Source organism: Onychomys torridus, chromosome 6 (assembly GCF_903995425.1).
Source record: "Onychomys torridus chromosome 6, mOncTor1.1, whole genome shotgun sequence".
NCBI classification, from domain to species: domain Eukaryota; kingdom Metazoa; phylum Chordata; class Mammalia; order Rodentia; family Cricetidae; genus Onychomys; species Onychomys torridus.
Window position 1 is genome coordinate 135,238,118 of NC_050448.1, and position 72,089 is coordinate 135,310,206.

General features: G+C 38.8%; 1 protein-coding gene across 1 annotated transcript; it reads left to right on the forward strand.

The window, feature by feature from the left end:
- Nucleotides 1-27,274: 27,274 nt before the first annotated feature.
- Rpe65 (retinoid isomerohydrolase RPE65) lies at nucleotides 27,275-47,612 on the forward strand. Its single transcript, XM_036191240.1, has 14 exons — nucleotides 27,275-27,325; nucleotides 28,609-28,691; nucleotides 30,696-30,846; nucleotides 33,826-33,933; nucleotides 34,024-34,165; nucleotides 35,654-35,801; nucleotides 37,166-37,247; nucleotides 37,449-37,581; nucleotides 37,672-37,811; nucleotides 38,568-38,697; nucleotides 45,222-45,336; nucleotides 45,429-45,523; nucleotides 45,627-45,738; nucleotides 47,450-47,612. Exons 1-14 carry the CDS (start codon nucleotides 27,315-27,317, stop codon nucleotides 47,599-47,601), a joined length of 1,602 nt encoding a protein of 533 aa, XP_036047133.1. The 5' UTR covers nucleotides 27,275-27,314; the 3' UTR covers nucleotides 47,602-47,612.
- The last annotated feature ends 24,477 nt before the right edge of the window (nucleotides 47,613-72,089 follow it).

The window sequence follows — 72,089 nt, forward strand, 5'->3', positions numbered from 1 at the left end:
ACCACTCCTAGTGAGGTATCAGGTAATTTTTAGACCTGCCTATGACCTTGAAGCAATATGCCTTTTGAGCATGGCCACTTGGGGCCCTTCAGACCTGGGATGCACATATATGGCTCTCTTCACTTCCTTGTGGGACTTAGATAATTGGATGATCACAGGTGGAAGAACAGCATGGGACCATGTCTCAACATTCCAGGATCCTGCAATAATTCCTCTGTTCTGTATTGTGAGTTTCTTTGTGAAATAATTCCTTTTCCCTTTAAGCAGACTCTATGGATTACTAGTGATATTTCTCCCATTAGTTTGTAATAATAAATTTTAAGGACTAGAAATTTACATTAGATTATTAAATAAGCTGCATAGGTAGAAAGCTTTAGACAAGAGTAGAAAGATATATACAGTTAGCAAAAAAATTATAAATTGTATTAATATAGAAAAGTAACTTAAACAAGAGTGGAAATGTATGTATAATATGTTCTAACAAAAATACCCTTAAATTTGTATCAATATATAAAACTAGTGTAAAATATTTGATACTAGTGGTTGCTTTTTTAGTTTGAAAGTAGATTCAATAATCTGTTTTCATATTATTACTATATCCCCCCTTTTTTCATCTCAGAAGGAGACCCCATATCTAATCTCCTTTGCTTAGTTCCCTCCTTGACCATGAACAACAACAATTGCAACCAACCCTCCTAAACAATAACAAACATCTATAACCCATAAAGTGAAAAAAAATATCCACCCCACCTTTTGGGAATTTGGACATCATGTTCTTAAAATTATTTCCTGATGTCTGGAAGCAATGGCATCTTAGATAAATCTTACAAAATTGAGATAATAGTCAAGTCCTGGGAGAGCTATTTGTTGTCCAGTATTAGTATGATGGGAAAATGCAGGGCTTATCTGAAGTCCCAGCTGAGGTATTAGTCTATGAGACTGAACCATCTCAGCTAACTTTTTTGGAGTTGTCCTGAGCAGTTTGTAGTCCAAAGATGGTCTTTGGGTGGTACTGGTAAAATTATTAAGGCCACTCCACAAATGGCTACCCACTACAGAGTGGTGTTTGTCAGCTTAATAGTGTTAAGCACAATCCAGGTGAATTAAATGTTGTAGGGACCCATCATCTTCTTAGAGATCTCATAGGTCACTTACAGGAATGGCCACAGGTCACTGCAGAAAACTTAAACATTTTAAATATCAGATGCAGCAGATCTCTAAGAAGTTAAAGGACCACAACTGGTTAAGTACATCCAAGGTACCCAAAATTACATACAGGAAGCTAAATGAAGCCTATTTCTAGAATTAGTTAGTACTCTATATGACCATTAACATTATGACAGAAAGTTTAAATATACATACTTATTAATCTTATAAATTTTGAGATAATATCTATAACTCAAGAAAAGTTTTAAAGAGTCAAGATAAAAGCAAAGGATGATGAGATTAGTAGCACTAGAATAGTCCCTTAATTTTTAAAAATATTTTTATTTTATAATTAATTTAATTTTACATAACAGCCATGGATTCCCCTGTCCTCCCTCCTCCCATCTCCCCATCCTTTCCCCCCAATTCATCCCCCATTCCCACCTCCTCCAAGGCAAGGTCTCCCCTGGGGAGTCAGCCCAGCCTAGTAGATTCAGTTGAGGCAGGTCCAGTCCCCTCCTCCCTATACCAAGGGTGAGCAAAGTGTCTCAACATAGGCCCTAGTTTCCAAAAAGCCAGCTCAAGGACAGGTCCCAGTCCCACTGCCTGGGGGCCTTCTAAACATTTCAAGCTAATCAACTGTCTTACTGAACCAGAGGACCTGGTCCAGTTCCCTGGGGGCTCCTCAGCTACTGGTTCACAGTTCATGTGTTTCCACTAGTTTGGCTATTTGTCCCTGTGTTTTTCCAATCATGATCTCAATATCTCTTGGTCTTATAATCCATCTCGCCAATTGGACTCCTGGAGCTTCACCTGGGGTTTGGCCATGGATCTCTGCATCTGCTTCCATCAGTCACAAGATGAGAGTTCTAGCCTGACAGTTAGGGTATTTGGCCATCTGATCACCAGAGTAGGTCAGCTCTGGCACTTTCTTGACCTTTGCCAGTAGTCTGTAGTGGAGGTATCTTTGTGGATTTCTGGGGACCTCTCTAGCACTCTGTTTCTTCCTATTCCCACGGGGTCTTCATTTATCATGGTATCAAAGAATTCAAGAAATTAGACATCAAAATACTCAACAGTCCAATTAAAAAAAGGACTATAGCGCTAAACAGAGAATTCTCAACAGAAGAAGCTCAAATGGCTGAAAGACATTTAAGGAATTGCTCAACATCCTTAATCATCAGGAAAATGCAAATCAAAATGAGGCTGAGAGACCACCTTATACCCATCAGAATGGCTAAGATCAAAAACACTGAAGACAGCTTATGTTGGAGAGGATGTGGAGCAAGGGGAACACTCCTCCACTGTTGGTGGGAATGCAAACTTGTACAACCACTTTGGAAATCAATATGGCACTATCTTACAAAATTGGGAATCAACCTCTCTCAAGACCCAGCTAAACCACTCTTGGGCATATACCCAAAGAATGTTCAATCATACCACAAGGACACATGCTCAACTATGTTCATAGCAGCATTATTTGTAATAGCCAGAATCTAGAAACAACCTTAATGCCCTTCAACTGAAGAATGGATTAATAAAATGTGGTACATATACATAATGGAGTACTATTCAGCAGAGAAAAACAAAGACATCATGAGGTTTGCAGGCAAATGGATGGAACTAGAAAATGTCATCCTGAGTGAGGTAACCCCAACTCAGAAAGACAAACATGGTATGTACTCACTCTTAAGTGGATACAAGATGTAAAGCAAAGGATAATCAGACTGCAACTCACAACTCCAGGGAGGCTACCTAGTAAAGATGACCCTAAGAAAGACACAGGAATCACCCAGTGACAGAGAAATGGATGATATCTACATGAGCAAATGGGGTGAGGGGGGATAATGGAGGGCAATGGTTGGGGGGAAAAGAGCTTAGGGGAGTGGGAGGTCGCAGCTGAATTTTGATTTTCTTCTCTCCAATGCCACATGTCATTTCTGACATTCGACAGAGATTTTGGATTTTCCTCTAACAATCATGCTTGGGTTTAAAGAAGTTGAAATCCATGCTCCCACTTCAAAGCCAGCTTTAATTTTTAATTGAATTAGGACTACAAAACTATTTACCTTAACTATCTGTACATAACAGCAGAAACAAACATTTTGGAAGACTTATGAAATTTTATCCTGTTGGAAATGTGCTATACCATTAGGGCATTTTACTATTTTTCTTCAGATATTTTCTCTTGATGATTTGTCCTCCTTCAGATGTCTCATTTGTCCAGTAATCTTCAGGTTCTTTAGTTGGATAATTTTATTCTCCTAGAAAGAAAAAACAAAACCCTGCCCCAACCCTAACTTTGGATGGTTTCCCTTTGTTGCATGTTATGTATGATCAAATGAAAGGCATTTGTTAGTCTTAGAAGTCAGTTTAGATTGAATGGCTACCCTGTCACCTCTACTAATCAAGATGTCTCTCCAACTTAAATCTAATCTTTATCAGGCTTGATGGTCCATACATTTTCTTCTTCTGTGAAAACAACAGCAAAACCTCTTCCCCAGTGAACACATATCCTGATTTACATTCTGAGGTCAACACATCTTTAAAGTATACTGGCTGATTGAATTCAGCCATTTTTTTTTCTATTATCCACTGTCTTTCCATAGCTGCCATGCATTGTTCACTGGCATTTACAAATATAAGGGTAATAAAGCACTGTGTAATTTATTTCTGGCTGTCTTTATTTCCTCTTTCTGTTTATTAAGTATATCTTTTTAAAGTATATCTTTATACAACTGCTTTTCCTATAGGAATTGTGTGCTATTCTGCAATTGCTTTATGTTGTAATATTCAAAAGGCTGCTTCATTTTACTAGAGACATATGCTAGTGCATTGCAATCTTAATTTGTACAGGTGCTCCTATAATGGCCATAACTTCTACTAAATGTTTAAGTACAGAATCAGCTTTTTCAGAACTCAAAGCTGTTGCCCATTGAAATCATGAATATGTGTCAATGGTATACTGCACATACTTCAATTTTACAAACCCTGCAAAATGAAACACTTCTATTTGCAAAATTTCATTTCTTTCAGTAGCTTTAGGGTTACTTTATATAGGTAATAGAATTTAGCTTTACAAAGAACAAGTAGGACATTTCCTTATCATTTCCTTGGCTTGTTGCCAAGTAAATAAAAAAATCTTTCTTCAACCCTTTGCCAATAATATTGTGTTTCTTACGGAATTCTGAGGCTTCTAGGACATTTTCTACCAATAGCTTATCAATTTCATCATTACCTTGTGCTAGAGGTCCTGGAAGATCCATTAGGGATCTCATATGTGTTATATATAGGGGATGATTTCTATTTCTGATTATTTCTTTTAATTGAAAAAATAACAGTTAATTCTGAATCAACTAAAATAATTTTAGTGGTTTCAGTCTGTAAAACAACTCTTTTTTCTTTACTTTTTCTTTTTTTCCCCGCCCCTCTTTTTTCATATTGAGAGTCAATAAGTATAAGCTCTCCCAAGAAATTACTGAAAGCTCTTTGCAAGTGTTCATTTTCTGCTCATGAGACAATTTCACATTAGAAAAAGGTACCACAATTTCTGTTGTGGCATAATATTGTTCCCTATTCTTATTGAGGGAAAAACTTTATTATATAAAACCAGTTCCCCCCTTAAGAATTCTCAGGTTTCTCACCAGATCTGCTGATGAAGACAGTGTAGGTGAAGTTGTGTGTGGGGAGCCAGTTGTGACAGCATCACTCAGCTATGGGGGAGGGGGTGTTGCTCAGGCAACCAGGCTAGTGTGGCAGGAGATGAGGTTACAGTGGGCTGTCAGTGTGGTGCATAGTTGAGCTGAGGGCACTTTCATCTGCTTGCATGTAGCTGTGGGCTGAGGGTGTATAGCAATGGCAGCAGCAAGTAGAATACTGGTTGTAAGCAGTTGTCAAGGCCTCTAAGCTGGAGCTGTGATGGCCCAGATAGTATGTCCAAGGAAAGCCCACAACCCATGCAGAGAGGGAGAAAGTTGCCTAAAATGAAGATACATGGGGGGTGCAGAAAAAAACCTATACAACAGGAAGTGAGGGCATGGAGCCACCTGAACAACAGAGCTGACATTAAGTGGAGACTCAGTGGCAGCAAAGCAAGTAGTCACTGGGTTTTAGACAAAGTGATTACTTATATTGTTCTCTTATTAAATAAAACTAGAGAGTCAGCTATTGGGGTAAAGTTCTGTTTGATCAGAGAAGTGGCAAGAAGTGACCAGTGACCTGCTCTTTCTGTCCTTCCTCAATGCAAAGGGAATTGAAAATCTTTCTAAGCCCCTTCTACTTCTCCTTGTCTTTCTCTAGATGCCCTGCATCTTCCAAAACCTCTATGGCTAATTCTGATCAACTAGCAGCTATTTCTACCCTCTGATTCACAGTAAACTTTATTCTCAGTCTCAGGAGTGTCAGAGTGCAATCAAAATATACCACAACAGATGGTGAACATTATTTTAAGTGGTTCTCAGTCATTTGATATTCCTCTTTTGGTTGTTTTCTGTTTAGATCTGTACCCTACTTTTTAAATTAGATTATTTAGTTTGTTCATATCTAGTTTTTTGAGTTCTTATATATTTTGGCAATTAGCCTTCTGACAGATGTGGAGTTGATGAAAATATTTTCCAATTCTGTGGGCTGCTGTTTTGTCCTATTAGTGGTGTCCTTTACCTTACAGAAGCTTTTTGGTTTCATCAGGTTCCACTTATTGTTAACTTCATGTTTACACTATTGGTTCAGGAAGTTGTCTCCTGTGCAAATCTTTCAAGGCTCTTCCCCACTTTCTTTTCTATCAAATTCAATTTATGTGGTTTTATGAAGATGTCTTTGATTCAAATAGACTTGAATTTTGTGCAGGGTGATAAATATTAATCTATTTGCATTCTGCTATATACAGATACCCAGTTAGACCAGCACCATTTCTGAAGATTCTTTCTTTTTTCTATTTTATACTTCTGGATCCTTTATCTAAAAATCAGGTGTACATAGGTGTGTAGACTTATGTCAGGGTCTTTGATTCAATTTTATTGATCAACCTGTTTGTTTTTATGCCAAATATCACTCAGTTTTTAGTAGTATAGCTTTGTAGTACAACTTGAAATCAGGAAGTTTCAACGCCTCCAGAAGTTCTTTTATTGTATAAGATTATTTTAAATATCCCAGGTTTTTGTTTTCCCATATGAACTTAAATGTTGTTCTTTCAAAGTCTGTAAAAATTGTGTTGGAATTCTGATGAGGATTACACTGAATCTGTAAATTGCTTTTGATAGGATGGCCATTTTCACTATATTAATCCTACCAATCCATGAGCATGGGAGATCCATCTCCCTGATATCATCTTCAACTTCCTTCTACAAAGACTTGAAGCTTTTATTATACAAATCTTTCACTTGCTTGGTTATAAGTTCTCCAAGCAAATGCCAAACTTTGCCAAGGCAAACTGAGACAATCTTTCAAAATTCCTGCTTCACAGAAAAGTTTGTCAGACATTCTAGACCAGTAGACTAAATATGAATGCCATAATGCTGCAGAAAAATTTTGAGTGACTCTCCACAAAGAAAAATGTTTCTGTAATTTTATAGTTTTGGAAGTTGTTTGCTTTGCACTTCCTATCTACTCAAGTAATATATACATTTCAGGTCAATGACAGAGTTGAAGATAGTTATAGTTACAGTATTCAGGAAGGAAACTCACAAAAGAGGTGTGAAGTTTATAAGTTTGAGAGACATAGAGCTTAACTCAGTTATCTAAGAAAATATTTTGAAGTCTAAAAAGATAGTTGTAGGTTGGTAATAATACAAGTTAGCATAGAAAGTGAATTAGGTACAAAACTCTGGATTCACCAAGATAGGACAGATAATGAAGCTTTTTCTCTGAATTTGCTAAATGCAAATGGACTGGACATTGTGAATGTTATTCTTATCTGGTAGTGGTTCTCATTGTATATAATTTTTCTGTGTTAGAATGAAAACTTTCCATTTTTATTTAGACATAAAAGAGAAAAGTTGTGGGATATTTTGATTGCATACTGATGCTGCTCCTGAGACTGACAATAAAGTTTGCTTTGAAGCAGAGTGCAGAGCTAGGTATTTGCTGATCAAATTAGCCATAAAGGTTTTGGAGGACTGAGGAAAGATCAAGAGACACAGGAAGTAGTAGAGCACGTCTTAAGAGGGTATCAGACTTTTCTGGATCAAGAAATGAGACAGTGTAGATGCAAGTTTTTCTGTGTCCCTCCTGGTCTGGAGCCACTCAGACTCAAATAAACACACAGAGGCTTATATTATTTTTAAACTATATGGCCTAATGGCTCAGGCTTCTTGCTATCTAGCTCTTACATCTTAAATTAACCCATTTCTATAAATCTATACTTTGCCACATGGCTTGTGTCTTACCGATACTTTACACCTTGCTTCTTCTGGTGTTGGCTAGGAGCATCTCTTTGCTCTGCCTTTCTCCTTCCTCTCTCTCCAGTTAGAATGTCCTGCCTAACCTTATTCTGCCTCCCATTGGCCAAACAGCTTTATTTATCAACCAGTCAGAGCAACACATATTCACAGCATACAGAAAGACATTCCACACCAATTCCCCTGTTTTATCTAATCAAAGGGAAGGTTTTAACTTTAACTTAGTAAAATTACATACAACAAAACAGTTATCAAGCAAGAATTATACAATATTTAATCTATTTCTATTTGGCAATTAAAGAAAAATATTTTATCTATCCTGTATTTGTGAGTCTAAAGTTTTATATCTACTTTACCTTTTATAATAACCAAGGAAAATTATAACTATGTCTAGTCTTCAACTACATCAAAGACCTCAGAAGGATACAATATTACCTAAGTAAACAGGAAGAGAATTATATGCAATTTCAAAAAATCTAGAATGACAGAGACAGCTGGCTACCTGAACAATTACCCAAAGTTCCTCTATAACATTAGGGCATCCATTTTTCAGCCTACAGGCCTAGAGTCAATCAGTTCTCTCTGTGTCCTGTAGAATGTCTGGCAGTTTCTTCTGTGAAGCAGGAACCTGTAGGAACATCTCACCTTGAAAAGTTCAGTGGTCACCTTCCTATGGGTCCTGCATGTCCAGTTTACACAATATAATATCAAGCAATAAACACAAGGGCATTTTTTGCCAAGTGGCTATTGCCACAAAGAAAGCAAACTCCATAATGACTTTCTTCAATGCCCATTATCTTCTCTGAAGTATATTGGTGCTGCCAAGAGTAGACATGTCTCAATGTCCAGAAAGTCAAAGTACTTAAAGCATTTTAAATGCCATATTCTGTAGATCTTTGAAGTGTTTGAAGATTACCTACCTAATTGAAATATATCTATATATACCTAGAAAACTTAACATGACTATAAGTTTGACTATCATAGAAGACTAATTATTAATCTGTATTTCTTAATTATCCATACAATTTAAATGAGTTACTTAAACATAATACCTTAAGCAAGAGTAGAAATATATATATAATAAAATCAACTGTAAATTTGTATCAATAAACTGAAAGCCATAGCAATGTAAAACATTTTTAGACAAGTTGTTGCTCTTTAAAAGTAGGTTTATTAATCTACCCTTTCATCCTATCATATATATATATATATACTATTCCCTTTTATTCTTTAGAAAGAGATTGCACTTATTATCAACTTGCTTTAAATAAAAATAAAATTCATAATCAATATTTTGGGAATTTGGGCATAGCTTCTCATACTACTTCCTGCTGGATGAGAGCACTGGCAATCTAAAGTGGATCCTGAGAAAATTAAGAATTGTGGTCAAGTCCTGACTGTAGTAATCTGTGATGCTGTATTCTCTGAGCCAGTTGCCTTGAAGCTGTTTTTGGATGTTGTATCATCTGGGCCTCTCAGGGTATCTTCCTTGATCAAACCATATTATCCTGGAAGCAATCCACAGGTTCTCATCTTCTGTAGAAACAAAAGCAGAACATCTTTTCCAAAGTAACATAGCATTTAGAAATAAACTTTGAAGTCCACATACTATTAATATATTGGCTTAATGCAATAGCTTTTACAATCAAATGTCTTTCTGCAGTAAAAATCACAAAGACAATATAATCCAGACTCTGTATGATTTCTATCTTTACATGGCTTACTTTTTATATTACTTTTACTTTCTCTTTAAGACTTTATTTTTCAAAACTATTTCTTTATATAATGGTCTATCCTCCTTTTCCTCTTTCTTCCAAGCCTATGTACATTTTTACACACATTGTAAACTGTTTAGGGTTCTATTTCATCTGAATCTGTTTTATTGTGAATCTATAATCCTTATCTGACCAGGAGAGATTTTAAACTGCTGAACTGCTTGGCTGGGTGTAGATGTAACCATCTTGTTAAATAAGAAACACAGAGCCAATTGCAGAGTTAATAGCCCAAGAGGTCAGAACAATAGCTGAGAGCTGAAAACCTTACCCTTCACTGCTGCTCTGACTTTCCTCTCTGCAAGAGAGCTACTTCCTGTATCCTGTCTTTTATATAGACTTTCTGTTCTGCCTTCTCATTGGTTGTAAACCATATGACCTCCTCATCACTGTCTGTCTGTACAGACCTCCAGGTCTTCTATGGTTGGTATTGAGATTAAAGGCATGTGTCTCCATGTTGGCTGTATCTTTGAACACACAGAGAGCCTGCCTAGCTCTGCCTCCGAAGTGCTGGGATTAAAGACGTGCACCACCACTGCCCAGCTTCTGCTATGGCTTGCTCTGACCCCAAGGCAACTTTATTAATATACAAATAAAATCACATTTCAGTACAAATAAAATATCGCCATGGCTAGGAACAACATGACAGCCTTGGCTGCTGACTCCACCCACCACAGCTTCCCAACATGGCAAAAATATACCTAGTGCAAACTCTGGGAAGCAGTATGTCTATGTCTCTAAGAAGCAGCATGTTACCCAGAAATCTTTTTTTTTTTTTGTCTGTACTAGAAAAAGCTAAATCCATCATGCAGCTTGCTGCATGGCTTGGGGACACCACTGTGTACCACTGTGATAATCTGCCATGCTGCTTACATTATGGTGGCTGGCAACCAGCTCCATCTTGTAGGCAGCTGTGAGGAGATGAGTCTGCACTGCTGCAGACACAAGACTGTGAGACTAGAAAGCCTAGTGTGGCTCCATTTTTGTGCATTCAGAATCTTTAAGCTTTCTTAGGTCTATGTGGATCAATGCCCAGTGGTGAGGCACCAACTGTAGCCTGAAGATTTCTCCAGTCGTGCCTTGCCCTGTGGTCCCACAGCCCACATAAAATAATCACACAGAGGCTTAATATTATTTATAACTGCTCAGACATTAGCACAGGCTTATTACTAACTAGCTCTTACACTTAAATTAACCCATAATTCTTGGGTTGGTAACTTTTCTTAGTTCTGCCTTGTCATCTTCTTCCTCCATGTCTGGCTGGTGACTCCTGACTCAGCCTTTCTCTTCCCAGAATTCTCCTTGTCTGCTTATACCACCTATATTTCCTGTCTGGCTATTGGCCAGTCAGAATTTTATTTATCAATCAATCAGAGCAATACACATTCACAACATACAGAACAATGTTCCACAGCAAGAAGAGGGAAAGTTACTGGTCCCTTTTCTAGCGCTTCTCTGATCATTTAGGTTCTTACCCCAATATCTGACTCCCAAGGTTTTACTGATCAGAATAGTTAGATAAACACTTCAGTGTTGAGACGAGCCTAATCTAAACTTTCATAATTATTAATAAGTATCCATGTACTGCCATAAATGATTCTTTTGTAAACATAGGTGTCCTTGCATTTAGGGCATTGATGTTCAGAATTGAGACCTCAAATTGGTGGATTTTTTTCTTGAATGAGTGTGAAGTGTCCTTCCTCATCACTTTTGGTTAATTTTGATTGGAAATCTATTTTGTTAGATATTAAGATAGCTACACCAGCTTGCTTCTTGGGTCCATTTGCTTTGAAATTTTTTTCCAACACTTTACTCTGAGGTAATGTCTATCTTTGATGTTGAAATGTGTTTCTTGTATGCAGCAGAAGGATGGATCCTGTTTTTGCATTCACTCTCATAGCCTGTGTCTTTTTACTTGGGGAAATGAGTCCATGAGTATTGAGAGATATCAATAGCCAATATTTTTTATTGGTGGTGGTTTTGTCTGTATGTCCGTGTGTGTGTGTGTGTGTGTGTGTGTGTGTGTGTGTGTGTGTGTGTGTGTTTGTGTGTGTGTGCTTGTGTGGTCTGTTATTTCATGGGTATAACTGACTTCCTTGGGTTCGAGTTTTCCTTATAGTATCTGTAGGGCCAGATTTGTGGACAGATGCTTAAATTTATTTTTTCATGATATACCTTGTTTTCTCCTTCTATGGTGATTGAAATTTTGCTGTGTACATTAGTTTTGGCTGGAATAGGTGGTCTTTTACATTCTGAAGGACATCTATCCAGGCCCTACTGGATTCTCTATTGAAAAGTTGGGTATAATTCTAATAGGTCTGACTTTATAAGTTACTTGTTCTTTTTTCCTTGCAGCTTTTAGTATTCTTTATTTGTTTTGTATGTTTAGTGCTTTGAATATTATGTGGTGAGGGGACTTTCTTTTCTGGGCCCATCTATTTGTTCTTCTGTAAGCTTCTTGTACCATTACATGCATCTCTTTCTCTGGTTTAGGAAATTTTTCTTCTATGATTTCATTGAAAATATTTACAGTGCCTTTGATCTGGTAATGTTCTCTATTTCTATTATTCTTTGATGTGGTCATTTTATAGTTTTATAGATTTCCAGGATGTTTTGTGTCAGAACCTTTTTAGGTTTAAAGTTTTCTTTACTAATGTACCTATCTCATCTATAATAATTCAACACCAAAGATTCTCTTTTCCATCTGTTGTGTTCTGTTGGTGATGTTTGCATCTGTGCTTCCAGTTAACTTACCTAGATTCTTCATTTTCAGAATTCCCTCATTTTATGTTTTCTTTATTGCTTCTATTTCCATTTTCAGATCTTTAATAGTTTTACTTTTTTCCTTCAACTGTTTGTTTTTTATTGACTTTCTTTAAGAGATTTATTAATTTTCTCTTTAAGGACCTCAATAATTTTCATAAAGCTGGTTTTAAGGGTTTTTTTTTTTCTTGTGATTCTGCTGTGTACGAATATTCAAGGGTTGCTCTATTTAAATATTTGTGTTCTGGTGGTGACAGGTTGCCTTGGCTACTATTGAGTGTGTTTTAACACTGGCCTCTAGGCATCTAGGTTTGGGGTAATTTTAGGTCTAGGTACCAATTTCTGAGAGTTTGTCTTTGTTGAATGAGTGTTTTATTCCTTGGTATCTTTTTTGCTCTTGGTCTTCTGTTCTGTGTCCAGGACTTTTCACAGTCTGTGTGGTCTGTAGTATAGCAGGGAGTCTTCACCACAGTTGGAGGCTGAGACAGGCAACTAAGAGCATGAAAGACAGGAGATAGTGGGGGGTGAGATAATGAAAGAGTGGGGTAATTTGGTGTCCAGGCAGTCTATCTGCTTGGTCTCTGGTAGTGTAGGGAGTGTCTATTACAGTTGGAGGCTGGGGCACAGCAAGTAGGAGGGTGTGGGACTGGGTAGAGGGTAGGAAGAAGCTGAGATATTGAGAAAATGGTGAGTTTGGCAGGTATGCAGACTACCTGAATTTCTCCCAGTCTGTGTGGTCTCTGTAGAGTGAGTCTCCACCCCAGTTTGGAGCTGGGCTTTTTATTGTTCAGGGTGGTCCCTGATAGAGTGGAGTGTATTCTCCCCAGGTGAGGGCTAAATGTGGTGAGTAAGAGGGTGGGAGACTTGGGACAAGGTGGGCAGAGGCCAAGAGAGTACAGGAGTTTGGTGGATGGGAGTTTATCTGGACTTCCCTGTGTCTCTGGTTTCTATGCAATTTTAAAGAAAGCCTTAAGTTAGAACTCAGTTATAATGAGACAACAGTGCCATCTATAGGTCTCTGATAAGCACTTCATGCACAATTTGACTTTGCTCAATATTTTTGGGTTTATAGGGTAAAATTAATCAAAATTTAACGAGTAAATTGGCAACTACATCCATTCCTTTGTTAGGCAATTTTAAACCACTGATCTAGTATCAATTATCATGTACACATGTATCATAAAAATATTAACCATTACATACAGTTTGCAGAATAGACATGGAATGAACACAGATGTCAGAATCAAACAGAAGTAGATTTAAATTGAGACATCACTAACCAGTCATTGTAAGGCCATAAAAACAGTCTCAATTAGAAATAGTAGCATAGTGTATAATCTCAGCAGTCATGAGGTAGAATCAAGAGGATAGCCACAAGTTTAAGACCATCTCAGGAAGCAGAGGCTGAGTGAGACATGCTTACCTGCTACACCAGTTATACATAATAGACAATGGTTTTATTCACAGAGTTTTCTACAAAGTGTTCAAAAAATTTCTGTCTTAGGGGAGATATCTGGAAAGCAAACCTAAGTACAGCTGAATTGATAAATGAAAGACAAAGCCTTGACCTTCCTACTAAATCAACTAAGACCTGTTTTATGCCTCAATTATACTATGATCATAAATAGTACAGGATGAGCTAGATAATATGTGACAAATGTGTGCTTTATGAAAGAAAATGGCAAGAAAATTGAAAATTATATTGCCTACTGTTTCCAAGGAGTCCTGAATCAAATTACTCTGTTGCTATGTATTCTTCATAGCAATATTGTCCAACCCCTCTATACTACACATCAGATTACTTACTCAATCCTTATCTGAGGAATCACCAGCCCTATTTAGTATATCTCCTGTGTGTACCCCTAAAGAGATCCCATATCTATATCCATAACTGTTGAAATTATTTCCCCAGTTGTACCACAGACTTATAATAATAAAATTAGCATGATATAGACACAAAAATAGACACAATGGTCAATGAAATTAAAGACCCATACATAAATCTGAACACATGTGGACACCTGATTTTTTATATACAGAAGTCAGAAATAGACACTTGCAAACAAGACAGCATCTTCAACAAGTGATGCAGGTCAACCTGGATAGTTGTATGCAGAAAAATCCAAAAACATCCATACTTATCACTCTGGAAAACCTCAACTGCAAATGTATCAAAGACCTCAATGTAAAACCAGAAACACTGAACCTGATAGAAAAAAAAGTAGGGAATAGCCTTGAACTCATTGACATAGGAAAATAACTTCTGAACAGAGCACTTCTAGCACAGGCACTAAGATCAACAATTAATAAATGGGACCTCTTAAAACTGAAAGGCTTCTACACAGCAAAAGACACCATCATTCAGATCCAATGATAGCCTACAGAATGGGAAAATATTGTTTTTACAAACTACACACCCAATAGAAGGATAATATACAAAATATATAATGAAATAAAAAAAACTAGATATCAAGAAAACAGCCCAATCAAAATGGGGACAGATTAAGTAGACATTGGTCAATAGAGGAAACTCAAATGGCACCTAAAGAAATATTCAGCATCTTCAGGCATCAAGGAAATACAAATCAAAACTATTTTAAGACTTTATCTTATACCTGGCAGAGTGGTTAAGACCAATAAAACAAGTGACAGTTCATGTTGCCAAGGATGTGGAGGAAGGGAAACTTTCATCCATTGCTGGAAGGAGTGCAATCTTGTACAGCCACTGTGGAAATCAGTGTGGCTGTTCCTCAGTACGATGGGAATCAATTTACTTCAAGATCCAACTATACCTCTCTTGGGCATATACCCAAAAGATGTTTCATCCTGCCACAGAGACATTTGTTCAACCATGTTCATTGCTGCTCTATTCATACTACCCAGAAATTGGAAACAACCTAGATGTCCCTCAGCAAAAGAATGGATGAGTAAATGTAATACATTTACAAAATGAAGTATTACTCAGACATTAAAAAAAATGAAATCCTGAAAGTCTCTGATAGATGAATGGAAGTAGAAAAAAAATCATTCAAAGTAGGGCACTCCTTATGCAGAAAGACAAATATGGTATGCATTCACTTATATAGGAATATTAGCTGTTAAGTCAATGATAACCAAACTACAATCTGTAAAACCACAGAGACTAGGCATACTGGAAAGTGGGGGTAACAGATATCCCTAGGAAAGGGAAATAGAATAAATAGTAATCAATGAGTGCAGGGGCTGAAATAAGAGAAACACATGGAGAGGGGGGAAAAAGAGAGGGGTATGAAGGATGGAATATGGAGAGAGAGCTAAAATTAAGGGCCATTTGAAGAATAGTATGGAAACTTAATACAGTAGAAGCTTCTGAAAAAAAAATATATATATATATACCAAGGTGATCTAAGTGAAATCACCCAAAACTAGGGGATACAGTTTTTGTATCTCTTGTCACCAAATGCAGGTTCCAATACCAGGATTTGGTTACATCTAATTGAGTTGGCCAAAGAAGTCTCATGGAAATCCTCAACCAATCCATACTGTTGCCAAGACAATATACTGCTTTCCACAAACTGATGGCAAGGCCCCATGGCTGAAGATAATACCTGCCCCACTCATTGAACATGGAGAAGTCAAGCTGGTGCCTACATAGAGCTTTCACCCATATATTCTAGCATCTTTGGTACAGAAAGGTATTTTGTATCTTACTAAAGAAGAAATGTAAACACCAAGCCATACCTAAACCTTTTGATCTACAATGTTGTTCTGAATAATAAAAAAATAAAAAAAAATATGCCAATGCAATGGTGGTATAATGCTTGTGGTAGTAACCAACCAATAACTGATTTGACTGAAGGCCCACTACACTAGAGGGAGCTCATACCCAAAACTGCTTGGCTGACCAAGCAACTAAGAACCTGAGATTTGGTAGCTCAGGGACCTAGAGTAAAACCAAATAATGTGTGTTTTTTTTAAAAAAAATAACAATATAAACTGTAGCAATAAAATGACTCTTAATGACATTCTATTATACTTATAGATCATTGATCATTGTCTTGCTCAGACATCATCAGAGAGCTTCTTCCTGCAGCATTTGGGAACAAATATAGATAAATTATATTCACTCATTAGTATTAGCCATGAGATTAATGTTAGTGACTCAACAATGTGTACAGATATATAATAAATAAGGTATTTTTAAATGGAAACATACATAAAGCACTGTTACATATCTGTTGGTTCATAGAGATTTTGTAACCACAGATTCACAGGCTAACCCTGTACTTCACTTGGGAAGAAAAGTTTGGTGTTTTAGAACTCAGTGTTCATTGTGACTCTATATAATATTACTGTGAACAATGAGAATCATTTTTATTGCTATATTTATAAGAAAGGGAGATATTATGATTGGGTTTTTTTTCCTTTGAAATTTTCATATTTCTGTGGTATAGTCACAGTATTTGTGAGGCTTCAGCATAAGAATTGCTATAGGTTCATGATCATTTGGGCTACATAGTAAATACCTGCTGTGGGATAATGCTCTTGTGCACTGTAAAAAGCTTCTTGTACCTTTATAGGTATGTCCTTCTTTAGATTAGGAGATTTTTCTACTATGACTTGGTTGAATATATTTTCTGTGCCTTTGAGCTGGGATTCTTCTTCTATCTCTATTATTCTTGGGTTTGGTCCTTTCACGGTGTCCCAGATTTTCTGGATGTTTTGTGTTATGAATCTTTTGAATTTAACTTTTTCTTTGACCTATGAAACTATTTTCTCTATCATATCTTAAATGCCTGTGATTCTCTCTTCCATCTCTTATGTTCTGTTGGTGATGCTTCCATCTGTAGTTCTTGTTTGCTTACGCAGATTTCCCATTTCTAGAATTCCTCTGTTTGTGTTTTCTTTATTGCTTCTATTTCAATTTTCAAATCTTGAACCATTTCCTTCACCTGTTTGACTGTTTTTTCTTGGCTTTCTTTAAGGAATTTAATGATTTCTTCCAATTTTTTTTGTTTGTCTTTTCCTCAACTTCTTTAAGGGAATTTTTCATTTTTCTCTTTAAGGGTCTCTATCATCTTCATATAGTTATTTTTAAAGTCATTTTCTCATGCTTCAGTTGTGTGGAAATGTTCAGGTCTTGATGTTGTAGGATCATTGAATTCTGATGGTTATATGTTGCCCTTTCTGTTGTTGAATGTATTCTTACAATGGCATTAGGCATCTAGGTTTGAGATGGTTATAAGTACAGGGGTTGATCCTTCTGTTGTCTTTGTTGGATGGGTGTTTTGTTCCTTTATTATTTGTTTCTTTTATGGGCGTTTTGTTCCTTTATTATTTGTTTCTTTTATCGTCTTCCTAAATGGCCAAGGATTCTGATGGTTGGGAAATCTTCAGGTCCAATAGGGATGTCTCACCTGAGTTTTGTGGGGGTATGGGTACCTAGATCCAGCATATCCTTCTATCCTTCTGGCTAGTATGGACTGTACCTGTGCCTATAGAGTCTGTGTTTCCAACTGGTATGGGTTGTGCTTATGCCTGTAGAATCTTTTGAAGTTGTGGGGCATGGCTGGCCATAGAAAGGATGACGAGGTGGGTGGGGTTGGGCAGCAGATTGGGTCTTAGGGGAACAGAATCCAGTGAGTGGCAGCACTGGTGATACATATAGCCTGGAAGCAGATCACTCATCCAGTGGGGACTGCACCAGGCAGAATTCCACTGCCCTGGAGCAGGGCCCAGTTGCCTTGCTGGGGCTCAGATGGAGGGGGAGGGGCATGGGGTGTGTCCTGGGGCCTAAGGTCTGGAGATTGGAGCCTTTCAGCTGGGAGGCCAATGACTGAATTTTTTTTTTTTTTTTTTTTTTTTTTTTTTGGCCAGAACTGAGGACCAAACCCAAACCCAGGGCCTTGCACTTGCTAGGCAAGCAATCTACCACTGAGCTAAATCCCCAACCCTGAAATTTTTATTGACTTATATATTGTTACTATATGATTGGTTAATGCAATCAATTTGTTTCTTTCAACTCAACTACTGATTTCCATTTAATGAGAATTTGGATTTTGGAGGAAGAAGCTAGAATACCCACTTATGCTCTGCTCTTTGCTTCTCTTCCCAGATACTCTAGAGTCTAGTGATCTAGTAACTGCATGGATTTTTTTAAACCTATTTAACTACCAACATTGATGTAATGTTTCTTCAAAGAAATTTTATTTCTGTTACATTTACTCCATTTCTTAACTTTATTGATTATTTCTAAGGTAGGTCTTTTGAAAATGACAGTTAAAATGCAGAATCAGTGCAATTGAAAGCCTCTAAGTCTAGTTTTGAAAATAATTTCTCATTAAAGTACCTTTAAATAATGAATGTGATAATAATACATTAGAGTCTCAGAAACTTATTCTCAAAATAATAAAATGGCAGTTAACAGGAGAAACATCATATGAAAAAATATTTATTTAGAAGTACAAACACAATAGATCAAAGTGTTTTTAAGGACAAGATTCTTTGGCTAAATGTCTCACTAAGTAATCCCATAAGTAATTATGATTAACTAAAGCAAAGTAAGATTATGTAGGATATACAAAACAAAGAAGTACTACAATTCTGATTGAATGTGAATTTATCCATACAGGGATAGATGCCAGAAAAAGATATTACAGCAGTTACTTGGAGTGTCTTGCAGCTTAAAAGCCATTTTGTGCTATTTTCAGCAGTTGGGCACTAATCAACAAGTTTTCTTGGTAAGCTATTAAAACCTACTAATCTGTTTTCCCCTATCAGTTTTTTTTTTATGCATGATAAACAGATTAAAAGGCAACTAATTCAACAAGTCTGACTTGAGTATCTAATGGACTATTTGTGCTATTTTACTTTTTCATAATTACATTTGCAAATTTAACAAATATTTGACCAGATGTTTAATTATAAAATAGCAATAAATTCCTATCACTTATACATGATTTTCTTTCCTCTCCTAAGTAGTATTGCACTGTTGTACTGATTACAGCTAAGAAGGAACTTACTTTTGTAGAGTTTTCCAAATTAAATTCTTTGTGAAATCTGTTTAGAGTTTTGTGTCCTGAATCATGGTTTGAATAGCTTGGCCTGAGCAAAAGATATTCCACATAACCTAAAAAACAAAAGTTCTTGAGCATTCTCTATACAGGTCCAATTCTAAAATGTTATAAACTACCCACAACTTTTTTTATCAACCATGATAATATTACCTTCATATGATATAGGTTATATTCTCATTGTTTTGTTCACAGTGAATTAACATTAAGAAGGACACAGAAGGTGTTAACTCATCTATTTCTTCACTTCTAGGCTGTTCTAGATTCTAGAAGAAAAGGCAAGGACCTCGTTGTCATTACTGTCCACAATAGTTGTTACTGAGTTTTATTTCACCATGCCATAACTATATTGTAACATATTACACATTTGGACACACAATTAGCCTTTCTGTGTAAATTTAGAAAATTCTACTTTTCACTTCTATAAATGTAAAATCAGTAAGTTTAAAAAAGTTTGAAGTCATCATTGCAAGGTTAATATTAAAACTTGAGGAAACCACTTTCCCCAGCTGTGACAAAATGCTGAGAAAAATCAACTCTAAGGAAGAAAGATTTATTTTACTTCACTCTTTCAGAGGTCTATCATAACTTGACTCTGGTGCTTTTAGACCTTTGGCAAGGCAGAACCATCATGACAGAAGGGCATAGAGGCTAAAAGCTGTTCATCTCATGGCAGAGAGAAAGAGATGTCCAAAGAGTCCAGAGACCATATAAGACTCAAAAGCACTCGTCCAGTGGCCTGTTTCCTCAAACTAAGTTTTGCCTTCTAACAGCTCATTAAATTTGAACTCATCAATGAGTTAAATAATGTATAAAATTAGTACCTTCAGTATCCAATCACCTCCAAACTGTGCTGCCAGTATGACTAAGCCTTCAACACATGAGCATTTGGGGGTCACTTTATAGCAAAACATATACAAACTTGATGTGGGATAATGCTTTTATACATTGGTTTAATAAAATGCTGATTGGCCAATAGCCAGGCAGGAAGTATAGGCAGGGAGAGCAGACTAAAGGAATGCTGGGAAGAGGAAGAACAGAGTCAGGAGTCACCAGCCAGACACAGAGGAAGCAAGATGACAAGGTAGAAGTGAGAAAAGGTACCAAGCCATGTGGCTAAACATAGATAAGAATTATTAGCTAATTTAAGTGTAAGAGCTAATCAGTAATAAGCCTGAGCTAATGGTCGAACAGTTATAAATAACATATGCCTCTGTGTGTTTACTTGATGGACACAAGTGGGAATGATTTGTCTCTACCGCTGGCCGGCTGGGACACAAGAAAACTTCCAACTATACTAACTACTACACTAATTGTTATTATTATATACCACCCTCTGTTAGAATTGAGAATATGTTGGCTACTTAATCCAAAATAACTCTCTTGACAATTATTCTTGGAACAAAAGATACAAACTACTTATCATTCATTTATTTATTCATTCACTGATCCATCTATATGGTTTGTACTGTGCTAGACAATGCAGATGAAATATTAAAACCCCCCTAGCCCTTCTCCTACAAAAGTTGCCAGACCATTTGGAGAAGACAAATAAATCACCTAGAATAATATAGCAAGTACTGTAACAGTGAAACAATATATAATGTAACATATATCATGTGTTGTATTTTTTGGTTAGCTGGCTTTGTTTTCTATCCCCTGACTGGGAAAATATTTGATGAAGGGAGGGACTTCGTTATTCACCTCTCTCTCTCCCTCCCTCCCCCCCTTTTTTTTCCCCACCCTTGTGTGTATATGTGGGGTTTTTTTTGTGTGTGTGTGTTATCATTTGTAGTTTATAAGTCTAATGATCATTCTTAGTTAATTTTTGCTTTGTTTTCTTTTGTCTTCCTATACTGTAGAAATTCTGCTACCACGGAATTACACCTAATGATTTCAGTCATGAAACTCCATAAGCTCAATTCCCACTTCCAAAGATGGTCAAGATACCTTCTGCCAACAACAGTGACAGCAAAAACCTATTCTGTATAAATCCAAGAGCTCATACAGATCTCCAAGTGTATTTTTAAAAAATTTCTTATTAATTGGGAAACTTAAGACTCCTACCATGACAGAATACCAGAGGCCATACTCATTCTCTTGTCTGAAACACTTTAAAAGAATGACAGTAGTCTTCAAAGTACTAGTCATGAGCTCATAAATAACTATGATCACCAATCGAAGTAAATTGCTCAATGAGATAATCATATTTCTTATCTACTTTTGGTGAGACATGACCTCATAATATAATCCTGGCTAGTTTCAAACATTCGATATAACTCAGACTAGCCTGAAACTCATAATGCTCCAGCTTCAACTTCCTGAGTACTAGAATTACACATATGCCTAGCATTCCTATCTCAGTTTTGACATATTAGTAACAGGAAATAATTTGAATGATAGGCTCAGAATGTAATAGACTCTCTGAGATGAGGAAATGATTTAAAATTTGCCAGAAAAAAAAGTAAGAATTTATTGAAAAGACTACAATATAGAACAAACCTTCAGAGATCTTATACAGTGTAGTCCTTGATAGTACCTGTCTCCACTAGCAAAAAAGAAAAGGAACAAAAAGAAAATATTTTAATATTTATTAAGAGTTATTCATCTTTTATCTTGAATGTATTGTATGCACCATATTTTGGCCTGGATCCGATAGACTTTAGAAGAGGAAATTAGATCCCCCAGAACTGGAGTTACAGATGGTTGTGAACTACCATGTGTGGGCTGGGAACTGAACTCAGGTCATCTTGAAAAGGAATAAGTGCTCTTAACTGCTGACCTATCTCTCCAGTCCTGATTTTTTTTTTTAAGAAGAAAAGCTCCATGTTTCATGGACAATTTGGTTGAGTACACAAGAATCTCAGGAGAAATACAGTATTAGGAAAATTAATATTATGAGTACTACTCTATTTCCACCTAACAAATTGTTAAAGTAAAAGCCTTAAAGTTCAAACTGTTTTAAATAACACAAAGTCCCTGATAGAAGCACAAAACTATTTAAGGAATACAGATTAAACTAAGCAACTAATGAAGTAAAAAATGAAATATTTGTCATCCAACCAAAACTTCCTAAACATATAAAGAACTGATAAAAATCAATAAATGATTACCTAGAATTAATATGTTAATATTAGCATATACATACACTAAAATATTTACTATAATTGTATTTTATATACTCAAAAAAGAATTAGAGTATATATTCCTGATTAAAAATCCTCAATAGGGAGAAAAAATTCTTTAACTTGTAGAGCATATCTAGAAAAAAACAAGCTGACATTAGATTTAGTGATGGAAGATTCAATGCTTTGACCTTCAGGTCAAGAATAAAAAAGGGATGTCCTTTCTCATCACTATACTAGAGTTTCCAGCCAGTGCAATAAGACAATGAAACAAAAGGAATAAGAGACATTTGTAATAGAAAGGAAGAAGTAAATCTGTTTTTGTTTATAGAACAAGACTATCTGTGTGTACTCTGGTGGAATCTACAAAAAGAGAATAAAAACTAATAAAAGTGTTTCAAAAGAGTATAGGTCACAAGGTGAATACTTAAAAGTTAACTTTATTTCAGTACACTAGTATCCAATAAGCATAAATTCAAAATAAAAAGCAAGGTCATCTATAGTATCCTAAAATATCTAGTAATTATTACTAATTAATAATAAGTAATGCAGTTTTGTTACAGTGACATACAGCAGGGCCACTGTCATCAGGAAAATTTCTAAGTGAAGAAAAACAACAAATAATGAACATACTCTGATAGAGCAATAGAAGTAAGCATAAACAACTCTGTTAAGTTCTGTCTTCTGTTTGGTAATCCAGTTTTCTACTTATAAGAAAGAACTATCAAGCAATACAATAATTCCATAAACTGTATCAGTACCACCAAGATTTTTAATGCTACCAGAATAGCTCTTTGTTTGATGCCTCCAGAAGAAAATTAAGTAATTTTAATCCATTTTTAAAATTCTTTCATATTATTAACCAGTTCTGTCACCCAGTTGGCAGGACCTGAAAACTTATAAGAGTACTACAGGCTTTTCACAGCTGAGCCACCATTAATCCAACAAGGCTGACTCAGAATCCTTTTTTTAGTGATTTTCGTGAATGTGACTCAAGAGCTGATTAATTAAAATCAAAGTATAATCAAGACTTTAAGTAAGATGTTTCAAATTCTTTAGTAGAAAAAAGCCAAATTCTTAAGCACTCATTTATAAACAAAATGTTTTCTTGCCTACTTAGTTTGTGAGAGCAATATTTCAGAGGCCTCTACTAACTACATTCAATAAACAAGTTTTGAGTACTTTTGGTAATGCTCTAAACATAACACTGCCTACATGAATGATCTTTTCTGAGCCTAGATCTTAAATGATATTTTTTGTGTTTCCATTCATTTTATCTCTACTAGGCAAGAATAAATAGGCTGACCTCTTGCAGGGGAGACACACTTAGTAAAGTGGAGTCTCACCACCTGTTTCACTAAGCCCCTGATCAATGAACAGCTGATCACAAATTCTGGTTATAAGAGCAAGTCCAGCTATGTCAGCAGATCCACACAGCCAACTGCCCCTCTTACTGTTAGATGGCACTGACATTTGTTATTTACTTTGTGCTACAATATTGACAACAGAGAGGTCATCTGCCTTTCACTCCAGTTTTCTAAAACTCATAGAGCAATCTACAGTGCAGTTTCTGTAGTTTAAACTTGAAAAGCATCTCAATTCCACCAGCTTGTTTCTTATGTGAATTGCTCCATTGCAGTCTGACGCTTTTATTTCTCTTCAGATACAAATATATGTGAGTGGCTTGTTCACAAATCAAAGACTGCCTCAGTCATTCTACTTAACACCCTCTAGCATCATTCCTGCTTTCAGAATATACTCTTCACTCCCCACTATGGGTCACAGTGAAGTAGTCCTGGAGCCAAGACAAAGCAGCAATTTCAATTGCACTTGTAATAATGACTTCTTCCAGGAATTATAGAAATATCTTTCATGGAAATGCTTTTCTACTTTAATTCAGGGAATATTGTTTTAGTAAGTGTACCAAAATGTATCAAAATGTTGAACATGAATATCTGGTTTTACCAAGTGATAAAAAGTTAAGAGAGATAACAAGAAGAAGATGGGTAGAAAAAATAATAATTCATTGGAGAATGATCAACTTAGGCCTTCAGAGAAGTCTGCATCTGGGTGTTATGGGCAAAGAAGCCAAAATGACACTGTGGATTGGTGAGTATACCTGATCTTTAACTTTACACCAGTGACTCTCTCTCTCTCTCTCTCTCTCTCTCTCTCTCTCTCTGCCCCAATGAATTATACTAGTGGTCATCTCTTTGGCTTTTTATTTTGCCAGAACATGTACTAATTACAAAGCTTGTTCAGGCCTCCTCTAAAATAACTCTTTAAATTGACCATATATACCCATCACAAGTGTATCCTTCCATGAGATCCATTTTCCTTTGTTTAATATCTTCCTCCCTTTGAGTTATCTATCAAAAATTCCCACTCTAGTATCATGACCATAATATAAATGGCCTTTAAAAATGCAAAGTAGATCATGTTATTCTTCAGTGAAGCCTTTTCTCATGACAAACTATTGATTTCCTTACATGAGACAATGTTCTGCAAAGCTGACCTACCGTTATTTCTAGACCAGTGTCTTAGTTAGGTTTCTATTTCTGGGATGAAACATCATAATGAAAAATAAAACAAAACTTGAGGAAAAGGGCTTATTTACTCTTACAACTCTCAGGTCACATTCCATCACTGAAGTAAATCAGAGCAGGAAATCAAGGCAGGAATCTGGAGGCAAGGAACTAAAGTGGAGGACATGAAGGAGAACAGCTCACTAGCTTGCTCCCCATGGTTCATTCAACTTGCTTTCTTATAGCACCCGAGACCACCTACCTACCCATGGGTGGCACAACCCATAATGGATTAGGCCCATCCATCACAGAAAACACCCCCACAGACTTGACTACAGGCCAATCTTATTGATGTCTTTTCTCAGTTGTGGATTCCTCTTTTTAGAAAACTCTAGCTTATATCAAGTTTACATACACACACACACAAAAAAAAAAAAAGAAAAAAAGAAAAAAAAACCTGGAAAACCAGTTATACCTCTTTCTAGTTCACTGTATTACATTCACATCTAAACTTTTTTTTAATATGGATATTTGTGTTTTAATTTTACATATCAGCCATGGGTTTCCCTTTAAAAGTATTCTAAGCTTGGCCTGAACTCTGTATTGCTTGCACTTTAACTTTTATATAGTCTTCCTAGCTCAGATTATTCTTTTTCTTCTAGGACTTCCTAAAACAAATAGAGACATTCTTCCTGAGTACCACCATCATTTTATAGAAATTGGACACTTAGTTGCAAACAGTGAAACCAACTTTAACTATTTAGAGCAGTGTACATGTAGGTTAAATATTAGGTAGCTAGCATAATCCCTAGAATATTTAAAATATGGAAATTGGATACTTAACTGTCCAGTTATTACCTAAGCTCCTCTACACAGTGTCTTAAGTTGTCTAATGACTATTATGGATGAGCAGAACCTCCAGTGAGACCAAGCACTGGGTGCTACCACTACCCTCTGATTCTGCCTCTTATTGGGCCAGAGTCCCTGCTGCAAGCAACCTGGGAAAGTTTCTAGTATCTTTCTGAGCAGTCAGATTGACTGTTCTACAGCTTTGTTGTGAAGGGTGGGTAGTCATAACCATTTATTAAGTTTAAATTTATTTCTCAATTTTCCTGAAAAATGCTATCATTGCTCTATCTTGTCTGTTTTCCTAGGACTCCAATAAACAGTACATGTCTGTCCTTAATAATAACAGTAGCTTAATATGAATGTTGACATGTGAATAAAACAGCATTGGTTAGTTTCTGAGTACAGAAAAAAGAGTAATGGTCAGGACAGACAGTGATGAGCAATAGGCAAGTAGTGGTGATAAGCAAGAACACGTAGTGTTTCCTCCTCAACAATAAATAACAGCTAAAGTCCTCAGCCTTGCTGAAAGGACCTGGATACTGAACTATGCTAAAGAAGGATAGTAGGGCTAAAACATGCAATGATAGCACCCCATAAACCTCCAATTTTAGCACTAGCTAAATTTTATTGATCACTGTAGCATGAATCTTAAAGAGTTCTTATTAATGAAATCAAACCCAAGGCCAGTTATTGGGGTGCTTTCTGGAAGATCAGAGACACAGAAAAGCCACAGCTATCTCACCTTCCTTTTCCTCAGGCTGGAAGCTTCTGAGTTCTCCTCCACATGAATCTCAGCTGAACTGTGTTGTTCCAAAGCCTGAACGCTTAACCAACCAAATGCTTAACTAACTACATGCTTTACTCCTCTAGTTCCTGGTCCTCACGCCTTATATACCTTTCTCTTTCTGCCTTCATTCCCTGGGGTTAAAGGTTGGGTTTCTGGGATAAAAGGTGTGGGCCACCATGCTTAGCTGTTTCTAAAGTGGCCTTGAACTCAGAGATCCAGCTAGCTCTGCCTCCCAAGTGCTGGGATTAAAGGCATGCACCATCACTGCCTAACTTCTGTTATGGCTTACTCTTCCCATTTTCTAGCCACCATTTTTGGCTTTGTTCTAGTGGCTGTCTGTTCTCTGACCCCAGATATGTTTATTTCAAGGAACACACATTATTTCAGGGAACACAATACCCACCACAGGTCACCATAACAATTACATGAGGATAATGACTGTGCTGTCTATAACAAGTTCTGGATCATACAACAGAGTTAAAAAAAAAAAAACTGAGTAAATGAATGAGGGTGAAGATGGTAGCAAAGAGTTAGTGGACTGAGGTGGACACCAAAAAAGGTGTGGTGACTGAAGTCAACTCAGGACTGCCACGTCATTCCCACACAGCTCCTTTCTATCCAGCCCACTTCTCATTGTCCTTGGGAAGAATCCAGGTCAGTGGAAAACAGCCAAAACACTGTTATGGAAACACCAAGACCAAATAATGTGCAAGTATCTGAAGTGCTGAAAGCCACTTCTGTTACCCTCCATCAGCTGAGGGGTGGAGAGGATTCTCAGAGCTGCTGGCACTTTGGGGGCGGGGGAGCGGGGATTAGATGGAATACAAAAAGCCCTGGGTAAGGACTTGTTTCCTTGTCCTAAAACTGGTACCAGAACTCTCTAGTCTTCGCTGAGAGAAAATGTCTATCCAGTAAGTATCTCAGAGAGCTTCTAGTGTGCCTTTGTGGTAGTAAATGGAATATTTCAGGTTATTTTAGAGAGATAGTATTGGGTGGTAGCTTGCTTAAGAAGGCCCTTGGGCCTAGCTGGAGACACTTTTTCCTGCAGTGATCTGAATATACAAAGTTCACCTTCAGATGGTGGTGAGATCTGTACAAATTGCAATGGGCCTGGAAGGCAGTTGTGAACACAGAGATAAGTTTTATGTTTTGTCTGGTCATTTCATACCTGTGTGTCTTTGGCAAATTACATATGCTTTTAAGTCTAAATTACTTAATTCTTAAAGGTTTTTCCAACTTCAGAAGTAATATCATAATACTACTTACCCTACTATAGTGTTGAGAGATTTAAATGCTCAAGTACAATATGAGATTCTTTTTATAAAATGTTTAATGATAAGTGATTGATTAAAAAGTACTTATAATTAGGAGTTCTAGTCAGGACAGCACTTTAAGAAGTTATAAAACAGAAGCAAAGATAAGACATAAGAAATAGGCCCACACAAAACAGTACAGAACCTACTTTTTGAAAGTACTATAGCTCTTGAGAATTGGTAGGGACATGAGATGTTGGGAAGAACTAATAGCATAGTATGATGAATAACTAATGGTGGTGCACTTGACCCTGAATGAGTCCATGAGAAGTATAGTTGGAGACATTCTCTCCAGCCCCCGCCAAGCCCTGTTAGTCCAACAACCCATTTGTAAAATAAACATACAGACATTTATATTATTTAAACTGCTTGGCCACTAGCTCAGGCCTACCATTGTCTAGCTCTTACTCTTATATTTAGCCCATTTCTATAAATCTATACTTTGCCACCTGGCTTGTGGCTTACCAGTGTCTTTACATTGTTGCTTGTCATGGCGGTGGCTGGCAGTCTCTCCTCTCCCAGCCTTCCACTTCCCAGAATTCAGAGATGCCTCATTTGTGTGTCTCTAAATTCTTGAGAAGAACCTTGTGGGTGTCACAATTCAGGAAGAGAAGTGAGCACAGCAAAACTAGTTGATATGTCTTCAGGAGTGTGAAAAACTGCAGAAAGTAGGATTAGAAACATATGACCAGTGTTATTAAAAGTGAGGATATTCTCCTTGCCATGAAAGGAAGGGCCTGAGGAGCATCTCATAAAATCCTAAGTAGGCTGGGCTGCAGCCAAACTAGAAAGTGTCCTTAAAGCACCATTCTCCAAGAGACTGACCCCTGAGACTCTTTGAGAATAAACCTAGGCTTCTTTCTATTACCCCCACATTTCAGAATTGAACATCCTGCTGGTGGCTACAAGAAGCTATTTGAAACTGTGGAGGAGCTGTCCTCACCACTAATAGCTCATGTCACAGGTTAGTTTCATTGATCTTGGCTTGCTTGTTGTGTTTTCTAAACTGGAGTCTTGGTATATAGCCTAGGTTGGTGTAAAACATGACACCCTCTTGCTTTAGCCTCTGAGTACTGGGTTCAGGCCACCACAGTTTAATTCTTCTGAAATCTTTCTATTCTGTCAAGATCATTTTTCTCAGGTTTCATATTCATTCAGGTCTCTCAGTGCTGGTTGTTTCCACAATACAGGAAAGGGAATATGGAGCTCATTTGTTTTGCCTTTCTCTAAAATGTTTTACTAAATAAAAGTAAATCAAATACACCTGAATACCAGTCTAGTGTAACTAGTGAGTTCTTACTAACCCAAGACTTGTTAATTCATTTTTAAAAAAATTAGACATGAGGTAGATAAGACAGTTCATCAGGTAAAGTTAAGGGTTCTTGCCACCAAACTAGATAAACCTGACTTTGACTCCAAACCCACATGTATAAAGCCAACTGCAAGTTGCCTTCTGACCTCCAAATACTTGCTTTGGCACATGCCCATACACATATACACAGAGTGAATCATTTTTTTAAAAAAATGGAGGGATCTGAACCTGGGAGAAAAATAAAGAGTAAAATGGAAAAAACAAATTTAAGACATCCAGGGCTTTTTAACTTCAGGTTTTAATAATTAAAAAAAAAATCATCTTCTCTCATTTACCTCCACTCTACATCCACAATGTAGATAGATGTTATTTAACTGAAATTCCTTGAGAATAACGACTATACCTTTGTCATCTTCAATTTGACAGTCCCTTGTTCAATGCTCACCATATAGAAAATGTCTTATAAGTGTCTGTCCAACAAAGGTCTTAAATGAGAGTCTAGTGACAAGTGTCTGACAGTTTTGCATTGAAGGGAAGTGTTATCATACCTATTACATCAGAAGCACTTGCAGGTGGCAGTATTATTTCAACCCTATTATGTCACCATCTGAGGTTCCTATCAGTAGCTTAATTATTTTTACCTCAATTCCTTCACTTTCTAAAAACCAACATTTATTTTGTGGGGATATTGTGAAGACTAAGAGGTAATTTAAGTAGAATTACTAACCCAGTAAGCAATAGACAGCAGTCACTGTTACTAGCTCTACAACTCTGTCTGAAGACCCCATATGACTCAGCAAGGCCTTGCTGGTTATAACAGGATGCTATGGGAAATGTCAGTGCTTGGGCAAATCTTTTCTCTGCTTCATGCTCTATAAAAGAGAAGTCAGTGCTCCTCAGCTGGATGGTGGTGCCAACAATCTAGCTCTGGTATCAAAATATGCATGCTTTCAGTTTTTAATCTAGTGTCCTGTAGGCTATTGATTTATAATCTTCAATCTACTTGTTTGAAAATAAAGACCTGGTAAGAAATGAACAAACATGTTGTACTTTTTCTAGTGATAAAAGGACTGACCACGCCTCACTGTGGAAAATAGAAATCCCAAGGACTGTTCCTCAAATGAGGAAACAAAGACTTTTAGAGAGGACAGAAGAATATCCTGCATCTGAGTTCAGACCCTAACACCTAGCCTTGTACCTTTTCTGCCACAGAGGATGAATTTCATCAAGGGTGCTGCTTCACACCCCAAGAGAAATGGAAGTTTTAGATTTTAGAAACTCAGCATTCCTGTTGCTTCATTTAAAAGGGTTTTCTACATAGGCACAGTGGTGCACACCTTTAATCTCAGCCCTCAAGACATGGAGACAGATGAATCTGAGTTTGAGGCCAGCTTGGTCTGTAAACTGTGTACAGGCCACCAAAGATGCCACAGTGGAATCCTGTCTCAAAATTTAAAAACAAAACAAAACCTTTTTCTGTCACCATATCAACATTCCTAGTTATAATATTTTGACCCTTACTCCCTCTACTTTTCAGTCCACCAAATTGCATAAGAAAGCCTGATGTTTCATCAAAGGTAAGCTGAGAAATGGCAAATGGACAGGCGCCTGGGGAATCTAGTAAGTGGTACCACTTGCTATCTTACTTTGCTGCAGGTAGAATTCCCCTCTGGCTTGCTGGCAGTCTCCTTCGATGTGGGCCAGGGCTCTTTGAAGTTGGATCTGAGCCCTTCTATCACCTGTTTGATGGACAAGCTCTTTTGCACAAGTTTGACTTTAAGGAGGGCCACGTCACATACCATAGAAGGTAAGTCAGCACTGTTTCACAGTTGTCCTCACCAGAGTGGAGGCTATCTCAGTTTCCCCCTGTATGAATTTGCATTTTCCTGAACACAGAGCAGACCTCCAAACTCATTTCTTTCTTCTTTCTTCATGGTCTATGGACATCTGTATATCTGCAAGGTCACCTGAGAATGCTAAAACAAGATAGGCTCAAGAGCTCAGAGCTAAACATGGCTGTTTTCAAATCCTGAATCCACCAAGCACTGCTTGTCTTCACTGATGACTTCTGGCAAGAAATTGGTTTTTAATTCTTTTATTTGTCATCTATAAAATGAAAGAAATAGTAGAATCTACTCATGACTAAATGAGTAGTAAGAATGCAATAGAAGGAAAAGCTGCTATTACTGTTGTAATTATTAGACTACTGTTTATCTTGGTTCATTTTTATCATCAGAAAGATCTGAGAAAGTGGCCTGTGAGATGGCTCAGTAGATACACCTTACATGCCACTAAGCCTGACCATCTGAGTTTAGTTCACACACAGTAGAAGAAAACTGACTCCAGCAAGTTGTCTCTCAACTCTGTATACATTCAGTGGCACATACACATGTTCCAGTGTACATGTACACACACACACACACACACACACACACACACACACACACACCAGTGTTTAAAATTTTTTAAGATCTGAGAAAGAGAAAGGGTGCTACAAAGGAGGGAAGGACAAGTATGTCACAGAAATACCAGAGTTAGACAGAGATAGAGATCAGACATGGGAGGCGTAGAGAGAGGAGCAACACAGAGAAAGACAGAGACAGAAAATTTTTTTAACAAGAGTTGTTGGCTAAAGGGCTAGAGCAATGGCTCAGCAGCTACTCTGCAGAGGATCCAGGATTCAATTCTCACACCATGGTAGCTGCAGCTCACACCGTCTGCAACCCCAGACCAAGGAGATCTGATGCCCCTGTCTGGCCTCTGTGGGTAACAGGCACACATGTAGTACACAGACATACATGCAGGCCAAATATAATACACGTAATTGTAGCTGGAGTTTTCTCCAGTCCTGCCCAGTACCACAGAGCCCAAAACCACTTATAAAATAATCACTCAGAAACTTATATTAATTAAACTGCTGGGCCATTAGCTCAGGCCTACCACTGACTAGCTCTTACACTTAACTCAACCCATTTATATTCATCTATATGTTGCCACATGTTCTGTAGCTTTACCTGTTGCCTTTACATGTTGCTCCCTGGATGGCAGGCTGGCATCTCCCTGACTCTACCTTCCTGTTCTTCCAGTTCTCCTCTCTGCTTGTCCCACCTATACTTCCTGCCTGGCTACTGGCCATGTTTATTTATCAATCTACTATAGCAACACATTTTTACAGCACACAGGACATCCCATAGCACGTAGTAATAATAATAGTAATAATTTTAATAATAACAACAATAGTTATTGCTAAAGCATCATTCCAAAAAGCCCCCACACCAACACAGTAAATGCCCTGATTCCTATTTGAATGTTCCAGCCTGCTAATGGTATGGTCACCATGAATTTCAAGCATTTTGAAGAGACATTAAAGGAAGAGTAAGGGGAAACTAGAAATAGGATTTGAAGAGTGACAAAAAAGAAGTAGGGCCTGCCAAGCATAAGTTTTTCTAGCGATGCAATTTTGGAGTTTAGGCAGAACTTTTGTATACCTTCTAGTGTACACATTCATATATACTCCTCATCATAAACACACAAAATCAGAATTTACTTTGCCCTCATGTGACAAACCTTAGGCAGCATTTGCCAGGTGGTCTGGGGAATGGCTCAGCCAATCATCTTGTGGAAGAGATAAAATTCAATAATAACTAAGTTTTAAAGTATACAATAAATTCTAAAATTAAAGAGAAACACAAGGTCAGAGGGATAATGAAAGGAACATAACTCAGCACACTGTGTCCTGTAAAGTGATGAGTAACATGTGTGAAGTACCCATGTGTCCTAGTTTGTTTTCTATTTCTGTAATAAAAAACATGGCCAAAGCAACTTGGGAAGGAAAGGGTTTATTTCATCTTACACTTTACAGTTTGTCAGTATGTGAAGCCAAGTCAGGCATGATTGAGGAAATGGAGCAGGGACCATGGAAGAACACGGCCTACTTTTTGCATGTCTCCCCACCTCTCTCTCTCTCTCTCTCTCTCTCTCTCTCTCTCTCTCTCTCTCTCTCCTTCCCTGTCCTTTCCCTCTCTCTCTTTTCCTCTTCCTCCTCTTTGCCCCTCTCTCTGCTTTCTTTCTATAAAAGATTTTGGAAATTTTATTTCATGTCTATGTTTGCCTGCTTGTATATCCATGTGCTCATTCATGCATTGTCTACAGAAGCCAGAAGAGGGTGTCAGGTCCCCTGGAATTACAGTTGTGAGCCACCACATGGGTCTTGGGAATTGAATCCAAGTCCTCTGGAAGAGTGACCAATGATCTTAATGGCTGAACCATCGTTCCAGCCTTCAACCTGCTTTCTAGTATAACTTATTCAGTGGTGGTAACACCAAGTGTGGCCTGGAATCTCCCATATCAATCACTAATAAAAAATAATGTACCATGGATTTATATAGGAAATCTGGAAGTTTGGAGGAAGATGGAGTCATCTTCTCAATTAAAGTTCACTTTTTTCCCAAAGACTCTAGTTTATGTCAAGTTGATGAAAACTACCCATCACATTGTGGGGTTGTGGTATGATATGACACATTCACTTTTTCTAACTCTGGCCGTGGTTGTAATCACATATATCAACCACTTAACTTTTGGCACCTCAGTTTCCCTATCAATCACAGTTAGGTTTAGAGGACTCAATTTAATTTAAGCTCATTCCTTTTTTGGTTATCCCAATAAAAGGAGCTGATGGTTCTCCCTATTATTTTTTTAGTTCGTTTCCAATTTGATGAAAACACATTGAGTATTTTCACATGTCCTGTATTAATGTATCCTTTCCTCATTTCTCAATGTCTTTCAGATTCATTCGCACTGATGCTTATGTTCGGGCAATGACTGAGAAGAGGATTGTCATAACAGAATTTGGCACCTGTGCTTTCCCAGACCCCTGCAAGAATATATTTTCCAGGTTAATAAAACCAAATTGCATTTTATATCATCCCTTTTTTGTTCATGTAGCTTAAAATTATTGAACTGGAAAAATCATTTACTTCTGTAGGTTTTTTTCTTACTTTCGAGGAGTGGAGGTTACTGACAATGCCCTTGTAAATATCTACCCAGTGGGAGAAGATTACTATGCCTGTACAGAGACCAACTTTATCACAAAAATTAACCCAGAGACCTTGGAGACAATTAAGCAGGTAGGAGGCTGTGCTCAGGGAATATTGCTCAAGCATGTAAAATTGGGAACTTGGAATCAAAACATTAGGATAAATTCAACAGAAAGAATATGAGGCAGATTCAGTTTCAACTTCTTGCTGGTCACCAACTGCTAGACATATAAGATATGGATGGTAAAATGTACTTCTTAATCTATGACATTTAAATACTTACATAGGTAGGAGGAAATGACTTAAAACAGCTAACATTAATTCAGTTGTAACACAAATATTTTCTGAGATTTTTCCATGTATCAAAAATTTTTGTAAGATACAAGGAATATATCAATGAGTAACACAGCTCTGTCTCTGATCTATAAGATATAAATACGAGTGTTCAAAATTATAGCTATAAATAGTGAAAACCTGCCATTAATGGTTCTAGGCAACTGTGTTGCACCAATTTGTCTTTTGTAGACACTTTTTATTAGAAATAAAAATGTATTTTAAATGGAATAGTATTAACCAAAATATTAGAAAATGACATACTTTGCTGAGAACTTATGCAGTCTTCATGACTATTTCTTAAAATAGACACACAATCTCAACCAGTATGTGTTAACATATTTTGCAAGGTATTGTACTTGTCTTTAGCAAGCTTCACCTCTAGATGGGGAAATCAAAGAGGCACACAATAGAAGGATTCATAATGTGGCAAATATTTTAAGAAAATGTGAACCTAAGGAAAGCAGATACAGAAATATGTCTCAAGGTACTTGTTTAGGGTGGAGAAGGAGATCAAAGTTTGAACTCTTGTATACTTTCTGAATACAAGTAGCTTTAGTAAATTTGGTCAAAAACATTCTAGAATAAGGGATTGTGTTATCAAAGATACAGAGATGGAGAAATTAGGGATATTTTGGCAGAGACTGTGAATAATCTTTTTAAACTAGACCTGTAATAGTTCTCTGTGGGAAGCTCTTCACTGTAGGGCTGTCCCATACACTACAGAGGCTTGATGGTCCTGACCTTGTCTGCTAAATGCAAGAAATGTCTTTGATCACTATGTAATTCAAAAATGGCTCAGATATTTCAGGTAGGGGGCAACATTTAAACTGAGAACTAATCATCTTGAAGTGTAAGTAGTTTCAAAGCGAGTGGTGGCACACTGTTGGGTAAATCTGAAAGGTTAAATGATAGGCTAGAATTTTGAAATAAACTGTTTTCCTAATGAAAAGTTACTGAAAGTCTTTGCTTAAAGAAATTATATAAGCACTTATACTTTAAAGTGTTTACTTGGAAATGGGAGTACAAAGGAGATAAGGGCTATCTAAGGTAAGAGATCAGTCATGGAATTGAGGACTATAAATAACATTGATGTAATTTTTTTCAAAGAGATAGAAGAAAGGAGTTTGGATATCCTGTCATTAGTTTATTGACAACCTCAATGCCAATACTATACCCAGTGCCCTGCTCATAGTGTACAACTGAAGCTGACAAGACCCCCAAGACTTATTTCTTATTCCACAGGTTGATCTTTGCAACTATGTCTCAGTCAATGGTGCCACTGCTCATCCACATATTGAAAGTGATGGAACTGTTTACAATATTGGCAACTGCTTTGGGAAAAATTTTTCAGTTGCCTACAACATTGTTAAGATCCCTCCACTGCAAGCAAGTGAGTCACACAAAAATGCTAGAAATATAGAATACATATTATAGTATCAGGATTATTATTGGGTTTGATAAGACTTGCTCTCATTCCTGTCCTTCTAGATGACTAATGTCCAGAAGCAGGACAATAGACAATGATAGCTTCAAAATCCAGAAAACAAGGGGCTAAGTTCTATTCTACAATGTTTCAAGATCTAGTGCATATGTGAATTTAAATGTCATTTGAATTTATATTTATGAAACATTTATTGAGCACTTATTCATATACCAAGCAAAATATTGAGTTCCTCTTTGGGTAGAATGAGAAATTTGGGGAGTGAGTTCATTGCCATGATTTAAGAAGTCATTTGTATTATTTTCTTATGCATAAATTTTAGTATGCATAATACTTAATGGACAGAACTATTGATATCACTCATTTATACTATGGTTTTAAGGAACTTTGCAATTCCATGAGGGGGTTTTGCACACAATAAAACACTGATTTACTCTCTGGACTTAAACCTGACTTCTACTTGTCCTAAGATGTGACTCCATAGTACTCTTTCTTATGCATTTTTTAAAAAATTTGCTGCTGTTAGGATTTTCCTAGGTTAGGGTATCTTCACAGTGAAGGGAAGTCAGCAGCACATAGATGGATCTGAGAAACAAGATGCTCTTAAAGAAGAGCAACTTGGTGCTTCCAGGGTGGGGAAAGCTCCCCCTCCCTGGAAGAGACAGAAACTGTTTCTGACTGTAAATGGCAGGCCAAAGGAAAAGAGCCTATTGACAGGAGGATACCTGGGCTAGGACCAATCAGAGGGAAGCCTGAGGGAAGGAGATTCCCCAAGAGCTTATAAAAAGTGAACTTCTCCTGTGCCCTCAATAGGAGCAATTTTGTCTTTTAAAATTAAGTTTGGGGTATTTGTTCTTTAATTCGATCTGTGGCTGGTGTATCTTTGTCTTCTTGACAATCTATAACTTCCTTCTGTCCCATCAGATGCCCTCAGGTCTGTGCCTGTGACTCTCTGTCCAGGACCCTCAGCTGCCGCTTTCTTGTCCTCTGCTACAGCTCTTCATCTGACACTATGTCAATGGCTCCTTGCTCTCTTACTGTCACTTCACAGTGTGATGTACCAATTTTCATCTTTAACCAAAGGGGAACTTAGTGGGACCTTTAGGCAACCATCCCTTACTCAGAACCCCTATAACAACATAAAATCCACTAAGATATCCCAGTGACTGAGGAGATGAAAACAAGTTCTGAAAAAAGATCCTCATCTGAAAATTATTTTTTGCTTGTATAAGCTGTTTTAAATATGATGATGATGATGATGAAGATGAAGATGAAGATGATGATCAAAAGCCTTTAAAACCACTTTATTTCAGACAAAGAAGACCCAATAAACAAGTCGGAGATTGTTGTACAGTTCCCCTGCAGTGATCGGTTCAAGCCATCTTATGTACACAGGTAATTCGAAGAATAGCTCAAATTTAAAGATATCCTTTGTCTACATGATCAGGACAGTTTCTTGTAGAAAACTAAGTTTAAAGCTAATTATGTCATATAAGCATTGTAATCTGAGTAACTAAATATACCTTGTATAGACCTATTTCTTTGTAACCGAGAACTGGCCCTCTCATTTACAAACCCATTTGTGTTTCTGAACAGTTTTGGTCTGACTCCAAATTATATTGTTTTTGTGGAGACTCCAGTCAAAATTAATCTTTTCAAGTTCCTTTCTTCGTGGAGTCTTTGGGGAGCAAACTACATGGATTGTTTTGAGTCTAATGAAAGCATGGGGGTATGTCTGATTCATTTATTCATTTGTTAAGTTGTGATATTGAGGAAAGTATTTTTATAAATTTATCAAAATGTTTTCCTACTTTTCCAGGTTTGGCTTCATGTTGCTGACAAAAAAAGAAGAAAATATTTCAATAATAAATACAGAACCTCCCCTTTCAATCTCTTTCATCATATCAATACTTATGAAGACAATGGGTTTCTGATTGTGGACCTCTGTTGCTGGAAAGGGTAAGAAAATATGTTGGATAAATGCCCTATGTCCAGTTTCTTCTGGAAACAAAGTGCTTTAATAGAGGTGCAAGCTCTTATTCTTTAATATGAAAGGGGGCAAAAGGGAATGGTATGAAACAGTTAAAAGTGTAACTGATAATGATCAGAATTTAGAGAATCAGAAATAGAATGAACATCAGAACTATAGTAAATTAAAAAATCCAACTGGATCTGAACCAGACCTTAAAATAGAAGGTTCTGTGACTTGAAAAGTACCTTTAAACTGCACAAGCTCTATAAGATGCCTTGAACCCTTCCTCTGTCATTCTGAATAAGAGAAGCAGGCATGCTATTCTCAGACTAGAGAATAAATTAAAAATGCATTTATTCCTAAAGATACAGAGCGGAGACAATGAGGCAGAACAACAATCATATAGGCTGCTGTTACTGCAACATATCCATGAGGCAGACCTCTTAATTTTCCCCTCAGTGAATAGGAGAAGGAAATGGTACTGAAACTTTTTATCTATAGCAGTCTGGGTTGTTGACTAAATAACAACCAGACATATGTGCTTTCAAAGTCATGAATTATCTCTAAAATTGTTTGTAATTGGCTAGATGTGGTGGTGCATGCCTTAAATCCCAGCATTTGGGAGGAAGAGACAGGAAGATCTTAAATTCAAGGCCAGCCTGTGTTACATCAGACCCTGCTTCAAAACAAAACAAGACAAATTATTTGTAATTGTGTTCATGCTTGATTTCTTGTTTTTACAGGTTTGAATTTGTTTATAATTACTTATATTTAGCCAATTTACGTGAGAACTGGGAAGAAGTGAAAAGAAATGCCATGAAGGCTCCTCAGCCTGAAGTGAGGAGATATGTACTTCCTTTGACAATTAACAAGGTAACTTCCTTTACAAGGATTTCACATATAAAGTGTGTTTCATCTCTCTTGTAAACTGTCATGTTTATACATATAATCTTGAGAGAAGCTTTAAAAATACTAACTAAACCTCTCATTTGACAAATGATGAAACTGAAGCTGAAAAAAATAATGCTGTGATTTAGAAAAGATGATTTCCACAAAACACAGATGAGATGTAATTTTCTTGATTTTAGTTCTGTGGCTTTTTCAGTCACAAAATCCCCTTGAAAGAATATTTAATGACTGTAGTTCCAGTGATTTCTAGAATCCTTTGTCAGTTTTATAAATATTCTAAATAATTTTAAATTATGGAGAATGAAAGATCAGAAATAATTCTTGTAGGGACTCAGTTCATTGACAAAGGAAATTTGGTTTTCTATAAATCTGAAGATGCCCATTAGACAACAAAAATAATAATGATGTTAGACAGTTATGAGGAAATTTAGAATATTCCTCTAGAGATTTGGTAACTGAAATAAATGCAGTAGGCACACTGGCAAGAGAACAGCATTCAAATTTATTAACTTAAATACTCTCTTCATAAGGTAAAAGAAAGTAGGGATCCATGAACATTATAAAGGAAGAGTGATTTTAAAAAAATTAATAATGTAGAGAGTAGATGGCATCTGAAACATATGTCTTCTGGGCTCTAGGCGTGTCTTCCCGTGTGATGTGAAAACTTTGTCTTTCCTTTGGAAATGAAAAGTTTGAAGGTAATTATGAGATTCAGCTTAAGTAGACAAGGTGACTTGGAGGAAAGCCCACTCTGAACCTATTACCCATCTATGAAATACAGTAGGAATCAGTGGGTCTATACTACCATTAAGAAAGTATGCTTTTAAAGGGACTTTGTGACTGAAAGAACAACATATCTAGAATAGAAAACATTCTTATGAATGTTTGGAGGGTTGGCTTTCTGGAACCCACACAACCATCCCTTTACTTGTACATTTTGGACTATTTCTTCAGTGTTTCAGAAACATCCAAAAGTTTTAGTGAACTAGAAATAACAGTCAAAATCAAGAAATATATAATATATTTCTCATGTAAACACATGAACACATAGCATACTCTTTCTATCCATGTGCTCCTGCTTGGACAAAAGGTATTGAGGCACATACACTAAGTTAAAGACTTAAATCAGAGGCAAAGGAAAGCAAATCCTGCTTAGAAGGTGATCATCTTGCCTTTAAGTATATCTCAATATGCTTAATAAGAGTAAGCTGATAAAGAATGATAGTTGGGTGAAATTGGGCTCTGTTGATAGGAAAAAGAACTTCTGCAAAGGCAAAGAGTCTTACAAAAAACAAGTAAACAGAACTTAACATAGATGTATAACAGAGTCCCTGGGATGCTTCATTGTGAGCAGAGAGGATGGTGCTGTGAGATGGTCTGTCTGTATGCTGTGAATCTGTGTTGCTGCCATTGGTAAATAAAGAAGCTGCTCTGTCCTATGGCAAGACAAGTTATAACCAGGTAGGAAATCCAAGAAAAGATACAGGAAGGAAGGAAGGCATAGTCAGCGGAGATGCTAAGTACTGTCGGGGGTGGGGGGAAAGGGGAGAGAGGGACAAGATGTAATAGAACACAGGTAAAGCCACAAGACACGTGGCAATACAGAGATTAATAGAAATGAGTTAATTTAAGATAAAAGAGCTAGTTAGCAGTAAACCTGAGCCATAGATCAAACAGTTTGGAATTAATATTAAGCTTCTGACTAGTTATTTGGGTACCTTCGGACAGGGACAAGCTGGAAAGATGGATTGGAGTGAGACTGTACAGGGGCTTTATCAGACTCTGGGTAGCATATAAGGACTCACTTGAGGTGTGTATATGACATGGGTCCCTCTGGCAATGGCATGGAGAACAGATTGGGCAGTAGACAGTCTGAAGCTATAATCCCAGTTAGAATATGAATGCTCTTCTGCAATATCAATGCTTTTTCAATCCCATTCATTCCATGTTCTAGCTGTACCTTTTATATTTTAATATTACCTGACCTGCTACCTATCACTTCTACTATGCATTTTCTTCCATTGAATATATCACTTACTATCCTTTATTACCCTGAAATTTTCACTTTCATTTTTCACTCTATTTATCTTTCATAGTCAATGATTATGATGATTATGAAAATTCTTGTAGATTATCATTTATTTAACCTCTTTATCAAAAATCATACTGTAGTTCAAAAATCATACTGTAGTTCAATTAGATTATCTATCCTGTCTGTATTTGTACCTCTGAGTCTAAATTTAAGTGCTGCAAACACACAATCATGTTAATTGGTTCAACTTTAAATGTCTGACCACAAATCTTACTGCTTCATTTCCTAACTTCACATATCGTTTTACTTTGCTAGTTAAATATTCCACCTCCTCTCCTCACTTTTATACTTCCCATCCCACTTTTATGTGGAATATTGATGGTGCTTTTTCTTTATCTGAAATAAATTAATCAGAAAAGAATCACAGATTCCTGCTGCCTCATATACTACCCACCAGCACCATACCTATATCCTGAATATTTATCTTCCTAACCAGAGATAATCTTTCTCATCCTTGCAGTAGATACATCACTCCAGCAATTCTCCTCCCTCCCTCCCTCTTAGATTATCCTTCACTACTATTCTTAATGAACCATAATTAACACACATAATATCTACACCAAGTCCTCTCAACACATTTTACCTCAACAAGCTACCACTATATCTTCCTTTTGCCGGAAGGCCCTATAACTCAGTCTTTGGCTCCCATACTATCTGTTTGTGTCCTCACTACTTTGACATATTATTTTAATTTTAAAGTAGCCTGCGTAACATCTCTCCCTGTTTCTGAATCTCATGGTTCAAGATAACCACCACCTCTATTTTTTCATTTAATATTCAGCAACAAAACCTGAATTTCTTATCTGCCCCTACCAAAAAGTGCACCAACCTATAACAATTTCACACATTCTGAAACAATTTAATTGTTCAGATTAGATACCAAGGTGTTGAGCTCAATGCCTCTCTCACTTTCAAACACCATTCACCAGCAAACTATCAACTCCATATACCCTGTCTCACTAACTCCAATGTTACCAGTCTAGCTAGAACCATTTTCTCTAGATTGGACAACTTTAAAACAAACTGGTTTTGCTGAGTCCAATCTTCCACTATTACCCATTTACAAAACAAGTACCCGGGCTTGGGGATTTAGCTCAGTGGTAGAGCGCTTGCCTAGCAAGCACAAGGCCCTGGGTTTGATCCTCAGCTTAAAATAAATAAATAAATAAATAAATAAATAAATAAATAAATAAATAAATAAATAAATAAATAAAAATACCCGACTCTACACTCAGCATAGTAACCAGAAGAATTTCTTTAAGAATAAATCATAGTGTGCTCCGTGTGCTCCTTGTCTACTCCAAACTCTCTGTAGCTTTCCCTCATTTATCCACAATGAACGCCCGAGTCCTCACTATAACCCATATGCCTTACACAATCTAAACCCACTAGCTCCCCCATAAAGCTCTCTTAATTACCACCACACTGGTCTCCAGTGCTTCTGGAACATACTCAGTATCATTCTTCTTCAAGATTTGGACAGTTTTGTTTTCTTTGGAAGATTTATTTTGTTTTGTTTTGTTTCTTTTTCTTCCTGCCTGAATGCATTGCAGGTTTCCTCATCTAGGAGTTTTGTATCAAATGCCACTTTTACAAAGAGGCCTACTCAGATCACCTTTTAAAATTTCAACCCACAGGTGATCTGAGTAGGCCTCTTTGTAAAAGTGGCATTTGATACAAAACTCCTAGATAAGGAAACTAAAATTTCAACCCACAGCCCGGCGTTGGTGGTGCACGCCTTTAATCCCAGCACAAAGGAGGCAGAGCCAGGCAGATCTCTGTGAGTTCCAGGCCAGCCTGGGCTACCAAGTAGTTCCAGGAAAGGCACAAAGCTACACAGAGAAACCCTGTCTGGAAAAAACAAAAATTTCAACCCACAAATTCCCTCACACATTGGATCTTTTCTATTTTTTTGTTCCTAAACTCATGCTATGCTGTATACTTCATTAAGTATATTTGTTATTCTCCAAATAGAACAAAAACTTCATTGCTTCTGGGAAATTCCCCTCAATACCTAGAAGAAAGTGTAAAATATGATCCAAGAGTGTTTCCCACTGTTTTCATGCAATCATTTAAAGAGCTGTGTACATATGTGTGCATAACATTATATGCACATGTGAAGAGATAAATGCCTTTTAAAAAAATCAGGTCTAGTAGTTTTTCTATTTGACAATATGACTATATCTCATTTTCATGTATCCTAGCTAGAAGATAATAGTTGTCTTTATCCTCGAGCAGTTGACATCTTTGTTGTTCTTCAGAAACTATATTTTTTTAAATCTGCTTTTTCACAGCGGTCCTTCCTCAAAACCCTTAATTTTCTCTGATGACAGCTTCAATATCACTGATGAACAAATTGAGTCCCTAAGATCCTATGTGACTTCTCCATGTCTGGGATCCTAAATCAGTTTCTGGCCAAGCAGGTGGTTTAAAATTGGGATGGAGGCACACCCTAGCTCTATGCTCTTGCCATAGAGCTTCATCTGAGGCTCAATTTCCTCATATGTAAAATGAGGGAAAGATAGGACTACCTGCTGTGAGGACTAAATGGATACGATCCATGCCAAATGCATTGCACAGTGTCTGGCATCTAAATAAAAACTGCTGATACTGTTCATTAACATTGCCATGGTGATTTACCAGTGTTCTGTATTCAGATCAATGGTAAAAGGAGATGTGAGAGACTATTTGGCTGCTTTTCTAGCCCCTTTGACAGGGTATGTTGGATGTGATTATGATAGTTCTATGTATGGTGTCATCACTTCCCTATTGCTTTTCCTTCATGTTCTTGGTCCCATTTTCCTTTTCACTCAGTTTAGCTTTATCATTGTATGTGTAGAATCTTTTCAGCCATTTCTGAGCTGACCTTTCCTCAATTGCTCTCTTCCTCAGTCTTCTCCTGCATGGAGTCTTGTCACCTTTCCTAAACTTCTTAGCCTTCAGAAACTTTGAATGGGTAGAAACAGGAAGCCATCTCAATCCTTTCAGACTGTGACTCCAGCTCCACAGTCTGGCTTTCTCTGGTTTAATTTCCAGTCTTACCAGGGTTTCAAAACTTCTGCTTCTCACTGTCACAGGTACCATCTTCTAGCCATACCTGCTTATTCACAATTCCCTAGCATGCTAACTAGCTCTATATCACCCTTACTCCCTGGACAGTCCTTGTTTCTTCCTGAGTTTTAAAGTCATGTTCTTGTTTTAATCTGAAGTCAAATTTCAACTTCAGGTTGTTCTTAGGCTTTGTCTTTTTTACTCCTTAAAACAGACAAAACGTTTCCTCCACCCACTTTACATGGACACACTAACTGCCTTATGTTCTGAGCCCACTGTAATGTCCTGTCCTTCCTACCCACAAGCAAGTGCTACCTATATTCTCCTCTGTCCTAAAGCATTACAAAAGTCCTGGATTGTAATGCTTTCATGTGTTTTCTCAAATTCTACATTCACATGCCACATGGCCATTTCAGCCCTTCTTATAGCTGTCTCCCCAACACCCAATGTAATCCATGTTCTACAGGAGATGCTCAGTAAGTGCTCATGAAGTAATCAAATGACCAAGATATTTTCAGTCATGCCAACTGCATTTGTAATAGAGAATTTGTAGACATTTGGAGAATCCCTAAATATCCTTTGCCTTCCTAGCACCCAGCATGGTACCTAGCACACAGTGTGGGAGCCCTCAAAGGTTTTCTAATGAGATCTTAGCTTGCTTTATGCAGCAGGGCTGCCTTAGGGGATGGCTTGAGCACATGCACAGTTACCAGGTGTTTGGAATGGTCTGCATTTGGCTATGCTGGGAGGAGGTCTTTTGCTCCACCCCTTGACATTCCTTTAAAAGCCCTTTAAAAGAAACAAAAGGGGCTGGTGGGTTTTGACCCAGGCCCTCCCGAGGCTATCCTGTGTTTCTTTCTGTCTCTCTCCTCTATATTTCTATCTCTTATCCCTCACTCCTCAAGAGTCCATGGGGTAAATAAATGTGGGAGCTGGTCCTCCACATACAAGTAAGTAAGTTGTTAAGAAACTGATTTGCCTGATTGATTGGCTACATAGAAGAATGGAGTTTTAGGAAAGGACAGTGTCACATGTCACCTTTTCTGAAGTCTAAGACCATTATCCAGAATTGTAAGCTAATCAATATGGCTATCATGTTCAAGTAGAGGCAGACATTTAACCCTAAACAACATGTTTCCAGTGGGTTACTTATAACCTACCAATATGGCATCTGAGAGATTTTCAAATCTGATACAGTAGCCAGGCTCCTAGTGTGCTTTTTGTTTTGTTATTACTCCCTGCATGATGACCTCTGAAAGAGGAGGCAAAATTTAAGAAGTCTGCATTTACAAATGCTTGGATTTTCTTTCCTGCTCACTGAAGTCTCTGTTATCTTCTTCCTAAGGCTGACACAGGCAGGAATTTAGTAACACTTGCCCACACAACTGCCACAGCAATTCTGTGCAGTGATGAGACCATCTGGCTGGAACCTGAGGTACTCTTTTCAGGGCCCCGTCAAGGTAAGATAATATAGAGAAGACATCTCTGAGAAGGGAACGGATGTTCCACTTAAAGAGACTGAGTTTTCCTATATCTACATTATGTTTTGAAGCCTTTGAATTTCCTCAAATCAACTATCAGAAATATGGAGGAAAACCTTATACCTATGCATATGGACTGGGGTTGAATCACTTTGTTCCAGACAAGGTAATGAAACACCTTACTAACACCCAATAGAACTTTGAGTCATGTGCTAGTCAAGTAAAACAGCTCATTAATTAACCAATTGCTTTTTCTTGGGCACAAGCAGCTCTGTAAGCTGAACGTCAAAACTAAAGAAATCTGGATGTGGCAAGAACCCGATTCTTACCCATCTGAACCCATCTTTGTTTCTCATCCTGAAGCCCTGGAAGAGGATGATGGTAATGAAATCAATTCATGTGTCTGAACTTCTTCTTGTGCTGAAACTCGGTGTGTTTGATATTAGGAAAGAGGTTAGGAAGATTATTTGCTAATTTTCAAAAGTGATTCTTAAACTGTGAATGGTACAGCACTCAAGAATTGAAATTCCTTCAAAGTTACTTTCATCTGTGGTCAGGTCTTGTTGATTGCTAATATTAAAAAACAAACAAACAACAACCACAACAAAACACCTTCTTTGTCATAGTGGAGTTCTAAATGGAAGGGCTGAGAAAAGGGTGTGACTGCAAGTATTTGCTTTTCTTGACCAAAATATATTTCTAAAAAAGAAGATAGAGTTCTAATAAGAGAAATACAATATTCTAGCAGATCAATGAATGTGCAGCTCTGGAACTGGAACTGCTGTATTTGTTTGTTACTTTGTTTTAATAAGTTGGGGCTAAGAAAGAATTTAGAGCCTTAGCATATAATTGAAAAGCTGCATTACATAGCATCAGTCTCAATTAAACATTAATGCTAGGGAGTGTGGAGAGCTGGATCAGTGTTTAAGAGCAGTGCTCTTGTTGAGGACTGTGTTCAATTCCCAGTGCCCACATTATAGATCACAACCAGCTATAACTCAGGTGATCCAGCACCCTCTACTGGTCTCCATGAGCACCAGCCATGCAGTTCTACAGACATTCATGCAGGCAAAACACTCATACACATAAAAATAACAAAATAACTTTTAAAAATTAATGAAAGGAAGGACAGGGAAATATATTATAGTCTGAATGATTAATTTATTAAAATGTGGGAAACTATAGAAGAATAAAATAAATAATTATGGGGCCATTTTCTGACATAATAATTTTTACATTCATACCACTCATTCAATATGGAGGCCCACAAAGGTTTCCTAGTGAGATCTGAGCTTGCTTTACCCAGCAGAGCTGCAGTAGAGGATTACTTGACCATATGCATGGTTACCAGTGATTGGAAAGGGTCTGCACTTGGCTGAGCTAGGGGGAGGTCTTTTGCTCCACCCCTTGGCATTCCTATAAATAGCCCTTTAGAAGAGACAGAAGGGGCTGGTGGATAGGGATCCAGTTTCTCCCAAGGCTATCCTGTGTTCCTATCTGTTTCTCTCCCCCTCTATCCTTCTATCTAAATCTCTTATCCCTCTCCCCTCAAGAATACCCTCGGGTAAAATGTGGGAGCCAGTCTCCCAGCTGGCCTCCCACAATTTAGAAGTATAAAAGGTATGTTTTTATTTTGTCTGAAAGAAGTAAACTTACATATAGGTCTTGAAAATTATAATTATAACATATTCTTCTGCTTTAAAAGTTTTAAAATACACATTTTTACTTTATCATAACTTTTTTTCTAGTAAATAGAACAAAGACTATAGTCTTATACTACAGATAAGAACACAGATCCACTAACTTAGTCAACATGGATGAGTTTGTTCTTTGGTCATTGTACTAAGATACTGTGGTTGCAGCTGTAATAGATAAAGACAAGGTCTTCCTGGGGGTAGTGCTAGCCAGAAAGAAAGAGTTTAGAGCACTCCTTCAAGTGGTCATACAGTCAGGTAATTGAAGAGCCAGAACAAGCTAAGTTACATGGTTTTCTATATTTGTTAATATAATACCATCTTACTATCTATATAATTTCAATGCCAAATAATCTTAAGACCTGATTTCAAAATTTCAAAACTGCCTTAATTAACAGGTGTGGTTCTGAGTGTGGTGGTGAGCCCCGGAGCTGGACAAAAGCCTGCATACCTCCTGATTCTGAATGCCAAAGACTTGAGTGAAGTTGCCAGGGCTGAAGTGGAGACTAATATCCCTGTTACCTTCCATGGACTGTTCAAAAGATCATGAACATATTCCAGATCAGCAACAAAAGGCTCCATGGGTAAAGTTACTTGTTGCCAGGCCTGGAAACCTGAGTTCAATCTCTGGAATCCACATAGTCAAAGGACAGAAATTACTCCTGGAATTTTTCCTTTGACCTCTATACACACACACCATGGCACCTACATGTCCACGTGTAATAAATAAAAGTAATTTTTAATTAAAATTAAATAAAATCATCAACATGTTTCTAGCAAGACATGTTCATAATTACAAAACCAAGAAGGCCAACTAGCCCCCAATCTACAATCAAATTCTGTCTATTTTAGCTTGCTGTCTATCATGGTTTTAAGTTGGAGATGTACACAATTTTGTAATGCTCAGAAATCACTGAGTTGAACAAGTTCCTATTATAACTTAAGTGCTTACTTATAATTTCTGTGAGACAGATATTAATTGAAAATAACTGCATTATTTAAAGCATTTAGTAATCAAATGAGAAAGGAATGTAGACTTTCAAAACTTCCTTTTCTATAATAAAAGTTGTGTTTAGGAAGCTATCTGCCTATATAGTTCACATTATTCTTTAACATTTAAGAAACAAAGTCTTATATACTTGATTTGTATATAGCATTGCTCAGTCAAGGAAGAGAAAGTATACTTACTGTCAAAGCAAACATTTTTCTTAGACCTGAGAATGTCATCCAGGACCACATAGTAATTTGTGTGTGTGTCTGTGTGTGTGTAGTTGCTAAAGAATTCTCGAGCTCATCAACTGTAACTTTATTTCATATTCCCATACTATATTTTATTCAATTAATTCAATTCAATTTAATAAATCAATGATTATTTTTGACTTTTCAACTAGAAAACCAGTGTATAACTGACTGAGGCCTCCCATTAAATAACATCTCAAAGATTAAATTAACTATTAAAGGTTTATGTCATTAGAGAACTTTTATATGATAGTATTATAGTATGTTAAGGTCCTCTAAAGGAACAGCATTTATAGAAGTAACCAAAGGGAATAACACATAAATTCAGAATAGATTAATTAAAGAATCTTCTTTTTAAGAAAAAGCTACCTACTTGAGAGAATGAGAGAACCATGACCCTTCCAGAAACAAATAAATCTCTTTTAAGGAGGAAATTTTCAGTTGACTTAAGTTGATTTAGTGTAACTCTGCCTGATAATGAGCAGTTATATTTAAAATAACATCTGCTGATAGGAAGGGCCTTTTTTTTTTTTTTCTGTTTTGAGTATCTTATGACTCACCTTAGCCAATTGGGGAAAAGACAGTAAAACTTCTGATGATCAAGAGGTTATTTGATAGCTGTAATTGTAACACTTCGGAAGCTGAGGCAGATGGATCACAAATTCAAGTCCAACCTAGCATACATAGTGAATTTAAGGGCAGCTAGCTTATATAGGAAGACCATATATAAAATAAAAACTGAAAAAAAAGAGAGAGAAAGGAGGGAGGGAGGGAAGGAAGGAAGGAAGGAAAGAAAGAAAGACTGTAAACAATCTTGACAAAAATCTCTTATACTACATTATAAAAATAGAAAATACAAACAGATATAAGAGAAAATCCATCTTCTAAAATCCTATTGCAGTATGATTCTAGTATTCCACAATTTAACTAAGGAATGAAACACCATATTTTTTATAGTGGCCTGACAGGAAGTGTAGTGGTTGGAATAGGAATGGCTCCCATAGGCTCCAATATGAATGCTTGGTCATTAGAGAGTGGTGTTACTTGAGAGAGAATAGGAAGTGTGGCTTTGACAGAGTATGTGTGGCATTGTTGGCATAGGTATGGCCTTGTTGGGGGAAGTATGTAGCTGAGGGTGGGCTTTGGAGTTTCAGAAGCCCAAGCCAGGTCCAGTTGCTCTCTCTCTCTCTCTCTACCTGTAGATCCAGATGTAGAATTCTCAGCTACCTCTTAGTACCATGTCTGCCTTTGTGTCACCATACTTCCCTCCTGTCATTATAATAATGGACTAAACCTCTGAAACTGTAAACCAGCACCAATTAAATGGTTTTTTTTATAAGAGTTGCTGTGGTCATGGCATATATTCACAGTAATAGAATATAAGACAGAAAGAATCTAGACATATCCTCTGAATAATACAAAATCTATTAAAATTCAGTGTTGATGGGAAATAATCTCTGAAAGCAGCCACAGAGAAATTAACACTTATGCGATGCCTGCTATGAACTAAGCTCTTTCATTCCTACACTTATGGTATAAAGATGAGACAGTGATGCCTAGGTACTCCCTTAAAGAGTAATAAAGCATTGGCTAAAGTCTACATTGAAATAAAACACATTCTCCTAGAATATTTGGTTCCTGATAAGACCCAAAAACTTCATGATGTCATTGTTTTTCTCTGCTTAGTAGTACTCCATTGTGTATATGTACCATATTTTCTTTATCTATTCTTCAGTTGAAGGGCATCTAGGTTGTTACTAGGTTCTGGCTATTACAAACAATTCTGATATGAACATAGCTGAGCAAATGTCCTTGTGGTATGATTGAGCATTCCTTGGGTATATGCCCAAGAGTGGTCTTGGGGGAGATGGATTCCCAATTTTGTAAGAAAGCACCATACTGATTTCCAAAGTGGCTGAACAAGCTTGCATTCCCACCATCAGTGGAGGAGTTCCACTTGCTCCACATCCTCTCCAGCATAAGTTGTCTCCTGTGTTTTTGATCTTAGCTATTCTGACAGGTATAAGGTGGTATCTCAGAGTCATTTTTATTTGCATTTCCCGGATACTTAGGGATGTTGAGCAATTCCTTAAATGTCTTTCAGCCATTTCAGCTTCCTCTGTAGAGAATTCTGTTTAGTTCTACAGTACAATTTCTTAATTGGACTGTTGGGCATTTTGATGTCTAATTTCTTGAGTTCTTTATATATTTTGGATATCAGCCCTCTGTCAGATGTGGGGTTGGTGAAGACCTTTTCCCATTCTGTCGGCAGTTGCTTTGTCTTGTTGACCGTGTCCTTTGCTCTACAAAAGCTTCTCAGTTTCAACAGGTCCAATTGATGGATTGTTTCTCTCAGTGTCTGTGCTACTGGTGTTATATTTAGGAAGTGATGTCCTGTGCCGATGCATTCAAGACAACTTCCTACTTGGTCTTTTATCAGGTTCAGAGTAACTGGATTTATATTGAGGTCTTTGATCCATTTGGACTTAAGTTTTGTGCATGTTGACAGATATGGATCTATTTGCAGTCTTCTACACATTGACATCCAGTTATGCCAGCACCATTTGTTGAAGATCTTTCTTTTTTCCATTGTACAGTTTTGGCTTCTTTGTCAAAAATTATATGTTCATAGGTGTATGGGTTCATGTCAGGGTCTTCAATTCGATTCCATTGGTCCACATGTTGGTTATTATGTCAGTACCAAGCTGTTTTTATTACTGTAGCTCTATAGTAGACCTTGAGATTGGGGATCGTGGTGCCGCCAGAGGTTGTTTTATTTTACATGATTCTTTTGGCTCTCCTGGTGTCAGGGACCACGATGTCAGGAATCAAACATGAACCATGGAAAAGTACTAGCTAGGCCAGAGTACAAGTCATAGGCCCACTGCCCTTTCCCAGAGCAGTAACACCTGTTTACTAACCAGAGGCCCTAAAATATAAGAACATTTCACAGTCAGGTGCCATGAAAACCGAATGTAAAGAGTGTTCCATGGTCAGGTAGCATAGCAACAGAACAAATGGCCCCGATTTATGAGTCCAAACTATCCTTGAATAATAGCTTCCCTGCTCCAAGTATTTTATTATGTTGGGTCTCTACAAAGTCCTTCTCATATACTCTGTGCCTTTATTTTGAAAGAAAGATTGAAGCTCAGCAAAATTAAATAGTTTGGCTAAGTTTCTACATCATACAAATTATATTTAAATCCATGACATAAAATGAGAGGGCAAAAATAAACGGAAAGTTTTGAAAGCTGGGCACAATCCCTCCCCCCTCATCCCTGACTCCCCAACACATGTGAAAACAGTAGTGGAGCAAGCCAGGGATACGGGTAGGAGTTAACAAAGAAAAGCAGACATTTATAAGCAGAAAAAAATCAAAGTAAGAGTTATGGAGCCAACACCTTTTTTTAAAATGTGTTCAATTATGTCAAAAGATATAATAATCAAAATGAAAGGAGGACTAATAATAGATCCAAGAAAGAAAGTAGTAATTGCAAGATAGAATGTCTGAATCTCTTAGGGTTTGTAGTAGGGAAAAATGATAATAAGATCAAGGCAAGGATACAGAAATGCATGGCCAAGGAAGAGTAGAAAAGAGAAAGTCAAGTCATCACAATGGAGGATATGCAATTATTTAAATGAATTCTGAGTGTCTCTATAATTCCATAGGTACCCTCATGGATACCAGTTTTCTCTCTCTCTCTCTCTCTCTCTCTCTCTCTCTCTCTCTCTCTCTCTCTCTCACACACACACACACACACACACACACACACACACAGAAAGAGAGATAGGTGGTTTGAAAGAAAGGGGGTGGCACTATTACGAGGTGTGGCTTTGTTAGAGTAGGTGTGGCCTTGTTAGATGAGGTGTGTCACTGTGGAGGTGAACTTTAAGGACTCCTATGCTCAAGATACTCCTAGTGAGAGAGGCCACTTCCTGTTGCCTGCAAGTCAAGCTGTAGGACACTTGCCTGCTTCTCCAGCACCATGTCTACCTACACACCACCATGTAACACCATGATAATGGACTAAACCTCTGGAAATTAAAGCCACACCAACGGAATACCTTTACTTTATAAGAGTTGCTATGGTCATTTTGTCTTTTCATAGCAATAGAAGCCCTAAGATGGGAAGGAAGGGAGGGAGGGAGGGAGGGAGAGAGGGAGGAAAGAAGAGAGAGAGAGAGAGAGAGAGAGAGAGAGAGAGAGAGAGAGAGAGAGAGAATAAAAAGTCTGAGACACTGAGATTGGAACTGAATGTTTTCCTAAAAGAGAAAATAAATGGCAGGGAAAAAATGGCCAGTCCCCATAATATAAAGGGTTCAGAAAAGAAACAATCACTAATTTCAAAAGGCTTTAAAGATGCAATATTATCAGAATATAGCTAAAGAAAAGAAAAACCAAAAATGGTAGGGGTTTTTCTTGATGATTCTCAAGTGGGAAAAATAAAAACAAAAAGACAATGTCTAGATTCTTGCAGAATTAGAGACTTAAGAATGAGACAGATAAGGGAGTGTGTGCAATTATAAAGGTGACCTTAGCCGACATCCTGCAGTTGCACGATCTGCACGTCTCCCAAGTCTTGCACCCCTTCCACATCTCTTTCCCTTTCCCTTCTTCCTGCCCCCTCTCCTCCTGTGCTATATAAGCCTTGCAGAGGAAAATAAAATTTGCAGTTTGATCAGAATCCTGTCTTGCTGTCATCTCTCGTGTCCCCTGTCCCTTTCATTCACTCCCACATGTGGGTCACCTCCAATGAAACATTGCTGGCTGGGGCAGCTGGCGCCCAACATTGGGGCTAGACCCTTGCCTCATCGAGAGTTGAACTTCCTCCTCCAGGAAAGCCCAGATGTCTGGTGGAGATTTGAAGCAATTACCCATTGGGATCACCTGACTGGACTTCCTGGTGATACGGAGGAGAGCAGGACAGACAAGGTGAGTCTAAACAATAGACTTCACCATGGGAAAGGGAACTTCTTCTCAGGACTTGTTCATTAAGGGCATTAAAGAGGCCCTCCTGGCATGAGGGATAAGGATTCATAAAAAAAAAAAGACCTCATAAAATTCTTTAGTCACTTAGAGGACTGTTGCAACTGTTTTCCCCAAGAAGGGACAATTGATGAAACATGCTGAAAAAAGGGAGGGCAGCCAGCAGCTCTGGCAGGGTATAAGGCATGTGGGGTTTGTGTGTGTGTGTGTGTGTGTGTGTGCAGGGAGAGGCAGAGCGCGGGGGGAACCGGGAGGGTGGAGGAATGAGAGCATGTGGCCCCTCTCCATGGCTCCTTCGCCTGGGTGGAAAGAGCCGAGCACAGCCTGAGCGCTCTGTTAAAATGGCGGTGGCACAGTGGCCGTGGCATTTGGTCAGTGGTAAAGTGACTTTGCTGCTTCTTCCTCACCCACCCCAACCTGGGATGCTGGCCTCATTTGGGGCCTTTGCCTCTATCAGGAAGGAAGAGATATAGGCATCACCTTTATCATCAAACTTTTAAAACAGCCTGTCAATTCCCCTAACCCTGTTGCCATTGGTCCCAACCCTCTTCTTAGCAACAATGATTTTCCTACAACCAATATATCTCAGACATCCATGGGTTTTTCTCCCATGTTCCCACCTCCCCCACCAACTACCAAAGATATGATTACCACCCTTATCCCAAAAACCTACCAGGTACTTAATACCTCCAAGCCTGATTTGGTTGACTCCTGCTGGCTTTGCTATTATTCTGCCCCCCCTCCATTTTATGAGGAGTGGCTGTTAATTTAGATTTCACCCTAACCACTGACCCACACGATTGTAGCTGGCAACAGCCACCCACACCTTGCCTTACACTCTCCCAAGTTATGGGCTCAGGCTGCTGCCTTGTCACCCAAGGCACTATCATTCCCCCTGTTTATCAACCACTTTGCAATGTCACAGATAACCTAAATACCTCCCTTAAGTCTGGATATCTTCTCCCTGCCAATGATACTTGGTGGGCCTGTACTGATGGCCTAACACCACACATTTCTCTTCATTTAAATAATCCCTCTGCCCCCTTATTTTGCATATTGGTTCAGTTTATCCCTAGGCTAACCTATTATTCTCCAGGTCAATTCTCTGGAAGATGGGAAGAAAAGACTCTGGCAGAGATGGCTGCCCTTGTGCCCCCCCATCACTTGAAAAGGGAGCCTGTGACCAAGGTCACTTTAGCCATCCTCCTGGGGGTGGGGGCTGCAGGGGCCGGTATGGGCATAGCCTCCCTAGTTTTATCTAATCAACATTATTCAGAGCTTAGAATTTCCATAGATGAAGATATAGCACAGCTTGAGTGAGGCATTTCTGCCCTTGAATCCTCCCTCACCTTCCTTTAAGAGGTGGTCCTCCAAAACCGCTGAGGGCTCAACCTACTCTTTTTACAGCAAGGAGGCTTCTGTACCACTCTTAAGGAAGAGTGTTGCTTCTATACTGATCACACAGGAGTAGCAAGGGATAGCATGGCCAAGGTCCGTGAAGGCTTAGAGAAGCACAAAACAAGAAAGGGATCAAGAGTTAGGCTGGTTCCAAAATTGTTTCTCTGGATCTCCCTGGCTAACTACCCTCCTGCGACCCTTGGTTGGCCTCATTCTTGTCTTGACATTCGGCCCCTGGGCTTTGTCTCAACTAACTCAATTTGTGCACAGTCAGCTGGCTGAACTACAGGCAAAACAAATTTGGGTTCATTACCATCACCTCGACCTCCATGAACTTGGTCTTGATGAACCAGATACAGACTCCATATCAGCACAGACCCCTCTGCCCAGGGGAGGAAGCACCTGTGCCTGGAAGCTGGAGCCCACTGCTTAGGGGATTGAGGGTGCAGCCAGGACTGCAGAAGACAGGGAGACTAAAGAGCTCCACCATCCTGGATGCCTTGGATGACATGCTCTATTGCACAGCAGTTATGTAGACCCTATATTCTTCCCTCCCAGATTAAAATCCGCCCCCTGTAAAAAACTGCATCGTTCCAGCTTCCTTAAGGACATGTGGGGACACCTACATGAACCGACCAATTAACAAGGGAACTGAACTTATCAGAGATAGAGCCTCTGTCACCCCTCCCCTGTTACTGTCACCCCTCCCCTGTTATGGCAAAACATTTGGGCCTCCTTTCTTTGTTTTGCTATATTTATAGAAGGGGGAGATGTCAGGGACCAAGATGTCAGGAACCAAACATGAACCATGGAAAAGTACTAGCTAGGCCAGAGAACAAGTCATATGCCCATTGCCCTTTCCCAGAGCAGTAACACCTGTTTACTAACCAGAGGCCCTAAAATATAAGAACATTTCACAGTCAGGTGCCATGAAAACCAAATGTAAAGAGCATTCCATGGTCAGGTAGCATAGCAACAGAACAAATGGCCCCTGACCAGTGACCTTAGCTGACTTCCTGCAGTTGCACAATCTGCATGTCTCCCATGTCTTGCACCCCTTCCATATTTCTTTCCCCTCCCCTCCTTCCTGACCCCTCTCCTCCTGTGCTATATAAATGACTTGCTGAGGAAAATAAAATTTGCAGCTTGATCAGAATCCTGTCTTGCTGTCATCTCTCGAGTCCCCTGTTCCCTTCATTCACTCCCACAGGTGAGTCGTCACATTGAAACCCCACTGGCCAGGGCATCCTGGGTTTTTTTTTTTTCCATAAGAAGTTGAGTATTGTTTTTTGCAGATCTGTGAGGAATTGTGTTGGATTTTGATGGGGATTGCACTGAATCTGTAGATTGCTTTGGTAAGATCACCATGTTTACTATGTTAATCCTGCCTATTCATGAGCATGGGAGATCTTTCCATTTTCTGACAGCTTCTTCAATTTCTTTTTTCAGGGACTTAAAGTTCTTGTCATATAGGTCCTTCACATGCTTAGTTAGAGTAACCCCAAGGTATTTTATATCATTTGTGGCTTTTGTAAAGGGTGATGTATCTCTGATTTCTTTCTCAGCCTGTTTGTCTAATGTATACAGGAGGGCTACTGATTTTTTTGAGTTGATCTTGTATCCTGCTATGTTGCAGAAGGTGTTTATAAGCTGTATCAGTTCCTTGGTTGAATTTTTAGGGTCACTCATGTATACTATCATGTCATCTGCAAATAGAGAAAGATTGACATCTTCCTTTCCAATTTGTATCCCCTTATTCTCCATATGTTGTCTTATAGCTCTGGCAAGAACTTGAAGTACTATATTGAATAAGTATGGGGAGAGGGGACAGCCTTGCCTTGTTCCTGATTTTAGTGGTATTCCTTTGAGTTTCTCTCTATTTAATTTGATGTTGGCTGTTGGCTCGCTGTAGATTGCCTTTATTATGTTTAGGTATGTTCCCTGTATTCCTGATCGCTCCAAGACCTTTATCATGAAGGGGTGTTGGATTTTGTCAAATGCCTTTTCTGCATCTAGTGAGATGATCATGTGGTTTTTTCTTTGAGTTTGTTTATATGGTGTATTACATTGACAGACTTTCATATGATGATCCACCCTTACATCCCTGGGATGAAGCCTACTTGATCATGGTGGATAATTTTTTGATGTGTTCTTGGAGTCTGTTTGCCAGTATTTTATTGAGTATTTTCGCACCAATGTTCATGAGGGAGTTTGGTGTGTAGTTCTCTTTCTTTTTTGCACCTTTGTTTGGTTTAGCAATCAGGTCTAATTGTAGCCTAATAGAAGGAGTTTGGTAATATACCTTCTGCTTTTACTGTGTGGAACAATTTAAAGATTATTGGTAATAAGTCTTCTTTGAAGATCTGGTAGATTTCTGCGCTGAAACCATCTGTTCCTGGGCTTTGTTTGGTTGAGAGACTTTTAATGACTGATTCTATTTCCTTAGGAGTTATTAGACTATTTAAATGGTTTATCTGGTCTTGATTTAACTTAGGTATGTGGTACCTATCCAGAAAATTATCCATTTCTTTTAGATTTTCCAGTTTTGTGGAGTAGAGGTTTATGAAGTATGACCTGATGATTCTCTGGATTTCCTCATTGTCTGTTGTTACGTCCCCTTTTCATTTCTGATTTTGTTAATTTGGATGTACTCTCTCTGTCTTTTTGTTAGTTTGGATAAGGGTTTGTCTATCTTGTTGATTTTCTCAAAGAACCAACTTTTGGCTTAATAATTTTTTGTATTGTTCTCCTTATTTCCATTTTATTGATTTGAGCTCACAATTTGATAATTTCCTGGCATCTGTTCTTCCTGGGAGACTTTGGTTCTTCTTGTTCTAGAGCTTTCAGGTGTACTGTTAAGTCACTAGTGTGAGATTTCTCCAACTTCTTTGTGTGGGCATTTCGTGCTATGAATTTCCCTCTTAGCACTGCTTTCATAGTGTCCCATAGGTTTGGGTATGTGGTGTATTCATTTTCCTTGATCTCTAGGAAGTCTTTAATTTCTTTCTTTATTTCTTCCTTAACCCATTGGTAATTCAGGTGAGCGTTATTCAGTTTCCATGAGATTGTAGGATTTCTGTAGTTTTTTCTATTGTTGAAATCTAACTTTAAACCATGGTGGTCCGACAGAACACAGGAGGTTATTCCAATTGTTTTGTATCTGTTGAGATTTGCTTTGTGGCCAAGTATGTGGTCAATTTTAGAGAAGGTTCCATGGGGTGCTGAGAAGGTATATTCTTTTTTGTTTGAGTGGAGTGTTCTGTAGATATTAATTAAGTCCATTTGAGTCATAACATCAGTTAAGACCATCATTTGTCTCTTAAGTTTCAATTTGGCAGATCTATCCAGAGGTGAAATTGGGGTGTTGAAGTCTCCCACTATTAATGTGTGGGGTTTTATATGTGATTTAAGCTTCAGTAATGTTTCTTTTACATATGTGGGTGCCCTTGTGTTTGGGGCATAAATGTTCAGAACTGAAACTTCATCTTGGTGGATCTTTCCTGCAATGAGTATGTAATGCCTTTCTTGATCTCTTTTGATTGATTTTAGTTTGAAGTCTATTTTGATGGATATCAGGATGGCTACACCAGCTTGCCACTTAAGACCATTTGATTGGAAAGACTTTTCCCAGCCTTTTATATTTAGGAGGTATCTGTCTTTGAATTTGAGGTGTGTTTCTTGTGTGCAGCAGAAAGATGGGTCCTGGTTTTGTATCCATTCTGTTAGTCTGTGTCTTTTTATAGATTAATTAAGTCCATTGATATTAAGGGATATTAATGACCACTGATTGTTCATTCCTGTTATTATTTTTATTTTTTGGTGGTTGTGTGTCTGTACTTCTCTTCTTTGGGGTTTACTGCTGTGGTGTTACCTATTGCCTGTATTTTCATGGGTGTATCTGACTTCCTTAGGTTGGAATTTTCCTTCTAGTGCTTTCTGTAGGGCTGGGTTTGTGGATAAGTATTGTTTAAACCTGGTTTTGTCTTGGAATGACTTGTTCACTCCATCTATGATGATTGAAAGTTTTGCTGTGTATATTAGTCTAGGCTGGCATCCATGGTCTCTTAGTGTCTGCATTACATGTGTCCAGGTCCTTCTGGCTTTCAAAGTTTCCATTGAGAAATCGGGTGTTATTCTGATGGGTTTGCCTGTGTAAGTCACTTGACCTTTTTCATATGCTGATCTTAATATTATTTCTTTGTTCTGTAGGTATAGTTGTTTAATTGTTACATAGTGAGGAGACTTTGGGGGGGGTCTATTCTGGTTGGTGTTCTATAGGCTTCTTGTATCTTCATAGACATTTCCTTCTTTAAGTTGGGAAAGTTTTCTTCTATGATCTTGTTAAATATATTTTCTGTGCCTTTGAGTTGGTATTCTCCTTCCTCTATCCCTGTTATTTGTAGGTTTGGTCTTTTCATGATGTCCCAAATTTCTTGGGACATGATTTTGTTGGCTTTAGTGTTTTCTTTGACTAATGAATCTATTTCTTCTACTGTATCTTCAACACCAGAGATCTTCTCTTCCATCTCTTGCATTCTGTTGGTTTTACGTGCATCTGAAGTTCCTGTTCATTTTCTATTTCCAGAATTTCCTTTGTTGTGTCTTCTTCATTTTTTCTATTTCCCTTTTCAGGTCTTGGACTATTTCCCTCATCTGTTTCATTGCTTTTTCATGATTTTCTTTCGGGGACTTATTGTTTTCTTCTGCTTTATTTGTCCTTTCCTCTAATTTTTTATAGCATTCTTCCCATTTTTTGTTTGTCTGTTCCCTCCACTTTATTTTTTATTTCTTCTATATAAGGCTCTAGCCTCTTCATGATGTTATTTTTAAGGTTGTTTTCTTCTGCTTCTTCCATTCTGTGATATTCAGGTCTAGCTGTTGGAGGAGGACTAGGTTCTGGTGATGCTGTATTGCTCTTTATTTTATTGTATGTACTTCTGCTTGATGTCTTCCCATCTCCTCATGGACTTGTTGATAGATAATTACATGTAATCTACACGCATGCGTGGAGTACACACAGGAGTCCCTGTACTCATGCGCATCCCAACCTTTAAAAAGCCGGCGCCACCTTGCAGGACTCTCTCTCAGGCTCTCAGTCTCTCACCTCCTCCTCCTCCCCCCCTTCTCCCCCCCATTCTCTCCCCACCCACGTGTGTTTCACCCAGGCCTGTCACCTCTATCCTCTTTAATAAAACTCTCCTGTGGTCTTGTCGTGTTCGGGACGTGTTCCTAGCGCCGAATAAATACTAACATTGGTGCCGTGCGAAAACGGGCGCTTCCGGGAACTCTGTGCCTGGAAACCCGGAACCGGGACGTAAACTGCACTACACACGCCGGGAACTCTGCTCTGTTCGCGACAGACCACTCTCCATTTGCCTGGTCGCACAAATCCGCATGCAACACCGCTACTGATTGGTGAGTTTTCCCCTTTTCTTTACTGGCTACCACTGGCCCCCATTGCGGGCCCGGATTTCCAGCCACTTCCCACGTCTGCAGCTTGAGATATTTCGCGAAGGGACCACCACCGTCAGGTGCATTCCGGGGGTCGTGTTAAGCCGGCACAGTCTTCCCACCCGACGGGGTGGCTGACCATGAGAGGTGCTCCTGGGGAGGCCTTCCTTCACTCGACCAGGCCCCCGCTTATCGGCTGATGAGCTGATAAGGTGGCTTGTGCCCGAACAGATCTACATTCGATATTTGGGGACGCCCAAAATCGGACCTCTAGATCACGTTTTGTTTTTTTTAATTTTTTATTTTTTGCCTCTCCGCTTGTGACATGGGAAATAAGTTTTCCAACTCAATCAGCCCTACTTACAGATTCCTAAGCTTATCCATCTCTGTACTGAGAGACGGCCCAAGTATGCTTTAAAAAATTACAAAAAAATCCCAATCTTTTATGGGAGTTATCTAATTCTGGCCAGCAAACAGGCAAATGGAAAGAGTTGCTCTGTATCTTAGCTTTCTTTCTCTCTAAAAGCTCTAAAAAGGTAACCATGGCTTGTGATTCTTCTGCCAACCAGCACGCACCTCCTGCTGGCCGCTGCGGATGGTGGTCAGCCACGAGAAGCGCAACTTTCCATTATTGATACCGCCACGATTTTTCACAGTGAGTCTGCTGTTCTAATGGCTGAAATCTGAGCTATATGTTTGTGACGGACAATCCCGGGGGTTGTCCAGGCTGTGCTGGCATTGGCAGGCACATTTTTGCTCAGAGCAAGAATGGCGTCTGGGTCTACTGGGTGGATCCACGGCAGCACAGTCGCAGCTCTTAGCTGAGCTTAGATCTTACTTCATTCTCAGGACACCTGAGTTGAAGTCTGATCCCGGTTTGTTATTTTAATTTTTTATTTTCCACTCAGTTACAGCCATGGGACAGAGGGTGGATACCACCCACTTACTTTGGTGGATGGGGTGGTACCGGTAAATCTGGCCGCTTAACAGCTTTGCAGTACCGGTAAACCTGACCACATAACAGTATGGCAGGTACTTCAGCCAGTAAACGTTAAAATAAGAGTTGTTTCATCTCCAAACTTTCTGCTAAAGCTCTAAACCCTTTCCTTTCCCACTAAGGCGTCTGCCATGTGTAACCTCTGTCTGACTTTCGCGCCATTGGTGGGCGGGCTCAAATGCTCGGGCTTGGGCGGTTCCTAAGAATTGCCCTAACTCACTTAACTCCACCCCCACCCTAACTCCACCCACTCATTCTCAAACTGCCTTGAGAACCACAGACGGGTCTAAAAGTAGCTGAGATCTAAACAATTAAGTTTACAATAATCGGGATGGCTCCTAAGCCAAAAGAAATCAGCTTATAGCCTCAAGCAAGTCTTCCAAAGGATCGGTTTACAGTCTGCCTACTGGCAGACCTTCCAAAAGCTGTCCTTAAGCCACCAATCATCAGGAAAAATTCAGGACATAGAGTAAAATCCATCTCTTGTTCCCGGCTAAAAGTTGAGTATCTGGAGAACAAGGCTCCTGACCTCACCGGCAAAAGAGTCATCTGTGGCATTTAAGATGTGTCAGGAAAAAAAAGCCCGAAAACGAAATTGCCAAATGCTGGCACTTGCTGACTCCTGAAAGCTGTTGGGTCCCTGTTTTAAATAAAAAGGCCATGGGCTAACAAATGCCCTGCCCATCAACAGCCTTGTCCTTGTGCTGCCTAGAAAGACAACCAGTCAGCTGACTGCCCCCAGGCGCCAAGACGAATGGGTACAGCAAGCTAAGACTTCCAGCAAACCTAGGCTTGGCTACAGACACAGCAGGGAACCCAGAACTCAACAGGAAAGTGATCAGTTTCTTTCCTTCTGGACACCAGAGCCATTGACTCAGTCCTGGGAGCTTTAGGATGTCACTCCTTTCTATTGTTGGGAACAGAGGACAGCCTTACCTCACCAGATTTAATTGTACTTTCAGAGTTACTTAATGAAAAAGATTTCCAACTAAGATAAGAGCTCATTGTCTCATTTCAAAGTTACTGCCTATGTTTCTCATGTGCATACAGACAGGGCCACGATCTTTGCCTTGTACCTAATTAAAAAAAATAAGTTCTCTTCCACTCTCAAGCTCCAGAGGACACCAGGATCCACTGCCTTGTCACCAATTCCAGAGGAATTTCCCAACTAGGGCCACATAGAGCTGGAGGCAAAAGAGACCGTCAAAATATCCAGGCGGTAAGGTTATAACAGTTTGTCACTGTTCAATACTCAGTAACTGATCACCTGTGTTTCCCAAACGCTAAACTAGCAAAACAAACAGGTGCCTTAAATAAACCACCTCAAATGAGGCTTGTCTCAGGTAACAAAACCAACCAGAGTACTTAAACATCACAGCCACCTTTAACATGTCTCCAACCAGACAGACCAGACAGATCTACCTCAGATAAATGTCAACTCCAAAAACAAAATAATAATGAGTCTTTTCTCTAAGCTTTTTATGTCACCGGTGTTTTGTCAGATAGAAGGTTCCCAGCCACACCATGGAGGATGGACAGCTGCAGGATCTCATCCTAGGATCAGCCACACCATGGAGGATGGACACAGCTACAGGATTTCATCCCAGAACTTCAGGAGACGGCTTCCCCATCTCCCCCCCAAAACCAATCAACGTCCATCATTCAGCCTGAAGCAGTCTTTGAGAGAAACGGCGTCCCATACCCATCTATCCACATTTTTTTTCTTTTTTAAAACATGAGAGTCGGGAATGATAGATAATTACATGTAATCTACGCGCATGCGTGGAGTACACACAGGAGTCCCTGTACACATGCGCGGCCCAACCTTTAAAAAGCCGGCGCCACCTTGCAGGACTCTCTCTCAGGCTCTCAGTCTCTCTCCTCCTCCTCCTCCTCCCCCTTCTCTCCCCACCCACGTGTGTTTCACCCAGGCCTGTCACCTCTATCCTCTTTAATAAAACTGTCCCGTGGTCTTGTCATGTTCGGGACGTGTTCCTAGTGCCGAATAAATACTAACACTTGTTCTTGGTCTTATCAATGCACTTGGTCCAGACAGAGCTGACAGATTTAGGGAGCCTCTCTCTGGTCCAGATGGAAGCTCTGGGCCATATTGGAGCTCTGGTCCAGATGGGAGTGCTGGCTGGATGGGAGGTGGGGGCTAGAATGAGTCCTAGGAAGTCGCTGGGGTCTCTGTATCTTGTCCAGAAGGGAGCTCCAGGGCAGGATGGGAGCTGGGGGCTCTGGTCCAGGTGGAAGTTCCAGGGCAGGATGGAAGCTGAGGGCTGGTTTCTAAATCTCAGGAAGTGGCTGGTGTCCCTGTATCTTGTCCTGATGGGAGCTCTGGGGCAAGATGGAAACTGTGGTCCAGATGGGAGTTCAGGGGCAGATGGGAGCTGGAGGCTGGTCTTTGAGTCTCAGGAAGAGGCTAGGATCTCCATATCTTTTCCAGATGGGAGCTCCTGGCTGGGATGGGAGCTTGGGGCTGGTCTCTGAGTCTCAGTAAGTGGCTGGGTATAGTGTTCTGGAACTCCCAAGTTGGGTAACTGCTCCCTGCTTTCTGACCTTGACCTTGATGTCCTCCCTATGCTGATTCCCTGCTGGTCTCCACCCTCCTGAATGCTCACCAGAGGTTCTTTGTTTGTGTGTCCTGCATTTGGTGTAAACAGCTTAGATGCAAGAATGTAGAACATTCAGTAGTGAACTTCTGCCCTCCAGGGGTTCTTCCATTGTGCTGTAAGCCTGTATTTAAGGTTTCCTCCCTTCTTCAATAAATGGCATTCAGCATCCCCTGGCACAAATGACTCACTGTCTTTTGTCTGTTTTTCGATCCACAGCCCTTCGCTTGGACATGGTGAATGGGTGGTGGTAGTGCAGGAGCTACCACAACAAATGGAGGTCCCACAGAGATCTGAGAAAGAAGGGAAGAGCTGATGGACACCCAGGTAAGTCTGGCACCAGCAATTTAAAGAAAAAATAGAAGATAAGTGTGAATTGAAATGGGTGCAGCTAGCTCACAGTTAAATGGACTGCTGAAGTAGGAAGGCACCAAAGTTAAGAAAGGGCAAGACAGTTAAAGATTTAAAATAAAGAAGGAAATCTTCCCAATAGAGAAGAGGGAAGGAAAGGAAATTTCCCGTTAGAAAAGGGAGAAAAAATTTAATCAAGTAAAATGGATTTTCCCGATAAAAAGGGGAAAAGTTTTTTAAAGTAGGCCTAAAGATTTTGGGGTCTTGTAGAGGAAGGATGAAGGAAAGAGAAAAGTTTCTTCCCAGTGGTAATGGAAGAAGAAAGGGCTCTTTCTGATGTAGAAGTTTCAGGATAACTAGAACTCTGAGTGCTTTCTGCCTGCCAGCGCAGAGTGGCAGCATCTGAATTGCAGGGAGTTGGCAGGTAGGCCTCACTGCTGCTGGCTGAACAAGCAAGCAAGCCTGGAGGTTCAAGTTTTGTTGTCTTTTTTTCCCTCCAAGTGGGAATAATTCAATATTTAGGATCCCTTCATGGGAAATGTTTTTCTGTTTTTTCCCTTATGGCGGGAATAACTCATTATTAGATAGTCCCTTCATGGGAGTAAGAGGAATTTTAAACAGGAGTGCATGTGCGTGTTGCTTGTGATGGCATATGAGATGGCCAGGCAGGCAGGCAGGCAGGTACACACTGTGGGAGGTGGAGTTTCAATGGAGCGTGGCCCAGGCAGGCACTGGCACTAGAGCCCAAGCACCTGGTGGAGCCAAAGCCAAAGCCAAAGCTTGCGCCAAGCAAGCAGAGGCCTGGAGAGGGGCAGACGTTAAAAGTTTGAACAGGCCCAACTTCTGGTAAAAAAGGTTTTGGTCAGGACATGAAATGCTAAGTCAATGCTGTTTGAATTTCCAGGGATATTAGTTATTCATTGCCTAAAGAATGTTATGTTCCTTTGTCTTAATAAATATTTGGATGAATGGTTGATTCTCATGGTAGATAAGCTAAAGGAACAGTATTCATAATTTTAAACTATATATAATTAGGTATGCTCTTGTCTGTTGATCATTACTGAAAATTTGGCTCTACTCTTTAAGTTGCTTTCTAGAAATTCTTGGTTTAATGCTATAGAAATATAATTCCCTAAAATGGATTGGGTTGTTAGCATATTAAATAAAGTTGCTAAGATAAACCCATAAAAAGTAATCTCTTACTAATAAAGAGGTTACAAAATTATTTCTTTAGTAAATAAAATACAGGTGAACTGTTTGGTCTACATTGCTAATAATTGACTTTTTGCATTAATGTGTTACTTGGGATCTATAAAGAAGGATCCTTTTTTAAGATTTTATAAACATACTCAAGAGTATTACCTAAAGTTACCTCTTCAAATTCTATAGAGATTGTATTTAATGCTTTTATAATTGACATATGTAAAAAGGACCATGGAAATAGAAGTTGGTGATAGAATTGCTCAATTATTATTGCTTTCATATTTTAAATGCAAAATGGCACCTATATGTAGAACTGGAGGCTTTGGAATTGCAGGAGAAAAGGTGTTTTGTCAAAAGTTATCAATGACAAACAGCCTAAATTAAAAATAAAATTATATGGGATTGAGAATGAAAGATTATTGGATTCTGATGCTGGATATATCTAAAATTTCACAAGAATCCTGAGATCCCAGCTGGCCTCTACAAGAAGTCAGGAAAATGGAGGCTGTTACAGGATCTTAGAGCTGTAAATAAAACCATGCTTTTCATAGGAGCAACACAGCTTGGTTTGCCTGCCCCTGTGGCAATTCCTAAACATTGACATTTAATTGTGATTGACTTATATGGATAATTTATTGGCTGCTAAAGATAAAAATTTGTTTTTGATGTCTTTTCTAAATTACAAGAGGTTCTTAGGCTGGATAATTTACAAATAGCCCCAGAAAAGGTACAGGTATCTTTTCCTATCATTACTTAGGTCATGAATTGTTACACACAAGCATATGTCCACAAAAGATTACTCTGTGTACAGATCAGCTAAGCACACTTAATGATTTCCAAACCTTTCTGGGAGATATTCAATGGCTTTGGTCCACTTTTAAGATTCCAACAGGTCAGCTTCACTCCTTATATGTCTTAAAGGGTGACCCTGACCCTTTATCTCCCCGTGAATTAACAGCTGAAGGGCGAACAGCACTACATTGTGTGCAAGAGGCCCTGGAATGGGCTCATGTGCATTATATAGATCTTTCTTCTCCCTTGTTGTATTTGATATTTTGTTTTTCTCATTCACCTACTGGAGTGTTTTGTCCTATTCTATGGGTACATTCCCCAGCTTCTCCAGCAAAAACCATTACTCCTTTTCCTCAGGCTGTTGCTCAGATTATATTTAAGGGAATCAAGATCAGTGTTCAAACTTTTGGTAAGGAGCCAGATATTGTGGTAACCTCATACACCCAGTCTCAAATAGCATGGTTGCAAGCTAATGATAATGATTGGACCATACTGACATGCTCCATGCAGGGTCAGTTTGATACTCACTACCCCTCCAAAGATGTCTGTCAATTTTTTTAAATTGCATCCTGTCATATTTCCCAAGATAGTACAGATGACTCCTATTCCTCAGGCCCATGTAGTATTTACCGATGCGACATCACGTGGTTTAGCTGTGGTAGTTTCTGGTAACATAGTGAAAAGAATGAAAGTCCAAGGCACTTCTGCCCAGATGGTGGAGGTACAGGCATTGTTGCTTGCTTTACAGATGTTTTCTGATGAGTGTGTAAATCATGTTCTCTTTGTGTTGAATTTTTACCTATTTCTCATTTGGGAGTTAATCCTTGAGGACTTTTACCTGATCATGTGTGGCAGATGGATGTCACACATGTGCCTTCCTTTGGAAAATTACAATATGTCCATGTGTCTATTGATACATATTCCTCTCTAATTTTTGCCTCTGCCCATTCAGGGGAAAAGGTTAAGAATGTAAAGAATCATTGTCTTCATGCTTCTGCTTATATGGGAGTGCCAAAATGCATAAAGACTGATAATGGTCCTGCCTACAGCAGTACGGGATTTTCAAAATTCTGCCAAGATTTTTCTATTGCTAATAAGACTGGTATTCCTTATAATCCTCAAGGACAGGCTATAGTAGAACGCTGTCATGGTACTTTAAAAACATATATTGCTAAAGTAAAAAGGGGGGAGGTAGGGGCTCATCTCTGCTCTCCACATTCTATTCTTTGTTTTATACATTTAAAATTTTTTATTGTTTGATTCTGCTGGAGTTAAGCACTGGAGGACTCCTGTTGCAAATCACCCTCTGGTGCGATGGAAGGATCTTTCTACTGGAACTTGGAAGGGATGCAATCTGGTGTTGGTGTGGGCCTGGGGTTCTGTTTGTGTCTTTCCACAGGACAATGAGGTTCCTCTTTGGGTTCCTGAGTGCTGCTGAATCCCAGCATGGCAGAGACCTATTGGGCCTTTGTGAAAATCTCCCCCCTTCTGATGCTAATGGGGATTGAGAGCCAAATACGGCCAGCCTTGGCAAACATTAACAGAAGCCTAGGAACTGTAGCCATGTGGTTGGATTCTTCAGATGGTAATGTATGGTAACTGCTCTTTCAAGTATGTTTGAGAACATGTCACCCAGACACCTTGGAGATTAAGGATAACTCTGAAGGTTACTGACCTTCATTTGTTAACAGTAGCATACCAGCTAAGCCTTTTCATTTTTTGTAACCCTTTTCAAGCTGGTATAGTACCTATTCTTCAGGAGTGGCTCTGTGCAACATTTATTGGCCTCCTGAAATTCATCTAACCCCTTTTGAAGATACCTTAAAATCTGTGAGCCTGAATGTAGCCATTATGAGACCATTAGTTCTACGCCTTGTCTTCTGTCTGTCTTTTTTTTTTCTTTATGGTTCTTAGTTGTTCTTTTACAGAGCTGCCAGCTTAAGTCATGCTGGGATCAAGAAAAATGGGCCTTGGTGGTTTGTGTTCCTGGAGCTGTCCATGCCAGTGGACTGTGGCAGTTAGACACAGATGATGCTCACATGCTCCAGAAGAGAATTTGACACCACTGTTGCTGTTATAGCAGTGGCAGCCACTGCTGCTACTGTTTCTGGGATTGCCATTTCACTACAGCTAGCACAATGGAGACCCTGGCAGCAAAAGTAGCTACCATAGTTAATTACTCTTTCATTCTATTGGGCATGATAAATTTAGTTCAGTAGTTATATACCTTTCGATTGGCTTTGAATGTTATAAATTCAATAAACTCAAGTTCCATTTGCTTTTGGGATACCATCTTACAAGGACTCCAATTTGCAGTAAGGCTCGCTAAGGAAAGGAACGGCTCAGTTGCCTTTAGCCTATTGGCTATGGGTGGGTTAGGACTTCTGTTGGTCTTTTCTGTGTCACACAGATTGCAAGCCCAGTGCCACTTTGAGATCTTTGGCAGCAGTTAACCCTACAGCTCACGTGGATGAGCCTGTATGATAATGAGTATTCAGAGATGGGTAATGCTTGGGGGGCGGTTGTCAACCTAAGACAGAGTGCTTGTGTGGCCTGGACAAGTGTCTCCATGATGGGTAAGGCAACCTGCTGACATCCCACACAACCTAAGTCAGAAGCTCATTTTTTAGTAAAAAGGGGGCACCTGTAGTTCCCTGGAACTCCCAAGTTGGGTAACTGCTCCCTGCTTTCCGACCTTGACCTTGATGTCCTCCCTATGCTGATTCCCTGCTGGTCTCCACCCTCCTGAATGCTCACCAGAGGTTCTTTGTTTGTGTATCCTGCATTTGGTGTAAACAGCTTAGATGCAAGAATGTAGAACACTCAGTAGCGAACTTCTGCCCTCCAGGGGTTCTTCCATTGTGCTGTAAGCCTGTATTTAAGGTTTCCTCCCTTCTTCAGTAAATGGCATTCAGCATCCCCTGGCACAAATGACTCACTGTCTTTTGTCTGTTTTTCGATCCATAGCCCTTCGCTTGGACATGGTAAATGGGTGGTGATAGTGTGGGCACTACCACAACAGCTGGGGTCTCAGTCAGATGGGTGTGGGGGCAGGGTGTGGAGATGACAGGGTCTGCCTTCAGTGTTGGAAAAGGGGAACCTTCCCGCAGGGTCCACTGAATGGCCAGAAACTGAGGCCAGGTTGAACAGGTCTTCCCAGGATGGCTGGTGCCCAGGGCTGGGACCTAGGTGTGGGCCTCTCTGAGTGTGAGTCCAGGTACTTACCTTTGGTCCAGATGGGAGTTCTGGGGTGGATGGGAGCTGGGGGCTGGTCTTTGAGTCTCAGAAAGTGGCTGGGATCTCCGTATCTTTGACATTTTGTGTTATGAGATTTTGGCATTGGTATTTTCTTTGACTGACCAATCCATTTCCTCTATTGTATCCTCTACACCATAAATCCTCTCTTCCATCTCTTGTGTTCTGTTGGTTATGCTTGCATCTGTGTTTCCTGTTCATTTACTCAGATTTTCTATTTCCAGCATTCCCTCTGTTTGTGTCTTCTTCATTATTTCTATTTCTCTTTTCACATTTTGGACTGTTTCCCTCACCTGTTTCATTGCTTTTTCATAGTTTTTTTAAAAGGGATTTATTGTTTTCTTCCACTTTTTTATTCATCTTTTCCTCAATTTCATTTTTCATTTTTTTCTTTAAATGCCTCTATCATCTTCATGATGCTATTCTTAAGGTTGCTTTCTTCTGCTTCTTCTACCTTGTGATGTTCAGGTCTTGCTATTGGAGGAGGGCTAGGTTCTGGTGATACTGTTTTGCTTTTTATGTTGTTATATGTGCTTCTGCCCTGACAGCTGCCCATCTCCTTGTTTAATAAGTATAAGAGGTGCCTGTGTCTGAGGGAGTTGCTGTTGGTCCACTCTGTGCTTTTTGTATCTGTGTCTCAGGTGACCCTTCTGGGTCTAATCTTAGCTCTTGGTCTAACTGAAGCATGCAGCTTCTGTGTCTCAGAGAGCTGCTCTTGGGTCAACCAAAGCTAGTTGATTCTGTGACTCACAAATTCATTTTTGGTCTTATCAGGGCTCTTGGCCCAGTCAGAGCTGACAGATTCTTTGTTTCAAGAAGTCTCTTTTGGTCCAATGAGAGGTGGCAGATTCTACTTCTCAGAAAGCCACTCTTGGTCTAATGAGGGCTGGCAGATTCCCTGTCTCCTGAGGTTACTCTTGTCCAATGACAGCTCTTTGTCCAATGAGAGCGCTCTCTCTAGGCCCAATGAAAGCTCTCTCTCTGGGCCAGATGAGAGCTAAGGGTTGGTTTCCAAACCTCAGGAAGTGGCGGGGGTCTCTGGTGGATGGGTGTGAGGGCAGGGCGGGTAGTGTGCAGGGTCCACTGGGGGGTCTTGGAGAAGGAGAACCTTCCTGCAGGAACCCTGCCAGCTGGCCGGCAACTGGGGCTGAGTTGGGTGGCTGTTCCCAGGGAAAGACTGGAGCCCAGGAATGGGTCCTAAGGGCAGGCCTCCCTGGTTAAGAACAGAGTCATTCACCTCTGTGCCAGATGTCAGCTGGGGGTTGGTTTCCAAGCTTCAGGCAGTGGTGGGGGTCTTGGTCTTACAAATAACTTCTAACTGCTATCATAATATGTTTCTGTGTCAAAAGATATTGAAATATCTTTCGGATACTATCATGTAACAAACATTTATTTTCAAATGAAAAATTAAATGTAATTATTAAAATAGCATCAGGTTAGCTTTTTTGTATAATTCTCCTCATAAATTTATAGGCTTTCAATCATCATCTAAGAGGTTTTCTTGGGCATCTGATGGGAGCAGATATGAGATCCACAGCCAAACATCAGGTGGAGAGAGAACCCAAGTTGGAGACCTCCATTGGGTCTCTTCCACTTGAAGCTTGGGAATCCTGCAGAAGAGTCAGAGGAGTCAAAGACACCAGGAGAAGATGGACATGGCCCACAGAATCAACTATCCAGGGCTCATATGAGCTCACAGATACTAAAGGTTCACTGAGCTATCTCCCCTGGAAGCCTGATTATTTTACAGCTGAGACTTTCAACTTTATTGTCCTTCTCAAAGAGGCATATTTTAGCTTTATTTTTGATTAATTTAATTCTATACACTTATATAATTTAATTTCTATAATTTTTTATAATTTCATAGTAATTCCTTTTTTGTTTTGTTTTGTTGTTGCTGTTGTTTTGAGACAGGTTTTTTCTGTGTAACATCCCTGACTGAGTTGGAACTCATTTTGTAGATTAGACTGGCCTTGAATTCACAGATATCTATGTATCTTTGCCTTCTGAATACTGGGATAAAGGGTGTGAGCCACTATTGTCTAACATAAATTATAGAAAGTTTAATTCTATACATTTATATTCACTACTTTATATTTTCATAATTATTTTGTTTGTCCTGCTTGCTGTGTTCCTACTTTGTTGTTGTTTTGCATGCATCTTTAAATGACTATGTAGAGCATTGATCTTACTCTGCATGACTTCAATCCTTTCTACTTGAGAATTTCAGGATCACATCTTTAAGTAGACCCACAAGGTCATAATCATTGCATTATTTCCAGCATGAAATGTTTAGAGACATTTATTTTTCCTTAAACAGTTGAATTATAGTTATGCAGTCTCCAAGAAATTAGCATAGGTCAGGTCATCACCATTATGAGTAGCATATTTAGAAGATAGCTGATTTATTCTTTGCTGAGAATGCAGAATGGCTCCCTGTAGATCTTCATTATAACTGTAACTTTTGGTGTCAGTTTTTATTTAATCTGGCATAGCAAGTAGCATAGAGCCAATTGTATTATAATTATGCATTTCTTAGGTGAGCTAGAAATGTAGGCAGAAGCTCCTGTTACATTAAAAAAAAATATGGCACTGCTACTTAAAGTAAACAAAAGAAACAAACAAAATATTTTAAGGTCTTAATATTATATGTATATGTTTATTTTCTATCTCAAGGTCTGAAAAAAACTCAGAATAAGATTAACTTTTTACATTTTTTTGAGACAGTCACATGAAGCCTAAGCTCCCCT

What these genes read in the sequence shown, in the direction of transcription:
- Rpe65 (XM_036191240.1), top strand. An exon ending in AAGCCATCTTATGTACACAG is followed by an intron (nt 37,248 to 37,448) that starts GTAATTCGAAGA and finishes GTTTCTGAACAG; the next exon opens with TTTTGGTCTGACTCCAAATT. An exon ending in AGCCCTGGAAGAGGATGATG is followed by an intron (nt 45,739 to 47,449) that starts GTAATGAAATCA and finishes CTTAATTAACAG; the next exon opens with GTGTGGTTCTGAGTGTGGTG.